The sequence below is a fragment of the Molothrus ater genome, chromosome 2 (genome assembly GCF_012460135.2).
Source record: "Molothrus ater isolate BHLD 08-10-18 breed brown headed cowbird chromosome 2, BPBGC_Mater_1.1, whole genome shotgun sequence".
In the NCBI taxonomy this organism is placed as follows: domain Eukaryota; kingdom Metazoa; phylum Chordata; class Aves; order Passeriformes; family Icteridae; genus Molothrus; species Molothrus ater.
In genome coordinates, this window is record NC_050479.2 from 101249987 (window position 1) to 101321639 (window position 71653).

Here is a 71653-nt window from a genome sequence, read left to right on the forward strand (position 1 = left end):
AGTACTTTTGCAACCAGCATCCATTTTTTCAGAGCCCATAGCTGGCAGATGTCTTAAATTCAGACTCATGAGACCTTAAGTTCAGAAGTCAGTTGTGCTTTTCTTTCTTACAGGGTTTTTATCTTACAGTTTTTCTTCCATTCTTTTTTTCTTTTCCTTTTCTTTTCCTTGTTTTTCCTTTTTTTTTTCTTTGTTCTTTTGTCCTTTTTTGTTGTTGTTTTCTTTTTTTTTTACATTTTTCCTTTTTATTAACCCCTTTTTTATTTCTTAATTTTCACTTTTATTCTTTTGATGTTCTCTTCTTCTCTTTCTTTTCCCCTTTTCCCTTTTCTTTTTCTTTTTTCTATTTTCTTTTCATTTTAAAATTTTATTTTTCTTTTCCCTTCTTGTTTTTCTTTCTCTTTTTCCCTTTTTATTTTTTTACTTTTCCTCTTTCCTTGTATACATTTGTTTTTTTCTTCCTTTCCTTCTTTTTCTTTTTCTTTTTCTTTTTCTTTTTCTTTTTCTTTTTCTTTTTCTTTTTCTTTTTCTTTTTCTTTTTCTTTTTCTTTTTCTTTTTTCTTTTTCTTTTTCTTTTTCTTTTTCTTTTTCTTTTTCTTTTTCTTTTTCTTTTCTCCTTCTCCTTTTTCCTGCTTCCTTTCCTTTCCTTTCCTTTCCTTTCCTTTCCTTTCCTTTCCTTTCCTTTCCTTTCCTTTCCTTTCCTTTCCTTTCCTTTCCTTTCCTTTCCTTTCCTTTCCTTTCCTTTCCTTTCCTTCCCCTTCCCCTTCCCCTTCCCCTTCCCCTTCCCCTTCCCCTTCCCCTTCCCCTTCCCTTCCCTTCCCTTCCCTTCCCTTCCCTTCCCTTCCCTTCCCTTCCTTTCCTTTCCTTTCCTTTCCTTTCCTTTCCTTTCCTTTCCTTTCCTTTCCTTTCCTTTCCTTTCCTTTCCTTTCCTTTCCTTTCCTTTCCTTTCCTTTCCTTTCCTTTCCTTTCCTTTCCTTTCCTTTCCTTTCCTTTCCTTTCCTTTCCTTTCCTTTCCTTTCCTTTCCTTTCCTTTCCTTTCCTTTCCTTTCCTTTCCTTTCCTTTCCTTTCCTTCCCTTCCCTTCCCTTCCCTTCCCTTCCCTTTCCCTTTCCCTTTCCCTTTCCCTTTCCCTTTCCCTTTCCCTTTCCCTTTCCCTTTCCCTTTCCCTTTCCCTTTCCCTTTCCCTTTCCCTTTCCCTTTCCCTTTCCCTTTCCCTTTCCCTTTCCCTTTCCCTTTTTTCCCCTTTTTTCCCCTTTTTCCCCCTTTTCCCCTTTTTTCCCTTTTTCCCCCTTTTTCCCTTTCTCTTTCTTTCCTTCTCCTTTCCTTTTTATATTTTCCTCCCTCTTTCTCTTCCGTTTGCAGGCAATCACCAAGCCTCCAACCCCGAAACCGACCTGAAAGCAAAAACCAGACCTCAACATTTTCTCAAGGGCACCGATCACAGACGATCAGAGAAGAGGTTTGGAACCTGCAGGCTGACAGCAGGACGTGCTGAGGTACAGCTTGAGCAGGGGGCTACCTCGGGCAGTGATTCCCGACCCTCTCAGAGGAGCCAGATCTCCTGGCAGAGCGCGGTGAGTGTCCTTGTCCCTGTCCTTGTCCTTGTCCGGGCCGCTGCCCCCCAGCTCCGGGCGCCGAGCACCCCCGGCCGCGCTCACCTTCCGGCCACAACACCGACCCGCTATTTTTGTTGCTAATCACTGTTAATCATTAACCTCTCATTAGAGTAACACCGCTGAGCCCCCGCCCGTGTCCCGGCCCCGCTCCCGAGGGCTGTGCCGGGATGGGAGCGGGCAGGGGATGCGCGGAGCCCCGCGGGGCCCGGCCTGCCCGCCAGGGCATCCGCGGGGCGCGGAGCCTTTTGTTATGCTAATCCGAGCTGACATCACTCCGCATATCAAAGCAGAGGGGCCGCATATAAGGCGGCTCCGGGGGCCTCCCCGGCAGAGCGGCCCCGGTCCCCGCGCAGCCCGCTCCGGGCCGAGGTAAGCGGGGACCGCAGGGCTGTGCGAGCCACTGCCGGGAGAGGTGGGAAGGGGACAGCGGCTCCGTGCAGCCCCTCGGAACGCCGAAAGTGAGGGGCTGGCCCAGAACACGGTTTGCGAGGCGTGGGCGGAATTCCGAGGAGAGGGGATGCATCCCGGAGGATGCAGGGGAGTAGGAAGACGCTGGGGGGTTCGGCGGAGAGAGGATTCTTAGAGGCTGCAAAGCAGACCGAGGAGATGCCAGAGAGAGAGAGGCGGCTTGGAGACTGCAAGGGAGAAGGGAGACCCGGAGGATTGCAAGGAAAAGGGAGACCCGGGAAGATGCTTGGGGTAGGGAGAACCGAGGAAATGCGAGGGAAAGGGGAGACTTGGAGACTGCAAGGGAGAGGGGATACCCGGGGGAAAACAAGGAAGGAGGAGACTCGGAGGCTGAATTAAGAGACCTGACACCCGGCAAGGGGAAGTGTGAGTGCAGGAGCGAGGGGAAGACCCAGGGGAGAGGGAGACCCAGGGGGTGGAGAGACCCGTGCCCGATGAGCTGCAGGGGAGAGGAGACACCCAGGAGTTGGATGGGACACTGGAGACCCAGGGGCTGATGGCAAAGGGGGGACATGGAGCTGCAAATGTGCAGGGCAATGCAAGGAGCTGCAGAGGAGAGAGGAGTCCGGGAGGCTGCAGGGTAGTGGGGACACCCAGGGGCTGCGAGGGAGAAGGAAGATCCAGAAGGCAGCAAGGGAGTGGTAAGACCCAGCAGCTGGAATCAACTCCACCACCAGCTCTATTCCTTTTCTCTGCTCCCACTCCTCACTGCAGGTCATCTGGGGATGTGCTACCCCTAAACCAGGCTGCTGTGTTCTTGGAGAGAGCTGCAGGCTGGCAGCAGAGTCAGGTGGATGTCTTTGTTTCCTGGATGGGAAAACTGGAAAAATGTGAGCTGAATACTCACACTTTTATGTACAGTTAAAATTGCCCGTTCTCATCCCTGAGTCCAGAGTCTTGGAAGTGTCTGATGGGAGTGTTTTCTGTGTGCCAGAGCGTGGCTGGCTGCAAACAGCCTTGAGGTGAAGAGAAAAGAGAGCTTTGAGTTAAAAGCTGCTCCTGTTTTTAGGAGTCCACAGGCCACTTGCTGTTGGTTTGATCAGTGACCCAGAGCTCACCAGAGCTGTAAACATCACATCTGCCCAAAGTGTGTTCCACCCTTGCAAATTGGTCTTGCAAATGTAATTTGTGTTGGACTGAGTGGAAAAATGCATTATTACCTCTCCAAATAAAAGGGGTGCAATTGCATGCAAAGCTCACAGTTCTTTGGGTATGTATGGAGGAATTAGATCATTTTTCTTCTACTCCAGGAGTTGAAAAAACCCCAAACTGTGACTTTTTCAAGGGGGGGGGGGGGAGGGGGGAAGTAGAGAATGGTGTTGGCTGGTCAGGTTTAGTTGAGAGTGTTTAAGATGATCTGAGACATTTTACACCCGATTCTTGTGTTGTCCAGCAGTTCACAGGGGTGAGATAAGGGGTCTGAAATATCTAAATAGACACTGAAAGGCATGGGCAGGATTAAGGGTTGAAGGTTTCCAGTGTGCTTGTAGAGCAGTGGGAAGAAAAGGGCTCCCAAAGAGTAAAAGATACAGAAATACTCTGAAACAAGAAGCACGTATGCCTGGATGCTCATGGGAGCAGTGCCTTCAAGGGATGCATCAAACCCAAATCCAAGCAGGCATTAAGGAAAAACAATCCATGGCAATGAAATCCTGCCTCCCTTGTAGGCAGTCAGTTTTGTCTTGGACTTCAAGGGAGCCAGGAACTTGCCCCTAGAGGTTATTAAAATCCTTTGTAATAACAGCACTTCTCTAGAAACCCTTTAAGCCAGGCGCTAGGGTTGGGATAGCCAAAAAGCAGCCTGAATAGAAAAATATGCTGCAGATGGCAGAGAAAACACTCAGAAATATTCATTCTCCCCAACCCAATTGCTCCACAAATGGGAATATTTAGGCAGAAAGCTGCAGCTGGGCAAATCCAGAGGTGAGGATCAGGTGGGGTACCCTTTTTCCAGGGTAAGAGGTTTCCCAAAGCAAAGCTGACTGCTCCAACCATTCCCAGTCCCTTCCCAAACCTCCCTAAAGGGGTGTTGTGGGGGGATGAACAGTTGCAGTTTGGGTATGCCAGTGTGCTGTGCAATGGGTTGTGAGACTCCAGAGATGCAATGTAGTGGGCAGGTTTTTCTGTTTATTTTACTGTTGTCTTTCTCATGGGATGGGAAACCACTGCAAAGACCACAAAAAGCAGCCTGGAGTGGTGTCTGAAGTGAGTAACTGAAGGGAAACCCATTTACTGCTATTAATACTGCTGCTAAAATAAGCAAGCCATGCCCTGAAGACAGAGAGGACCCCTCTAAGGATTTAAGTCCTGCATCTGGTTTGTTTATCTGTTTGGCCTGAAGAAGGAAAAAACCAACAAAAAGAAAAGGGTGTGAGGGTATCCTTGAGAGCTTTTTTGTCTCCTCCAGGCTGCTCCCTGGAGACAAAAATGGGATTTTATGTTTACAAAGTTGTAGCCTTTTCCGTGAGCTCCAGGTGCCAAAGACTTGGAAGACGTGAGAGGCAGAGTTAATGAGGTGAGAAGAAAAGCAAAAGGTAAAGAGCAAAACACATTTATTGTAACAGATCAGAGAGAAACATCTGCAGGGCAAGGGCACCTGCATTAAGTAGGGAAATGCAGTTTTTATTATTTGTCTTCTCTGCAGAAAAAGAAAGAGGAAAAAGAAATCTGGAGAGAACAAAGCAAGAGATAAATAGCTGAAGATTTGAGCTAATGTAAAGATCTATCTTTTTTTCTTCTTCTTTCTAAGCAGTTGCACAAACTTTTTGGAGAGGGGAAGAAAAAAACCCCAGTGAAGTGAAGCAATGAATGAAGTCTTGCCATGTGCAGGGTTAAATGGAAACACACAATCAGACCATAACTCTGTGTAATTCAACCCATACGGTTTGTCTGTCTGTTGACTCGAAAGGTTGTATCGAGGCTTGGCAAGGGAGAGGACTGAGAAGGGATAATCCAAACCTTTTCATGATTCATAAGCCACTCCTCTGCAATTTGGATAATAGATTTCTCTCTCACAGTGACTTGCTAAACTTCAGAGTTAACCGTAGCTCGGGCTCTTTCTCCTTTCAGGTTTTTCATCTCCAAGAACGAGCAATACCCAAACTGAAGGAAAATACACTGCACAAAATATTAAGAAAACTCATTTTTTGAAAACAAATTTCTTTGGAGAAGCTGATTTCCTTTGGCTAGCAGGAGAAAGTGGAGAAAATGAAGCCAAGTCTGCGATTTTTCTTAGCTGGTTTTCTGCTGTTGATTCTGCAGACAGGGCTTTGCTACGGGATAAAATGGATGTAAGTATCTGGCTCTATCTCTGCATTTTTAATGTTTTTGTAGGAATTGCTGGTCTCTTACCTGTTTGTACAACTGCTGCTTGAGGCATGCTGTAAACTGTTTAAAGAGCACCAAGCACTGCAATTCTCCAGGCATTGATTGATTTCAAGTGTGTGTACTAGGGGCTTATGCTAACAATGTCTCCATCTTCTTTCTAAAATATGCATGATTTAGGTCCATTTGGGTTTTTTTCTCCTCATTGATACCAAGGGAAAGGCACACACTTGAATGCTCACATGAGCCACTTAATGAAGCTCCTAGCATTAGCTCCTGCTATGCTGGGAGACTCTCCCACCAGGACCCTTGGCTGTGCTGAGTAGGAACTGAGAGCAGTAGGGATGGCAGCTGAGATAATGCTGCCCATCTCCAACCACAAGGGATGCATGACAGATAACATGTTTTTTTCTGGACCTTTTAACCTTTGGATTTTGTGAAGGGTGTTAAAAATGAGGTGAGGAGGGGGGAGGAGGGTGAAGAAATACCAGGGACTGTGGTCAAGTCAGGATTGACTTTCCTTAGAGGTAATGTACTGCAAAGTGAAAACATCACCATCTCATTTCTTTGCTTAAACAAGCAATCAGTTGCTTGCTGCAAAACAAACAAACAAACAGGCCATTCCAAAGCCAATCTGGTTTCACAACCTTGATGAGTGATCTGTCTTTTCTACTTGGGTTTGGAGCTGGGCACAAAATAAGTAAGGGAGTATGGGTTTGTCTGAAATTAGCATCTTTGGTAGAAAAATAGGCACAATACTCTGTAAGACTCTGTAGTGCATTGAAGCAAGGATCTTTGGGATAGGTGAAACTTGGACAAGAAGTTCCTGTTTTACTGCTCTTTCTGCCACAGACTTCATGCTGTGTGTAATTGCCATTCTGCTGTTCCAATCATTGTCACTTGAAGCTCTACTCATGCCACCTTTTATAAAGGCTTAAATTTGGATATCTGCAAATTAAGGTATCCCATTGGAGCCAGTGTTTTTACTCCCCATCATGCGGTCAGGGAAGATCTTCCAGATGGCAATTCATCTTCTCCAAACAGAGATATCCAACAGAAATGTAAGTGATAGCCTCTGGTGATGCTGTGTACTGCAGGGAGCTGTTAGAAGCCACACATCTGCCTTTCATATCCATAAAGAGAAGGATGGTGAATCTCTCCATAGGGTGTTTAAATGCATATGGTCAGCTGGGAGGAAGAGTCACCTACTTTAGGGCATCTTTCAAGGTGGCATGCTTGCCTGTGGCAGGAAGATAGGAACTAGATGATTTCTAAAGTTCTTTCCAACCCAAACCATTCCATAATCTTTCATCTGCTGTCTCCATACTCTAAGAGCCATCTTGGAAGTAGAGGAGAGTAAGGATCTGGTTTGCTCTTGACTGCTTTGGCTTTATACCTTGTAGTGGTCAGCAAGAGCTCAATTACATAACCCAGCTGTTTCTTTTCACCATCTTCCTCCAGTGTTTAGGCTCTCAGCTCTGCCTGTATCCAGCACCAGGAAAGGCAGGAATCTCTTTTCTGAAGGACATTTAGCAACATGTCCATGGCACTCCTTTGCAATGTTTATTTCTATGCAGCACAGAAATAAAGCTGTTTTGTGGGACCCTGATTCAGCAGGGTTTTTATGTGTAGAACCATGACTGACTGGAGGGACTTGTCCATATGCCTGGCATTGGTGTCCCACTTAGGCAAGATGCTTAATCATGAGTGAAAGGCTTGGGTTCCTTCAAAGGGCTGGGGTGAGGAGAGCTCTAGAAGGAACCTGATAGTAGGGTATGGACAAGGCATAGACATGAAAACTGCAGAGAGGCAGGGAAAGGTCCCTGATTGCTTTGCTGTCAAAAGCAGCCTTTTGGCTGCTAAGTGGTTAAGCTGCAAGGGTTTGCTTTTGGGGGTGAGTGGGGGGAGAAGCAGTTGGGGGCAAGATACCACAGTTGCTGCTCCTCTGCTTCCCAGCAGACATATCCCCCTATCAAAAAGTGAGTGGGAAAGATGAAAGCTGGGATTAAAGTGGTATTTGAAGCATGAATGGCATGCAGATGCACCACTGAGCTCCCCTCACACCTGTTTAAAACCTGGCAGAGACCTGCACTCTCTGTCCACAGCACTTTGCAGCTGGGATGCTGGCAGCTGGAAATGCACAAAATTATGTTTGGTTTTTCTTTTGTTTGTTTCTCCTCATTTCCCCACCCTTATTTTCCTATGGAAACACAGGCTAATTTTGCTCACTCCCCATCACTCTTTTTTCTTGGGACTCAGGGACTGTCCTTAGAAATTGCATGGGTAAGTTCTTGGTAAACAGAGTACCAAATACTGAGTAATACCTCAGACCTGCTGATCCTAGCTCTGGACTCATATTCTGGGTGCTGTACAATTGAAATCTTCTCCTTCCTTCTCTTGCTCATGAACAGAGAGGTGGGGAAAAAGACCGGATGAAGGAGGTGGAAAGTCCTATGTGATGTTTTCAGCTGTGGGATTTTCTCACTGGTCTGCCCACTGCATCATTTTTGTTCACATGTACACAAAGAGTCGAGCTTCAAAGAGGATTTGGGAGGGGAGGGGAGAGATAAGGAGGTGGGTTTCACCAGCCTGGAGATGAGGGAGTGACTGATAAGAAAGGTGATAGGAAATTTAATTTTGATTCAGTGCATGATGTAATTGCAGGCGGAGGGGAAGAAGAAGAAAAACACAATTTTCAGCCATTTAGGACTTCTCAGTAACACAAATATGCCCTGAAAATTAGTCAGAGCAGGGAGAAGGTAAAAAAAGAAATTATTTATTTTATTTTGCTTGGCTTATTTTTATGAGTTCTGTGTTTTATCCCCATCTGTTGGAAGTTGCTGTTGGGCCCCACAAAACATCCAGCGTGGTGTGTGGACAGTCAGTACCTTGTACACATGCTCTTGCTCTTGTATACATTTCTCTTGCTGGAGAAATTTCATATCTTGTGCTTTTTCATCTAAGCTCCAGAGAGCTACTCGGGTGTAAAGCCAGAGTATGGCTCCAGAGTATGGTTCCAGATCTTTGCTGGATCAGGATTGTTGTGGAGATACAGCCTTCCTCATCAATGTATATGAGACCCTGCATCCTTTTTTTGCAAGCACTTTCCCATCCTGAGAGCAAAGCAGGTATGTGGGGAGGTTACATCATTTTGTGGTGCTCAGTGTTGTTTTGTCACAGTGGCTGGGAAGGTGAGGCAGCCCTTGGTTTCATGAGATATGTCCTAGGGCCAGTGCATCTAGTAATTCTATCACCCTCCCCATCTGCTTTTGCAATCCATTCAGCTTCCCCAGGAGAGTTTGGGTTTGACCAAGCAGGTGCTGGAGCAACTTATTTGGGTAGAACTGAAAAACAGATGAGCATTAGAGGGAGCTGCAGCCAGATGTGCATACCCCAAAGGTGTGCAGGTGTTGGGATGTCCAGGCACAGAGTGGCTTCTGAGGCACTGCTGCCTCTACAGGGATTGGCATCTCCTGTGTCCCTCTGTATTGAATGTCCTCTTCAGTGTGGTTGTAAATAAGCCAAACACAGCAAGTGATTTGGGCTGGTTATTTTTGGGTTTGTTTTGTTTGTTTTCTGTTTTGCAGAGGGTTTTTGTGTCTTTTTTTTTTTGTTGTTGTTGTTTCTTGGGGCTTTTTGGGTTTTTTTTGTTTGTTTGTTTTTGGTTGGTTGGTTGGGTTGTTTTTTTTTATTGGTGTGGGGTTTTTTGTTTGTTTGTTTGGTTGGTTTGGTTTGGTTTGGTTTGGTTTGGTTTTTCATGGCTTGCAGAATATGCCCAGGACAGCAAGTGCTGGCATGAGGAATACCATCATTTTTAGGTGGAGCTTAGTCACTTCAGGAAGTCTCTGCCTGTCCCCATTGTGGTGACCCAATGATGTCTCATGTGCTCTGGAGCAATCCCCAGCTGAGCTCCATTCCCAGCTATTCCTGCACAATTCCTATGGTTAAATTGCAGCCCCTCAGAAGCAAAAGGCAGCTTAACCACACCTTTTGGTGAGCATGGGATGTCCCCCAGCCCACCAACCTTGAGCAGCCCTTCTGCAGCCAGCAGAAAGCAAGAGAGAAAATGGAAAGATTTTGTGCTTCCTGGCAGCTCCTGCTTCTCTCCTTCAATAAGTTGTGGGAGGGAGCTGGGACGTGGAGACACGGGCGCCTGTGAGGAGACTGTCTGCCTGGCAAGGGACTGCTAGATGAGCTGCTGTGAAAGAGCTGCAGGATGAAATGGCAGGAGGGGAGTAGGCTGGGGGTGAGGAAACGGGAGTACCATGTCTTTGAAGTTTGCTCTTCGCTCCACAGGCAGCTCAGGAAAAGTTGACAAAGCTCCATGGCCGTCCTCCTCGGCACTCCGTGAGCCAACTCACTGCTGGCATTGACTTCATTCAAGCTTGGACATGAAGTCAACAGCCTTGTGCCCACTACTGCCAGCACTGAATTTGGCACCATATCTGAAAACAGCTCTTATTTTAAGCTTTTAGTTCAGAGTTGGTTTCCCCCACACACACTTCTCTCCCTCTTCCTCTTCTTTCTTTCTTTTTTTTTCTTTTTTTTTTATTTTTTTAACCACATAAATCCTACTTCTCTGTTTGAAAAGCCCTTGCAGAACCAGGGGAAGCATTTACCAGGGGATGTGGTGTCTTTCCCAGGACTTGTGGTCCCCAGACTGGAACTCATGCAGGGCAGGGTTGCAGGGGCATGGGAGACAACGTTATTGTAACTCCCCTACAAGCCTTTTCCAGATGAAAACCTGAGAAAATGAGGCTCCTGCAGATTAAAAACCTTCAATGAAATCAAATACAAACAGAACTCTTAATCTCTGCCTCTCTTTATTAACTTTTACCACATACTTCACTCTCCACAGCCATGTAATTTTGTCTAAATCTTTTTGTGTCACCCACATCTCTGCAAGATTAAGGAGTTTAGGAATAGGCATTAAAAATGCCTTTTCAGAAAGCAAAGCTGGTAATTTGGAGTAGAAAGAAGTTCATGGTTTCACCAGCAGTCTCTTTGTGAGACTTTGGCAGGTCATGTCACACAAGGGGAGATGCCTTCAGAGAGAAGATTCTTTTACGCTTCCAGGGTGTTTTAAAGGACACCAATGTTTTGCTGCTCAATTGAAGGAGTTTTTTCTCCCTTTGGCTTGACCAGGAGCTTTGTCCTACTCACAGGGTACCTTGTAAACCAAACAATATATGACTTTCATGGATATCTGCTAACTTCTGAAGGTGCTTCTTCCTAACCTGCACTTTCTATGAACAGTCCTCTCATGGAGCCCAGACATGCAGGAATGGGCCCATACCTCTCAAAGGACCTAACACTGCAGAGCATTAATGCTTTCAAATGAATTTAATAACTGCCTGAGATAATTAAAGGAGTAAACAAATGTCATGATCCATCTATGCAGATTTCCTCTGTAATCACATTTATGGTTTTCTGTCAGTATCCAGAATTTCAATTGAAGGACCTGCTGTGTATATATAGAAATCAGGAGATGTTTGGTTTAGCCCTGTTTATTTAAAGGGATGGATCAAATATGTGTATATTTTAAAAAAACATGAAACAACCACCCCTTGGTTTTCTGAAGAACGAAGGATGGGGCAGGAGAATTAAGTGAGAATATTATCAGGAGGAAACAGTGAAAAACAGCATTTCCAGGGTGAAAGCAGGTAAATCCCCTTTTCAGATGAAGAGTGTGAATCCACAGAAAGATGTTTGTCAGGGATTTTTTTCCCAGGTTGAGGAATGAAGGATGTTCTTCTAATTATGCCCTTGAGGGTTGGAATTTAAGGCTGGCTGTGCCCCACTGGCTCCAATTTCCCTCCCAGTGCTGGTGATCAGTGGAGACTGCATGAAGACAGGCCAGAGACCCACCACCAAATCCCACCATGGACGAGCCTCTCCCGGGGGATGTTTTTCTGTCCACAAATGGATATTGTTTCCCAATAATGTCATTGCAGGCAGTGGGTATCCATCCCCTGATGCTGCCAGAATTTAGAAAGCAGGGAGTGGTGGTGCATTTCCACAGGGAGGGTTTAGGTGACATGGAGTGAAGAAGATATTCCTAAATGTAGGACAGAGACTGGGCAAACCTAAGTTGTCAGGGCATGGAATAGATGACCTAATAGGCTTCTCAAAATCCTGATCTGTGATTTATAAATGCACTTTTCAGTCTCAGCAAGTGACTACAATAACTGAGTTTTCTTTTCCATCTCCATTACCTTTTAATTTTTCCTCACGGTGCTTGGAGATGTTTCCAATTATAGGTTCTCACAAGCAAAGACATGAGAAGTTTAGGCCTGGGAGATGCTCAGAAAACACCTTCCTGCATCTTGCAGTTTTATTCTTGGTAGGCTTCCTCGAGCTCAGCTCATTCTATGAGAAACAGCCATTGCTGCCATTTACTGAGTTCTCACAAATCAGAAGGTATTTTCCTTCTTCCATGGAGTAAATGGCTTTCTTGTTGCACTATAAAACTGCTTCTCTAATGGTGATTACTTCAGGCCATCTGTAATAATGCAGTCTCATTCCATCACATCCTGTTTTTTCACACTGAGGATGAGTTTCAGTCTGAATTCTGCTTTCATCCCTACCTATAGATGGTTATTTGTGCTATTCATGACTTGTCTATAACGGTGAGACAGGGGTACCTCAATGTAGCCTTCCAAGTCCTTTAAAGAGGCTGAAGATCTCTGTAAAGGATCAGAAAATGTAGTGTAGGACCTAGGAGATATATGCATCCTTCTGGAGGGCCATCCAAAACATTCCAAGGCCTCTCAAGTGCCACCCAACATGTCTGATTAGAAACCTGAGATGCTGCCTCGTGGTACAGCCTCTCTCAGGGACTTGGAATGTTCCTCATTTGCCTGAAGCTCAGGCTGTGAAGTTCTCTCACTGCTCCTGCCACACCCTGCCTGTTTGCCTTCCTGCTGGGACATGCTGTTCTGGAGTTTTTATCATTTATGCTCTATTACTGATGAGCTGCTTTGGCCTCTTGCCTGATTTGTGTTTCAGGTCATTCCTGGGAATTGCTGATAGGCTTTCTGGGATAACTTTTCACAGATTCCTGGTGTCAAGTGCTCATATCTCATTCAAGCTCTGTGCTTATAACCATTCAGATGTCTTTGTCCCTGCTTGGTTTCTGGTTTTCCTATATAGAGCAGAAAATGAGCACTTCTAAGTCATGATGGTATCTTACTATAGGTCCCAAAAGCACAAAAGGCTAACTACTTCCTAGATGTGGCTTTTTGCTTTCCATGAGCTAAAGAAGGATCCTGAAGGACTACTGTGAGGTCCCCACTGTAGAGGTTTGCTGTCAGGTGGCAGTCATACTATTCAGAGAGTCGTGTCTCTACCTTCAAGGACATGATCTCTGTGTTCAGATAACTGAACACCCAGTATTATCACCAACAAGTTTTTTCTCCACCAGTTCAGGTTCACATCTAAGGCAGGATGGGTCACCTTCTGGAGGGGCCCCTCTCCAGACAAGGAACATTGTATGCACACCAGTGTGTATGGGAACGTGATGAACTGCAGGGCAGAATTTCTGAGGATTGAATCATAGAATCATTTAGGTTGGAAAAGACCTCTGTGATCATTGAGTCCAACCAATAACTTAACACTGCCAAGTCCACCACTTTTTCCTTTCTCTTGAAATTCACTAGCAATGACTTCTGCTTGCAGTATGTTTAACAGACCTATTAAATATGTGTATGAAGTATATATTTATATAGCTTTCAGTGCAGTGGTTTCCCTTCCAAGTTTGCCACTGTTTATCTAGTGCCAGAAATGCCAAACTCCCAGTCACCTGGGAATTTGTCAGTGCTGGCCTATTCATCCCCAGCAAGGATTTAATTCCTCCAGTTTTCATTAGGGCTCAATTTTAGCTCTGTTTCCATCTCATTTAACTTCTGAAGAATGTGGATGTTACAGTAATAAAGTGAAATGCACCCCAAAATGTGTTTGCTAATAAGCCAAACTAACCAAGATGGCTTGGGATGAATCTGAAAGCCAATACATTTAACAAGCACAGAAGGAAATATGTGTTAAAGTTGTGTTGCCATGATCAGATGCCATCAGATTATTGATTCAGCCTGCTAGAAAGTTGTTTTATGGGAATGAATAACTTTTATGACTACCCTAAGAAAGCCAAAAAGATACAAAGAGCGTTACACACTTGGCTTCTGCTGATCGTTGTGGGTGCTCAGGGAAGAAGAGTACAGCCCTGTGAGATGCATGTCAGCATTTGTTCTTTTTTTAACCTGGAAAAGTTGGCAATTGGACAGTGGAAGAACCACCACTGTGGGATGTTTTTCTTTTCTTTCATGGTAACATATGTGCTGGTATTCATGGATCCCTTCTCAGATTTGGCTGTGGTGCTCTCTCTGCACATACTCCCACTGAGCTTTTGCACTATGGTTTTTGGAGACTAGAGAAACAGACTTATCTATCTGCAACAGCGATGGAATCGGTAGAGGCCCTTGGCATTAACTCTAAGTGAAAGCATATGTTTTGCAAATTTGATGATTTTTCCCTGGGCCTTGCAGAGGATTTTCTCCATAATTAATTACATGACATTTAGCATAATCCTTTGAGAGTGTGTGAGACAGATGCTGAATACAAAATACTGATAACACCAACGTTGCTTTTTTTCCCAAATGCCACAGTCTTGGAGGATCCAGATTTCTTTTATCATGGACCTGATGGGTCATTTTTTACTCTGTTGGGAGGTCTGTGCTCTTCATTCTTCAGCAAACAACCTTCCCCATAGGATTTAGACATCCGGTTGACTTGACATATACCCCTGGAGTTTTGTGCAGCCTCCCCTCAGGAATGGAGAGAATTGCACACTGCTAAAGGGTGTTTCTTCCCACCAACCTTAAACACCTACTTTATATGAGATAAATCACTCTTCATAGTTGCTCATCTTTCTCACCAGCTTTATCTAAGCACCTATTTACAGAAAGCTTTAATTAAGTCAGGTGAATGTAGACGGCTAGACTGTGTTTTAATGCTTTTTTGCATGTGCTTGTCTCCTCAGAGCTCTGTCCAAGACTTCTTTGGCTTTGGCCCTGAATCAAACCCAGCACTGCAAGCAGCTTGAAGGGCTGGTGGTTTCTCAGGTGCAGCTGTGCCGCAGCAACCTGGAGCTGATGCAGACCATTATTCAGGCAGCGCGGGAAGTGATAAAGACCTGCCGGAAAACCTTTTCAGACATGAGGTGGAACTGCTCTTCAATAGAGCTGGCTCCTAACTACCTGCTGGACTTGGACAGAGGTAAAACAGCTCTGCTGGCTCACTTGGGACTGGAATCAGTAGAGTCAGCCTGTGTGTGTGTGTGTATGTGTGTTTGTGTGTGTTATGTGTGTGTGTGCTGGAGATAGGAAGGGTCTTGCTCCTGGGAGGCCATGGAGGGACTGCAAAGCCTACTTGTCCTGTTCTCTGAGACCACATTCATCATTATGGTGCCAGACATGCCCAGAGGCTCTGGGATCCAAGATCTTGTCGACCACAACTCTTACAAAGCAGGCCACCGTTCTGGTCTGCTCATCCCACTGGGAGTCATAGGATGAGCAAAAGGAGGCAGGAGAGTCCACAGGAGGGCTTAACCCCATGCTCCAAGAGCAAATCACACCACAATGAACAAGATGCCTAAATCCATGTGATTCCTTGCCCTGCTGGGATGTTGTCTTATGTTGAAGAGTTCACTTAGATGTGCTCCAAACTAGTGGTGCCATGGGACACCTCAGCTGCAGTCACTTGGTGTGTTGGCTGCTCTGTGGGACACTGACTGTGTGAGTGAGTCTCTTTTTCGGGAATGTTTATGTGGCCCAGGAGGCTGAGCTGGAGTTCTTGTTTCTTTCAGGCACAAGGGAGTCAGCATTTGTATATGCCCTCTCTGCTGCTGCCATCAGCCACACCATTGCCAGAGCCTGCACCACCGGGGACCTCCCTGGCTGTTCCTGTGGTCCCATCCCAGGTGAGACACCTGGACCTGGGTATCGATGGGGAGGATGTGCAGACAACCTCAACTATGGTCTTATCATGGGGTCCAAATTTTCAGATGCTCCCATGAAGATGAAAAAATCAGGATCACAAGCCAATAAACTGATGCATCTGCACAACAGTGAAGTAGGGAGACAGGTAACAAATCCACAAGAGTTATTGTACTTGTACAATCATCTGTAGTGTTGGTCACGTGGTGAGGTTCAGTGTCTCTATCAGCTAGCAAAAGGAGCAGGTTACTCAAAGAATGCTCTGAAGTCCTTTGGCCTGCTGAAAATTGTAGCTGTATAACTCACCCTGTGACTCAGGGAGTCCCAAATGCTGTTATCAGCCCTGTTTAACCGTGGGTGGGATGTCTCATTGTCCCATTTGCACAGCCAGTGTTGGCTCTGGCTCTGCCTGCCCCAGGAGGTGTGGTGGGGATGGGTCCCATCGTGCTCTGCCAAGGGCATTGTGGGGGCAAAGTGCTGTGTAAACATGGAGGATTGTCATCTGCCAGATGCATCCAGCAGCAGTTGCCTCCAGCCATCCCTGCAGGCAGGAGGGAGGATTTTTTTTCCTTTTTAAACTGCTATGCTAGTGATTATTCTCATATCTGGCACAAGCTGCTTTTAACAGCTTGCATCCAGTGGAGGGATAATATTTACCATGTGCAGTGCCTGGTGTGCACTGATGTGCAAATCCCTATAGCAGCTGTCCATACAGCTGAAGAAATGGATGGGGGAGGGCTATAAAACTGACCCCTGCACCCATCTCTGAGGCTCCAGTGGTTCCACAGACTGCTCCTACTGCACAGCTTGGTCTTTCCAGGGCTGCCTGTGCAGACAAACTTGGAGCATGCTGAGCTCATTGGGAGCTTGCTGTGTAGCTACAGGCTGAGTCCACCTTTGCAGAGCACAACCATGCTGAAGTTTCCCTCTCTGGCTTTTTTTTTTTTCCCTACAATTCCCACACTATTTGGTTTGTTTGCTTGGGGTTTGAGGTTTTTTTTTTTAATTTTATTTTATTTTTGTAATGTCTTGATTTTTTGTTTCAATTGCAAAGGGCAAATTTTTGTTTGGGACATTGCGTTGCCATGGCTGGTGCATTCAGCCCTTCCTGGCAGCATCCTGCCATATCCCACTGAAATGAGAACAGTGCAGAATCAAAGTAAAAGGCTGTTTTGGCCCATGACCAGCAGAAAGGCAGGGTGAGAGTGCACTGAATTCAACAAAGCCATGATACCTCTCTTACCAAAGCCCAAAGCTGCTGGAGGTTGAAATTGATGTTAATTATCTATTTATGGAATGTTTTGATATTCATCTCTTTAGGAATTTAGAGGGTGGAAATGCAGCCCAATATAGATATCTAATTAAAATTCAAAATACTCTTCTGTCATCTGGCTGCAAAGGAGCCCTTGTGAAAGTAGTCCTGGACTGATAGTGATCACCAAAGAGCTGTGGGATCTCATTTGCTTTCAAAGTAGCCATTCCAGACTGCCTGTGCAGAAATGAGAACAGTAGGACTTTTCCATAGCAGCTCCTGCTAAGGAAGCACCTTCATTAGCAAGCTTGTGGGATGTTTGGCTGTAAGAGAAGGGCATTTCCTAACTCCTGCATTCCTTTTTGCAGGTCTTGAAAGCCTCTCTTGAAATGAAATGTAAGTGCCATGGAGTTTCTGGGTCATGCTCTATCAAGACCTGTTGGAAAGGCCTTCAAGAACTGCGAGACATTGCATTGGACCTCAAAACCAAATATTTATCTGCCACCAAGGTTGTTCACCGGCCCATGGGCACACGCAAATACCTTGTGCCAAAGGATATTGATATCAGGCCAGTCAAAGAGACAGAGCTGATTTACCTGCAGAGCTCACCTGATTTCTGCATGAAGAATGAAAAAGTGGGGTCACATGGGACCCAGGACAGGTGAGGACTTCTGCAGTGGGTACTCTGCACTGTACTCTGCCCCCAGAGAGGAAAGGGCAAGAGGGGAACATGCATAAATAAGGGGCAATCAAGGAGGTGACATATACATGCAGGTAAAGCACATCTCTGACATACAATATGGTTTATCAATTCCTAACCCTGTTCATGATGGCTGTGGCCAAGACAGGGCTTGCTGACACATTTTCCATTACACAATCAGGCACAATGTACATTTCAAAACTCCCTGGGCAGCTTACGTCCATGGGAACTTGTAAGGACCAAGCAGCTGCTTTATACTGTGTTGAGTCTCAGTAATTTCTTGCAGTCACTGCTGATTAGAAGAGTTGTTACTCTAAGGCTCCCCAAGCAGGCAAATGTTAACCCAGTTAGAACCAGCATTCCTAGATTGCCTTAAAAAAATCCACCCCAAAACTGCAAAGATGATATTTAATTTTTTTCTTCTATTGCGTATCAAAGGTCCAGGTGTGTTTGTATTGCTTATGACTCTGCAGAGGAATTTCTTTATTGCATTAGTATTGGGGATTTAAGGTCATTATGGTCAAGCCCAGCCTCCACTGGGCAGCATACTGTCCCCTTTCACAGGCAGCAAACATGCCTTTCTCTTCCATCATCTGTTTAATTTCCTCCAAGACAAACTAATTCAACATTTCAACAATCTGAGCATCTCTAGGTGGGCAGACCCATCTATCTCTCTAGAGCTGAACCATCAACAGCCAAAAAAGTGTATGTTTCCAGAATTTTCCTAATTTTTGTTAGGTGGCTGCAATGGCTGGATTTCAACTCTCTTGCTGGTTTACCCTTCTTTAGATAGTTCTCATAATTCTTCTTTGCTCTTTCTGGTATTTCATGGTGGAGGCTCAGGCAAGTGGCAAGGAGTGTGTGCCTGGCCTATTTTGGGATGCCTTCCTTTTAATGTAGTGGACATACTTGTATTTGGACCATTATGGTTCAATGAAGAGAAGATTTTGCTGAAATGAAATTACCCAAATGCAAGATAAGACATAAGATAAGATAAGATAAGATAAGATAAGATAAGATAAGATAAGATAAGATAAGATAAGATAAGATAAACTATATATGCATCTGGGAATGTGGGGACATGGGTTAGTGGTGGGCTTGGCAGTCCTGTGGACTTGGTGATTTTAGAGGGCTTTTACAGCCTAAATGATTCTGTGATTCTGCATCAGCATGTAACTGGTGGAACTGATCAGCAGATAAGACACCTGAATGAGACAAGATTGTCTTTTTTGTCCCCTGATGCTTTATGACAGTTAATGTCCTGTATCCTCTGACATTAATGCCTGGACTGCTCTACAATGGCACATATCTGACAGCTCTGTGGTGGGAACACCAGGCTGACCTTTATCACCTATTCAGTGGTGGAGCATTAATTATCAAGTGAAGATGTTTATAAGTCACTAAGAATAGCTAGGAAAAGGCATGTATTGAAACAGGTTTCTGAAAGAAAATGTCATCTTGGTGGAAGTGAAGTTTTTGTGGATTTGTATGGATCTTGTATGATATTTGTGCCTTGAAAATGATCTCTTTGTTCTGCCTTTCTGTTTTGCAAGGAAAAAAAATTGGTGAAAATTATTTGGAAATTAGTTTTATAGGAATTGCATTAAATGAACAGGTTGTGTCAAAACAAAGTTGAATTCATTACAGATTTGCCAAGTAAAACATTTTCCATGAGCTGAAATCCTTTCAAGGGACAGGGAGGTGTGACTTCTTCATCTAATCTTATTTTACAGCAGATTTCAACTTTTTATCCCATCTAGGGATGAAAAATATGTCAAGGTCCTGAATGACTTTTTTTTCCTTCTGAGGAAAGGAAAATGTGTGTTGCAGGCATCCGTTTATCCCGAGCTGGATGACAGCCACGATTGTGAACCTGCCAGCCAAGGGTCCACAGGAAGTGAGATTGAGTGGGGATTTAGAGGACCAAGATATTAAGGTGGGAGGGGATGACTTTCAAAAGGAACTTGTCAAAAAATACTCCTCATTCTCAGATGTGCAGGATGGTGATGGCCATGGGAGGGGAGGAGGGTGAGATATTCCTGTGCTGAGCTTCAGGCACCACTCAGGCCAAGTTTTTAAGATCATGTGTGATTGGGCTTGTTTTCATTACAGTCCATCTGCAGCCTCTTGAGGAGATGCCTGGTGTTTCAAAATTGGCATGTGTTATACGAGCCATAGCAACTCCTTTCCTGAACTAAATTACTAGTGGAAATAAATGTAAAATACACACAGTGTATTTGAAGATTGGTCCACGCTTCCTGGGAAAGGGAGGAGATCTTCCCTAGTCTCCTCCTCCCATGGATGCATTTTTCTCTTTGCAATTTTTCTCTCATGAAGAGGGCTCCTAAATGCATTTTAAATGTGGTGCCTCTGTTCCAGCCTGCTGCAGGGCTGCAGAGATAATGTCTAGTTACAGGGATAAGGTAGAAGGAGCACAAAAGGAATGCTGTTAGAGAGAGGACATGGCAAAATGTGTTTTATGCTTCAGAATGATGTAAAAATGCTCACATGGGAATAGATCAAGCATGTTTTTATTTAATGAGTCATGTCCTGGAGGCAATTGAACATTTTATATTTATGTACATAAAATTTTTCTGAAGGTAGATCCCACTGTTTCCAAGTAGTCTAGTTTTTAAGGCCAGTCATGCCAATGAAGTAAAAGAGGGGTATTTTTGTTGTGATCCCTCTATTGGTCTACTCTGTCTTCAACCACCTTCCCATATCCTTTCTGGCCTTTTTCTGGTACAGGGTTCAGTCCGTGCCTGGGCTGTATAGTGCGGTCCCCCATGTCCACAGCTCAGGGATCTTTGATCTGGGCATCTTCAGTACTTTCCAGCCCTGCTTGCTGCCTCCAAAGGGATTTGGAGGGGGGAATTTGCCACTAACACCCCATTTTCCTGTTTCTTGATTAAAATATTCATGTTGATGCATTTTTGTGACAAAAAATGAGCAGTTTTGCAGCATATCCAGGGAAAGTCCTTTTCCTCCTCCCTCTCGCCAAGGTCTGGTTCTTGCTCATAGCATGCTGGAAGCAGGATGGAGGTTGATGGTTAAGTTGCAACACCTTGGATGGGTTGGAGTTTGCTGTATGCTGTGGGAAACAATCCTGCACTGCCAGGTGGGAGGAAAGGATAATCTAATTGGTGATCCCTCTAATGTGAGGGATCATATTATGCAGACTTATTGTGTGTTTTTCAGGCAGGAAAAGGAATTACTTTGTAGATGAACCATATGAAAATCCACTCAGAAAATGAGCCCCCTGTTACTCAAAAGCCTTTTAGAGCTCTTTCCTGAATGGATTTCAAAGCCTTCTTCAGAACAAGCCTGAAACATTTTCTAAGACACTTTGGACATTCTTAGCTTGTTGAAATTTAGAAATGGTTTGGAAATCTGCATGCCTCCAAGTGCTCAGGGTATGTCCAGATTTCAAAGTCATGGAACTAAACTCAAACCTGAGGTTTGAGGCCTCTTTGAAGTGCTGAAAAGCTGATTAAGGAGCTGATTTTTGCAACTGGTATCCAAGTCTCCTGCAAACAAGACTTACTGCCACACTGACTCCAGCCAAACTCTGCTTATATACCACCATCACACTTTCATAACCAATTAAAAATGGTCTGGAGAAAAGTCTAAAGAAGCTGATCTGTTAAGCTGCAAGTAAAACTTTCAATACAACAAATCAACCACTGGGAAAGAAATGCAAATATTCCCCTTCTCAGAAATTTCTTGGACAAAAGTACTTTTTCATCTTTTAATAAAGTAGTTCAGTTGCTCCTGCCGGAAAAAATCACTACCAGCTTTGAGTAAATGAAAAATAGTGGCAGATTATAAAATTGAGATCTCTTTTGTGAGAAAAGAAGCAAAAATATTAATCTTTTTTATAAACTGGGTGCAATGTATCATGTTTCAAAGGCTATTTAAGTCTCCCTAATGAATCCAAAGAAAGGGAAATTCTGCCATGCATGCAAAAGCATCCAGCCCCTGAAACCTTGCGGAGATAACAGAGCTGTTTATTACTGATCCTTCCCAGAGCAGTCTTGGAATCAAGCCAAATGTGGGAAGGAGCTCTCTTAGGCTGCAGAAATCAGGCTGCAGCAAACTATGTGCTGCAGCCTGGCTGGGTTTATCAGTCACCACTCCTCAGCTGACTCCCTGTGGCAAGGAGTGTGGCCACTCTCTGGTGGCTGCTCCTTGCTCACATACCCTTTCTTTACTCCAATATAAAATATTAGTCACAAATGGCTTAGGCTGGTATGCTTTCTTGGATATGAACATACCTTAAGTTGGCTGAGCATGCATCTGCTGCTCAGTTTTCAGTGTTCAGTGGCAGCTCTTGATACCACTTCTTTCCTGCTACCCCAAAATTATGCTCTGTATTGTGTATGAGGATTGTTCAGCCTGTGGAAGAGAAGGCTCTGGGGAGACCTAAAAGCTCCTTCTAGTGCCTTTAGGGGCTCCAAGATAACTGGAGAGGGACTTTGGACAAATGCCTGGAGTGATAGGACGAGGGGGAATGTCTTCCCACTGCTAGAGAACAGGGTTAGATGGGATATTGGGAAGAAATGATTCCCTGTGAGGGTGTTCCCTGGAACCTGTTTAGAGAAGTTGTGGCTGCCCCATCCCTGGACATGTTCCAGGCTATACTGGATGGGGCTTGGGACAACCAGTGGAAAGTGACCCTACTCATGGCACGGGGGTTGGAACAGGCTGATCTTGGACTCCATTGTCCCCCTGTGCCAAGCACTGGTGAGGCTGCACCTTGAGTGCTGTGTTAGTGTTATTGCCCTTGCTCCAAGGCAGACTTTGAGGTGCTGCAGTGTGTCCAGAGAAGGGCTGTTGGAGGGGTCTGGAAGATCAATCATACAAGAGTGACTGAGTACTGGCATTGCTGAGTCTGGAGAAGAGGAGGCTCAGGGGAGACATTATCACACCCTACAAATCCCTGAAAGGAGATTGTAATCAGGCCGTGGTTGGTCCCTTCTCCCAGTCAGCAACAGGACAAGGAAATGGCTTCAAGCTGCACTGAGGGAGATTAAAAATATTTTCTTCAGTGATAGATTCATTCAGCATTAAAACAGGCTTCCAAGGGAAGTCACCGGCCTTGGAAGTGTTTAAAAAAATGAGTGAACATGGCACTTGGTGATATGGTTTAGTGGACTTGGTGATGTTGAGCCCAGAGTTGGACTTTATGATCTTGGAGGCTTTTCCTGACCTTAATTAATTCTATTCTATGATGCTATGATCTCCAAGGTTCCCTTCCAACCCAAACCACTCTTTGTTTATGTGGGCAATAAAATTTTTTGGCAGAAGCACACATATGAAGTTGGGGAAGATTAGAGTTATGGATAGACAACAGCATTTGATGTTTGTTTTTTGTTACAGCTTCTTTTAGTTTCTGTTAGTGAGGGCACAGGATAAGATGAGCTTTGAGTGAGTTATAATGTGTTCAATGATAGTTGGTTTTGGAACAGTTATCAGATGCTACTATTTTTTTAATAAGATCTAACAAATTCTGAATAAGAAATAGCAAATAATGTTTTTGTGAGTGTCCCAGAAGAACTGGAGGAAACCTGCTCTAGCTAAAGTTGTACATAGCAGGGGGCGGGTGGACTAGATGGCCTTTAAGGTTCCTTCCAACCCAAACTATTCTATGATTTTATGCAAATCAGAAAAACATTCACTTTCTGTTCCTCCCACCTTATTTAGGGGTTATTCCTTCTTTCCCAGGGCAACATGCTTGCAGCTGGTGCCCATTTCAGTAAGTAGGCTGGCCAGCAATGCATTATTTTTATCTTAGTTAATGCGTGGGGAAGATTGAATTCTTTCTACTTTGAGAGACCTGGATTTGATCATAAAGTTTCCTGAAGAGGTTAGTGAATAATAAATTCATTTGTAAAATGAATAATTTCACACAGTAACATTGCAAGGGATAATGAATCTAACTCTCTTAAACATATTTAGTCACTCTGCAACCAAATGGCATTTGAGTTAGAGAAAATTGGGTCTGGGAATGATTTTCCATGGACCTTGGTCTTTTCAGGAGCAAGATTGAACTGACACCACCTGTTACTGAAGATATTTCTCTACTCTGGTCTTAAAAGCAGTTTCCCTGAACAACCTGATCCAGGGTTTTACAATCTTCAGTGTTAGGCTTTTCTTAATCAAAATTTAACTAAACATAATCTAAAATAAAACTAATAATTTCTTGTCCTCTTTCCTTGGCATATCAAGAACATTTTTTCTCTCCCCTTGTAGCAATAATCTTTTATAGAGGGGAAGACACCTCTTTTAACATACTTCTCTAAATCAGTTCCTTCATTGTTTTCTGCTTTCTGAACTGCTCCTCTGGCTGCCCTGGAAACATTCCACATTTAGCTGGACCTTTCTCAAAGTGTTCTGCTTACTTTGCACTTTAATCCACTGTCACAAAATATCCTCAACTCCTTCTTCCCTAGCATTGTCCCCAAATTTTTAACCTCACTCTCAACTTCTCATTAATGAAAATACAGGCTAATTCCAAGACCTCTCTTGACATCTCCTCACTGACATATGCTGATAACTCTTTCTTGTACAGTTGTTTAGTGTCAGTCTCCAGTCATTCCTTGTGGATGAGAACGCAATTTAAAAGTAGATAAGATTCATCCCTCAAAATCTTACATGAAGCTGTGACCTTGATGTATTTTCAGGAATGTCCATTGTGTTATATATCTCCTGAGGGATTTGAATTATTTTTCACTTTCTTTCTTTTATATACTGCTGCATTACTTGACATTACTAGGGCAAGGGGCACCAAAGAAATAAAGAGGAATTTTATTTAAAAGAGAAAAAAAAATTACACAGCAGTACTGTGTTCTGGGATTTGGGACTGCTGGACTTCAGGGCTGAGGGAATCACACAGCCAAGGGGATGAGTTGTCAAGGGAGGAACATCCCTTCTGTCACCCCTAATGCAACAGCCCAGGTGCTGGCAGTGTATGAGAAAAAGGACTACAGAAAGTGCTTAGATTTATGTTTTACTCCTGTAACAGCATCTCTCTCATCCACTGGGAGATGCACTGGGCAGGAAGGCAGTTGCTGTGCCCCAGAATGAGTTTTTTAATAGCCTCCTCAAGAAGTCCTTATCAATAGGACTGATGGAGGGAGGTTCCAGCAGGTAGCTTATCACTGTCAGTATATGTCATAATTGTGGGTGACAGCACAGAGTTGGCCTCAATTTGGATCCCAGGTGCCAGCTGTGCAACCAAAAAAATATGTATCCTATCTGCTGATGGGACAGATAAATAGGGATTCACAATGAAGTTATGTGACATTGCTAAGTTGGATTTCATCAATCTTAGAGGTATTTTCCAACCAAAATAATTCTGTGATCTCCCCCTTTTAAAATTAAAATCCCTACTCTCCATCTGGGGGAAGACTCTTAGAAGTTCTGGGGTGTCCTTCAGCTCTGCTGAGGAGCCACCCCCATGAGGAGGCTGTATGGTGTATTGCAGTGCTTCTGCAAAGGAGGGCTGGAAAGGGGACATTTGGGACAGGCATATTGAGTGGGAGTTGTCTAGACAACACTGCTGACCTTGTGACAATGGTAAAAGCCTGTTCTGGAGCCAGAACTTTGGCTGGGATTACAGCCGAAGGATAATTTCTCAGCAGTCTTCCAAGTGCTTCTAGAGGTCACAGTGTTGTGTTACGATGCAGTCGCCTGCCTTCATGTTTTCTCTCCAAGGCTCAGGAGGAGGGCATTTCTCTGAGTTGCTGGAATTGTGCTGGACCAGGGCCAAAACAAATGAGATTGAACTTAACCCACCAGTGGGGAGCCTGGTGAGATCACAACTGTAGGCTCTGGAAGCTGATGTTCAGGGCTGCTTCTGTGGGTAAACTCTGGTCTTTGGAGTTGTCTTCCCCCACTGGCTGAGAAACAACCTGCTTCATCTTGTTTAATGAAAAATGAATCTAACTCATATCCAGGCCTATGCTTTAAAACAGAAAACAAAATCTCTGCTTACTGGCATTGTCAGGAAATTTTTCTAAAAGCCTATTTAGGTTTATGATGGGGTCAAAACTTTGTTTTGGCTATTCAACCCAACCAATCTGAATGTCCCCATTTCCTGATACCAAACTGAGGGAAGTTTGAGGATTTATTTAATACAATTTTTCTTTTTTCCTTTCTTTGTTTCAGACTTTGGGCAATGGGAAAGGTATATGGGAAGGCATATCTTCTACTAGAGTCCCTTTTTTTCCTTTCTTCTTTTTCCTTTCCTTTTTTTTCCTTTTTTTTTTGGCAAACCACAGGAGTGGATGGAGGGAAAGAGAGAATCCCAGGTCCCAGTACAGCAGGTAGAAGAGTTTTGCTTTCTATTTTAATGGGGTAAATATCACTGCTGTGTGCTTTGTATGTTTGGGGAGTGAATGTCCTCAGTGGTGAGCTGGAGTCAGAGTGGACCCGTATTCCTTTTCTTGGCATTTTAGTGAGCTCCCAGCATGAAGTGACGTGGATGCACTGTGCATCCCTTGCCAGACTTCTGCAGATTCCTCATCCTCCCTAGGTGAACCTCCAGGAAGCAACATTTCCATCCACTAGCAAAGCTAAGTGAGGTTGACAAATACCCTCGCCTCTTCTAATGTCAACACACCTATATTTGAACCTTTGCTCTGAATACTTGAAGCATTTATTAATACATTTATGAGGAGCTGTCTGGAGGTTTCTTGTGGAGGGGCCCCAGTTCACAGGGACACTAACAAGGCCTTTGGTTCAGCGTTGGGCAAACACATTCAGTGTGGCTGCACACTTCAGCTTTGGTAGAGGCTTTAAAAGGTTTTTAAATATTTACACACACTCCTGAATGAGAGTGAGTTTGGGGGCCTTTAAACACTGAACCTGTAGAGGAATGTGAATCAGAATAACAAACAGGAGGCAGAAAAACTTGAAGAAGAGCAAGAACAAAATCTCAACGCTTCACTAATCTCATAACTTCTCCTAAAGCATTACCTCATGAGCAATTCCTGTAATTCTCATGGATTTGTTTTCATCTGTTAACAGATGCTTAGCTCAAGGGTCCAACTGATGCTCCTCTCTCCTCTTCCTGCCCCAAAGCAGCCTTGGAGTGTTTCTGTCCAAAATAGACACAAAATAGCCACATAGAATAAGATTTAGGAGAGATGTCAGCAATTACCCCACTCAATAAACCACCTTTCTTACAGCAGTTTCAAGACACCATCAAGTTCACAGCCCCATGGTGTTGGGTACACAACAAAAAGGCACAAGAATCTGACCAGACAGGAACTCTTCCATCCTGGGTTGTCTTTGCAGTCTGTGGAGAAATGGTGTCTCTAGGACATGGTTCATCGCATTCAAAATTCAATGCCTGGTACACTTTCACGTCCAGTGAATAGTGGAGTATTTTAGGAAATGGGATAGATGTTTTTTGAGGACAGATAAGAAATGGTAATCTATGGATCAATGAAAGAGATTCCTCAATTAAGGAGTTGCTTCTGAAAACCTCAAACCATTCACTGGCAAGCAGACAAAATGAGGGAACCCAACACAATAGCTGATTTATCCCACTGAGTCTGTCTTTAATTAAAAGCAGAAGCAAAACAAGCTGTGAAAGTCTGTGTGATACTTGGTGACTTGTCATCCTTCCCTGTGCTCCTGCCACACTTCCTGTTCCTGGGTCAGGAATAAAAGTGTTTTGGGGCCAATTGCCCAGCTGCTCATGCCATGGTGGGAGAAAACCAAAGGGAAAAAGGTTCACAATCCAGCCCTGCTAGTATTGATGGTGATTTCCCTGATAGGATCAGTGCTGCATAGTGCCTGTAACAGCCTGCTCAGGATTCTTCCCAGCCTGGGATCCTTGGCATGGAAACTGTTCAGGTATTATTTGGCTGTAGAGTTCCTCCTTTGCTCTTTTCAGGTTAGGCAGTGGTGGACAAATACCAGTGTTTGTTCTTTAGGGTGTCATCTTCCTCTGTGGTGGTGTTCACAGGGGTCCCAGGACGAGGGAAGAGATGAGAATCTTGACTCCATGTTTCAGAAGGCTGATTTATTATTTTATTATATATATTATATTAAAAGAAAATGATATATTAAAACTATACTAAAAGAATAGAAGAAAGGATTTCATCAGAAGGCTAGCAAGGAATAGAAAGGAATGAATAATAAAATTTTGTGACTGCTCACAACCTCAACACAAGTGGCTGTCATTGGTCATCAAGTAAAAACAATTTCGCATGTTGGGTAAACAATTCTCCAGATCACATTCCAAAGCAGCAAAACATGGAGCAGCTGAAGCTTCTCAGGAGAAAAGATCCTGGCAAAAGGATTTTTCACAAAATATGTCTGCGACATTCCTCCATCTCCTTTCAGACAGTTTTGGAGCCTGCCTGGGTGGAAACACTAATTGTTTGGAATTATAATGATGATGATGATGATGATGATGATGATGATGATGATGATGATGATGATTATTATTATTATTATTATTATTATTATTGAGGTATTCCAATAGTTTTGCCTGCCTGCTCATGTGGGAGCAGGCTGGCCAGCAGACAAGCAGCCTGGATGCTGCCAGGCCCAAACTGAGAGTCAGAACAGGAGTTTAATGTTATTTTGGGTGTCATAGCAGGTGATTGCAGCCCAGGGCTTCCCCTGGCACCCTTGCAGGCACAGGGGGCTGTAGGCTGGGTGCTGGCTGTGCTGGCTTCACCCAGTGCCCTGCAGAGCTGTCAGGCCCAGCAGCACCACACAGCAGGGGCTTGGGAAAACCCAGCAGGAATTTGCACTTGCTCACAGCTTTTTCCTTCTTCCAGGCAATGCAACAAGACTTCCAACGGGAGTGACAGCTGCGACTTGATGTGCTGTGGCAGAGGCTACAACCCCTACATGGACAAGGTGGTGGAGCGTTGCCACTGCAAATATCACTGGTGCTGCTACGTGACCTGTAAAAAGTGCGAGAGGACTGTCGAGAGATATGTGTGCAAATAAAAACTCTCCTCTGCACACCTGGGAGCTCAGGCAGCAGCAGCAGCACCCCAGCACTATTCAGAGAAGACATCTCCTTGACTAGACACCGTTTATTTGTAAAGACACTGACTTGAGGAGAGATGGTAGGAGGAAAAGCAACAATCACACCAGTAAAAATAAGAACGTAAAAAAACCTCCCAAAAGGCAACAGACCCACAAATGTTTCTCCTCACCAATAAAATGCTCTCTGAGAAGACAAAGCTTCATTTGGGATGGTATCTTCTTCCAAAATATTTCCTATGGTTGCCAATGATGTCCAGCTATCAAGTGCCTTAGTATTCTGAGAAATAAATATGGAAACTTCCCCTAGGGGGAAAAAAAGGCACCATTTGTTTGACAGTAACTAAGACTCACACCAGCCTGTGCCTTCTAGCACAGGTACTGAGTCTCCATTAGGACCATCCCACAAGGGAAAATGCTACAACTTTTCAGCAATAACTGCCTTTGTTGCCAAAGACTTAATTTTCAGCAAGGAATCATCCATTCTGAATGGTAAAAAAGTGGAAAGATTTCAGGTCAATCCTCTGAAATGAACAACTAATTTTAATCTTTCTTTAACACAGGTCTGCCACTTTGATTGCTGAAGGAAAATATATCCTTGATTTGCCCAGGATGGACAAAATTCAGCCATGAAAAAAAATCCCCTGGAATCCTGGAGGCAGTGAGAGTAGGGTAGGCTGAGAAGGACTTTATGGGGTCCACAAGATAGCAGTGGAGGCTTTAGGATAAAATAACAAAACGAAATCCAAGTCCAGTGGGAAAGTAAAGGAAAACAGCAAGCTCCTGCTCTCTATCTCTTTGCCCTTTGGGTGTGATACCCTTAGTCACTGACATTCTTCCACATTGATCTATCAAATCCTTGGGGAAATATGCCACTGGCTTCTTCCCCCACAAAACTATTGGTCCAACCTCAGGAAACTGCAGAGAGTGGAGCGGCCCTGGCTGTAGGGAGCAGATCCATGGAAGTCAGCAGCTATTGGAAGTCAGCATCCCTGGAAGTCAGCAGCTATTCACAGCAGGAAGGAATGGGAATGTGTCAGTCCTTCACCTGGCTCTGCCCTGACACAGCAGAGAACCACTATCTGTGGCTGTACATATTTTCTTTTGTATGCAGATATACAGAAATATTTATATCTTGTGCTTTCATCTACTTTACTTCCTACATAAATATATCCTTATATTATAAACAAGCATTAACAATAGTATGAAATAAATGCTGAAGTTACTGGTGCAACAGCAAAATGTTAGATTATTGTTTCACACTTCTACTTGGAAAGCAATTCTGATTTTCCTCCCAAGAATGGGAAAAGAACATGTTTTGAGGCACTCACTAGCACAGGGATAAATAAGTTTCTTTATTCCCTGTCTCCCCAGCCTCTTAATGTTGAGCAGAATTAGCCAAGATACAGTCAAGAAAATGGAGCATTACACTTGGAGAAAGGAAGAGTCACCATTGCTGTTTTGTTTTTTTTATCAGCAATCACTCTCATTGGTAAAATTTCCCAGTGCGCCTGAGGAGCTTAATAACAAACATGGCTCACCCCTCTCATGTCATGGTTGGTTGGCTTCTGGCTCCTGCACATGGAGAGGAGTTGCTGTGCAGGGGAGTTTTTAACATAGCCTACCTAGGCTCCCTTATTTGCTTTTTTGTTTGTTATCGTTTGTTGGTTTTGTTTGTTTGGGGTTTTGTTTGGGGTTTTGTTGTTGTTTGATTGTTTTATTTGTTTGCTTGGGGTTTTGGGGGGGAATTTTGGTTTTGGTTTATTTTTAGTGGTCATCCAGCCCTGTGTACTGATTATGAAAAGTGATGTTGGAGAAGGATGCTGCTCCAGGAACAGAAGGCAGCAGAGCTTCTGATGTCTTTCAGATCATTCTTGAGTACCCTAACCCCATACAAAATGCTGTAAGCAGCTAAAAAAATCACTCCTACACAAATGTAGAGGGACTCTGTCACTTTCCTAGGGGGGAATATGTCAGCTACACCACAATCTTTCTCCAAATCTTCTTTTTTTTCCACTTAGTCAATCTCTAGGGGGCAACTGCCTCTGACATGTGTGTGAGCAGCCCTGGGGAATTGGAAGAGAAAAGCATCATGTGCTATAATAGCAAAATTAGAGGCATTTTGTTCTCTTCAGATATTTTGCTTTGCTGTAATGGGTTTGGTCTTGTTGCCTCTTTCTATCCCCCAGTTATGAGCAGGCAAAAAAAGAGTTTTCATAGCTTGACAGTGGTTTGTGTTATTGTCACCTCATAAAAGCTGAGGGACTAAAACATCTCTGCAGTGCAGTGATGAGTGGTGGGTGCCTTTAGGCTGACATGCAGACAGGCTGGTGGCACAAATCCCACTGCTCTCCAAGGCCAGAATTTGGCTTCATTTGATATGTAAAGAAACCATCCACTCTCATTCTTTTAAGGAATTTTATTTTTATTTCCAGTTCTGATGATGCCAACAAGGCACAGATGTTCTGACTGAAGAAAAATTTGAGCATTTCAATGCCATTCTGTAATGACTCCTTTTCTTGCTCCCTTGCTGATGTCATGAGTCTTTCTGCTTGGTGAAAAACTAGTAAAAAGGAAGAAATTGTCAATGCATACACTGTTTTCAGCTGCATTTCACTCTTCCCATGTCAGACCTGTGATCCTTGACTGGCTTTCTCATGTCAGAAGAAATCATCACCTGTAATTAAAAGAAGCGAGTAAACCAATTAGGCATCTGCAGGTCTATCAGGTGGGAAATGAACTCACAGCAGAACTTTAGCCATGCCACAGGTGTCTGTTACTGAAGATGTTGACCTGAAATGGCTGAATTGTTTGGAGTTTTGCAGTTTGGGGCAACCATGTTCAAAATCTCTGCTGGCTTCTCCAGATAATACATCATGGGCTTCACCTGAACTTCACTTCTTTGACAAAACAATCTGTGTGGCCCTAGCCCATGTCATAGGCTGTTAGTCTATGAATTAACAGTGTTACACTGCTTTTGCCATAACTTCTAAATTTCAGGGCCCTTTTTTCTCTGGAGCAGCTGCACACTGCATTAGGAGTGTGCCCAGGGGGATGTACCCTCCTAAGGTGAGAATCATGCACAGGGCAAAGTCTGATAAACTGCAGCCTCCCTTGTTACACAGGCCTGCTTCATCCAGCCAGCTAGGGCCATCTCAGCAGTATGATGGCTTTAAACTGAAATAAGATAGGTTTAAATCAGATGTTAGAAAGAAATTTCTCCCTGTGATGTTGGTGAGGCCCTGGCACAGCCTGCCCAGAGAAGCTGTGGCTGCCCCATCCCTGGAAGTGTCCAAGGTCAGGTTGGACAAGGCTTGGAGCAACCTGGTCTAGAGGAAAGTGTCCCTGCCCATGGCAGGGGGTGGAACCTCTAAGGTCCACCACTTCTAAGGTCTTATGAGCTTCTAAGGTCCCTTCCACCCCAAACCATTCTGTGATTCTATGATGTCCCTCTGGATGCTCTGGCACTTCCAATTTTTTTCAGAAAATGTCTTTCTATGAGCAGTAGACAGTACTTTCTGCTTTCCTTTCCTTTTAATAAGAACTAGGAATAAAGAGAGTACCTGCAATACAGGGCCATACCAGTAGAACCACTCCTAGTACATCTTTCTCCTTGCAACCTGTCTCTGTTGCTTCACTCCTTGCATCAGCAGCAAAGTGCAGAGAGGCCAGAAAAGTGTCACATCTCTCAATTTCAATTATCAATACAACAGTGATCCAAAACAGAATGGCCAAGCTATTTCTGCAGTCTAGAGGAAGGTGTCCCTGCCCATGTCAGGGGGTTCAAACTGGATGATCTTCAAGGTCCATTCTAACCCAAATCATTCCATGATTCAATATTTTTTTGTGCATGTGGTGTGTGAAAGATATTTGGGAGAACATTTGTCACAAACCAGCTCTGCAAGGAAAATACATTCCTCCTTCCCTTTCTCAGGCTTTCAGCAAGCAGTTTTCAAGGCTTTGCTCTGAAACACTGAGATCCTTCAGCTACTGCAGAAATCAGCTTAATTACTGTGAATGTCTTTGTCAGGTGATGCTGTAGTTCCCTTCTTATAACATGTCTTACCACATCCCAGCAGCTGATATAATTTAGCCCAACTCCATGTCATACTACATAGTACTGTTGGTTTACACTAGCTGGCAAAATACATATGATTTATTCCCACAAACACTATTATTTCACAGATTTACAATATTACCCCTGATGGAACAGCCAAGCTATCCTGAAGAGTATTATGCTATTTTAATAATTTGAAAAAAAAAATCTATGATTTAATAAAACAGTTTGGACTTAATGCTATTTTCAGATCTGAGGTTTTAGACCCTGTAATACATCTGGTTGACTTTGTATTTTTTGATTAATCCCCCCCCATCCTTACCCCTTCCAGTTTTATATCATTTAGGTTTCTCGATAAGATAGGCAAATGCCATTCATGATAAAAAACTCCCATCTGATTGTGTATTTAATTCTACAAAAATAGAAAGTGTCTTAATTATACTAAAGCAGGCAGCCCACAATATTTCACATGCAGCTGGAAAAGCCCTTGGTGAGGGGGAGTGAGGGAAGAAGAAAACAATCTGAATACAATTAGAAGTGTCTCTGTCAGGAAAGTGATAAAAGAGTCCCTGAGGGACCATCCCTCTTCCTGCTAGAAAACAGATCCCTGTAGACAACCATTATCACCCTCCAAGTGAGACAGACTTGTGCTGCCCAGCTCTGGGCTACCTGTTTGGGCAAAGTGCTGGGAGGAGGCTCTGGAGGTACTTGGGAATATGGGGAACAAGAGGAAAATTCAGGCCTGGGATTGATTGTTGTTAGACCTTCACCCTGTGACAAAGGATTTGGCTTTCCCTGCATCAGACAGGGGGTTGTGAAACACCATTGTTTTATTCCCAAGAGCAGATTGGAACTATAACAGGCACGACTTTCTCCCCTGCAAGGGAGATGGAGCAGAAAACAAGATTTGGGAGAGGGGGAGAAAGAACAGGAAACTTAAAATCCACCTGAGATTAATGACTTTAACATGCACAACATATTTTGTTTTGTTTTACTCTCAGGACCAGTTTCATCAGTCAGAGAGAGTTTGATTAAATATCTCAGCAGAGCTTTGGTTTATTCATCTAAAGAACAAATTACGCTTTCTTCATGGAAGCAGCATTAACTGTGTTTTCTAATTGTGAGAGCAACAATAATAATAAAAATAGTAACAACAGAATACACTGTGGATTTTTTTATTTCCTCTTTTGGTAAGAATAAATGGACAGTATTTCGTCTGTATTGTAAATTAAATTAGTTTTAAATTTTAAAGCTACTTTCTGGGCTATGTGGAAAGTTTTCTCTTTTTTGCTCTTTTAAGTGGAATTTTTCAAGGTATCTACCCGAACCACATTGTCTTGAAATTTCTTTTAAGGCAGAAGAGGGTATCACATAACTGCACAACTGCAGGAGCTGGGATATAAAGGGATATGCTGCCAGGAGTACAGAGCTTAGGAGAAAGCCACCAGATCCATAACATAGCACCAGAACCCTTGTGCTGCTGTCAGTGTAAGGATGAAATTCAGATCTAAGAATTGTCATTGGTTGAGTTACTCTGTGAAGTCTGCCCACTCTCATGATGTTACTATAGACACGAAATAACACGACATGAACATGATGCTGTTTCCAAGGTAAAAAAAGGGGAAGTTTATTTTCTGACTCCAACATTTATAGTTTTCCAAGAGTGACAGTAGATTTGAGGGTGACAGTGCCACCTCTCCAATGACACTGGGCAAACCAACAGTCCATCAAATTTCTCTTCTTCCACACAACAATGTAAAACATTAAGTTATTTACAGAAAGTGTGTGAGAAAGTTCATCACAAGAATGTAAATATCAGAAGGCTTAGAAAATCTCAAAAAATCAGGGCGACAGCATGACACATGACAACAACTTAAAAAGGGATGGCTCACATGCTTGAGGCTAAAGGTGTGGATAAGAGATTTCCTGTATTAGTGCCAAAGCACAAAAAACTTGGATAATCAAATCTTGTAAATGCCAGGTATCAATAGATCTCTATAAGTGGTAACTGCTGACAAATGGGCTTTTAAAAATGGAGACCCATGTTTCTTTTAGATTTTCTAATTTGTTCAGTCCGGGATAAGGTCTGGAGTGTTGCTCAGTGGTGATGAATGATGAACTGGAGTAAAGATGGAACTATAAAAATTAATCCAGGTAAAGTTGGGTGCTCACAATCCTGTGTTTGTCTGAAGCTCTAGGATGTGTGACAGCATAATTTCAACATCCTTGAGGATTGGCTGCTTTCTCAAAATTCATGTTGTATTTCAGAGGAAAGAGCAATTTAAGATCTGTTATTCTAAGAGGCATCTTTCCTTCTCCATTGTTTCTCATCCCAAATTTCAAGTTTAAAATTATCCTAAAATAGGTTGAAATTTGGGATAAGATCCTATAATCTGTGCCATTATGAAAGCCATTAATAACAGCAATGTCGTCATCAGAGGAAACTGGTAGGTATATTTTGAATCATAGAGTGGTTTGGGTTGGAAAGGACCTAAAAGCTCATCTCATTCCAAAGCCATTCCTCCCCATGGGCTGGGAACACCTTCCACTAGAACAGTTTGCTCCGAGCCCATCCAACCTGGCCTTGAACACTTCCAGAGATGGGGCAGCCACAGCTTCTCTGGGCAGCCTGTGCCAGTGTCAGTCAAACACCCCCAGGTCGGTGAGGTCCATCGTGCACTGAGGGATCCCAAACTTCCTCTGCTGCCTGCAGACACTGAGAACACACACCAACTGCAGCTACTTTCCACTCAAGATGCAATTAATTTTACAAAGTGCTGCATGTGTTGACCAGGGGCAGGAACACTGTTTTCTTTTCTAAAAGTCTGCTCTGCCCAGGGCTGCTCTCCTTGTACAGCTCAGACACATTAAAACCCCACCTCAGGGCTCACCTCTGCAGGTGCTTCCTTCCTTGCTGCCTGTGAGCTGTGGGGGGTGGGAGCTGCAAGTGGGAGATGACAGCAAGCAACTCCACACTTGAGAAGCAGCTCTTGGGTATGACATAAAATTGTTGAGAAGACACCTGCAAATAATGGCCTGAGTTAGGACAGCAATAGCTCCCCAGCTCACCCTGACTCCCACACACAGCTTTTCCTCCACTGGATGGAAGGACACCTCTCAGCAGTTTGCAGTGAAGCATCTGGTGCCATTTGAGGCACTTCAGAGTGACTTTGCCCTCGTGAGAATTCTCTTCCCACCAGGGCTGGAAGAGGAACATCCAAGGGACACCCATGGCATTTCAAGTAGTACTGACATTTAAGCGAATTCGATCGCACCCCTGCATCTGGTGATGCAAGGACTTGAGGACTGTTTCCTCCCTTCACAGCACTGGTCCCAAAAGCTCTTCCAGGTCTACCATGAACAAACAAACTGGATGACACTCAAAAATGAGCTGTGCAAAGCCACCAGGCTCATTCTGCCTCATAAGTGCCATTGGCACCCACAGTCTGGGTCTGACCTCCAGATCTTACAACTCCCAATCACCAAGAGGGGTTTCTGAGTTAAACAAGACCTTAGTATAAAGTCACAAGTTGTTGAATGAACTGCCCCAGCAGGAATTCATTGGGCAGATTTTGGAACAATCTGTTCTCAGCTCTCTGCAATAAAGATATTTTCAAAGTGTAGAATTCTGGAATGCCTCCAAAGAGAGGGTTGGGATGAGATGAATTATGTCTATTGGGAGTTAGTGTGACCCTTTTCATGTAGATAGCCATTGAGCAGATGTTGGAAGTCAGGTGGAGCTTATCCTTAGCCTGATGTTTGTCATAGGGGTCCTTTTGTTCTGATGTTTGGTTTGTTATACACCGAGCTAATTAGTTATTAATTGTAGCTGGACTATCAGCATCAAAGAATGAGCCTATGTAACTCCCATGCTCAAAATTATTACAGCTGGTATCTGTTATGTTACATAAATTGCTTAATGACACTTCCAAATTGAACAATGAAGCTCAATGAATGACATCAAGCATTGTAAACATGTGAATTTAGCTGGTTAGACTCACTTTTCTCCCTTTCTCTCCATTGGAGGGAATATTTTTATCTTGGTATTTGCACAGAATTCCAAGGAAACTAAAAAAGTTACTTTTCATGTAGTTTGTAAAGAAAATCAAACCATTCAAACACACTGCCCACCTCACAGTTGCAATCAAATGTCAGATTCAAGGCCCCTGAACTTGCCTCATATTGGTAATTGCATTGATACAAACTAACTTTTTTCCCCCAGCCATTAAGGAGGATATTTCAGATAATAAAGCATAAACAAAGAAACTTCAAAGAACAAAATGAATGCCATACAGTGACTGTGTTTTACATGAACACTGAATTACTGGCAGAGGATTTCTCCTTGCAAAATATTTTCCATTACTCCATATCATCTGGTTAATAGCCTAAGTGCCCGAGCTTACCTTCAGGAGATTTAGATAAACTGAGAGATCTTCCTGCACAGAAAGATACTGACCATTCTTTTAACATCATGCTTTTTCTCCTCAAAATGATCTTAGCCAGTCTAACGAGATTGACCTTCTTTCCTTTTAATATTCTGCTGGTGTTTCTGAACATTTCTGTCAGTGGTGTATGTACTGGATGAAATACATGAGAATAAAGGAATCATGAAGAATCATTATATGCTCCAAAGGTAAAAAAATCATTGGAGCTGTCAGGGGTTGATATACTCCAAGTGCCTTTTAGACACCTAAATTCAGTAGCGAGAATTGAGTCTCATGAGATATATTTTGGCTTGGTTTAATCCAGAACAACTGGTTTTTTCCCAGTTTTAAAATTCATACAGATGTATAAATAGGCTAGATATAAAGAAATTTGGTATGGAAATTCACCAACATTTTTATTAAATAATACTCACGCCCCCTTTTAGCACAACCAAACGTTGCTCCACAGATCTTGAATCCCATCCATTTTCTCCTTCTGCACCATATCCCACATATTTTCAGCAGCTGTCATGCAGAAAGGCACCCAGAGTGAGAGTCTCTCATCTTAGAGACCCCACACATGAACTAACCCAGCACTGTCTCCATGATGGATGGGTGCAAGGAAGGGATGAACTGGCTCTGCTTCCTCTGCCATTCTACATTTTAGCCCAGACTGGAGGAGGAACATTCGATTTGTATTTTAGCTGGTTTGCCTCTGAGATCTCGGCAACCTCACCCAGTTCTGGGTTATAACTGAGCCCAGGACTGGTTCTGCTGGGTTTTATGTTAAGGGGCTTTTATCTGTTCTAGCTGAGGGTAGGTAATGGAGTTATGTTAGAAATACAGTGGAGGTGGGTTTATGTTTATCATCACCCTGGAACTATGACTGACACAAAAAAGATTAAAGCAAAAAAGACCAAAATAGAACATCTTGCAGTTTTCAGGGGTTTTTTTTGAGGCATAAGTTTTCAACTAGGATTTGCCTTGGCAGGATAAAGTACATTTTCAAGCTCAGCTTCTTAATGGGCTACATCTGCTTAATGTAATTTTGCATCTGAGCTGTGTGTCTTGTCAGACACAGGCACAGTCAGAGCTGAATTCAGCAGTACTCACTTTCCCTGTAATCAGATAAACTCAGCCCAATAAATCAGTTTTAATGCTCTCAGTATCACAATGTTATCATTGTGAATTATTCAGTCTGGGCTTCCCAAACTTTCCCATTCTTTCACAATGAAAGGAACTGAACTCTCAAAATATATAAATTAGTTTCTCTCACTTTTTCTTTCTGTCTTTCCTTATTTTCTTCTCTTTTCTTTCTTCTGCTTTTGCTTGCTTTTCCTGGCTTTTTTTTCTTCGATTCTCTCTTTTTCCATCAAATGACTATATAAAGTAACTCGCAGTTACACTTCTATAAAGTCTAGCTTTCTGCTCAAAGAGAAGCTATTTAATTAGGCAGTTGTGACCTGCCTCTCAGCTATATAAAGTAATTCACAGTTACATTTCTATAAAGTCTAACTTTCTGCTCAAAGAGAAGCTATTTAATTAGGCAGTTGTGGCCTGCCCCTCAGTGTAAATCAGAAGCAATAATTTATACCAGCTGAACATAGGAATTCTGGTGCTTGGTAGCAGATTTTTGAGGGCCTGTCTTGTAAAGTGCATTGGACTGTGTATTATATTAGCCAGAACAACATTTTGTAAAAATACAGTTGTATTTTATGCCCTGATTGGGTTTTTTTTTCTTTTCCCCTATCCTTTGTGTTCCCACATTGTTTTCAAATTAAAGAAGTGAAAAGATGGACCCACCCATCTTTGCAGAACAGACAGGAGCTGGGTGATAGTGGCCTGAGTATTCCCTCCTACATCATGGCCAAGCTGAGGTGCTGGATATCCCATACAAGGCACTGACAGCTGGAAGGCCCACTGGAGCCCACAGTGCTTCACAGGGACCTCAGGGGCCTCCAGAGGCATCTGGAACTGTGATGGATGGATGCAGCCCACAGGCTGGCTACTCAGAAGGTGGAAATAGGTGTCCAACCAGCATAGGATAGGATGGGAAGGACAGTATAGTGTGAAGGAAAATAGGATGCAGTATTTGGGTATTTAATTTTCTCACCACACTGATGGATCAGTCCATGGGACAAATGAATTCAAGGAGTGAGAATGAATATATGTACCTCTGATTAGGAGCATCTGAGAACCCATGAGAATTTTCTGCTCCTCTCATATGGTAAGCTTAGGCCTGGCAGAAGGTTAGGAAAGGCATGAACTCTTGGGAATGGCAACATCCTAAATCTCCCAGCAAACTTGGCCAAGAGTTTGCCTCTCAGAGCCAGGAGCTGTAGGAGAAGTGGCAAGTTCTGCTAAGTTAGCAGAACTGCACTTTGGACCCTAATTTGCTAAGGATATGAGTATTTTTTAGCATTCTTCTTCCATCTTCATGAATGTGGAATTTTCTCCAACCTCCATCCTTTCAGCTGCCTCCTTTTCTCCATGTTCAGTTCCAGCAAACTTCAGCAGTGAGTTGAGATTTCAAGAACATCCAAGGTGCACAATATCCTATCTGCCTAGAAATGCTAGTTCTGTCATTGAGCTCATTCATCCTGGATTCCCTTCAAAAACTGGCATCAGGTACATGTTTCATCCTTGTGTAAAATAGCCCACATCTCCTCTGATTAAGGTAGCACACTGCCAGAGAAATTCAGCATTGGTCTTCTAAATGATCAATTATATTTGGGATACTTAGAAGAAAAAAACAAAGTACTTGTATTCCTTGTGGAGAGAGGTGAGTTAACTTCATTATTTGAATTAATTTAGTGATAATAATCCCAAACTCTTGGACCTGATAAACTCAGAAAAGTCTGGCTAAGTCACCTTTGAAACATGCTAAATGTTTGGGCCTAGAAAGTCAAAGAAAATAATTTCTCTGAAACACCAATTAATTTTCCTGCTATCCTTTATGCTTGGTTACAACCAGGACTTCAAAAGAATGTGCTTGAGAGTGGAAAACCACAATATCCTTTAAATATGGTGTCCAAGCTATGTCTGAACATTCTGTTTGGACTTTGACCAAGCTGCTGGGCTTAAATCCCAGCTCTGGAGCTACCAGATGGACCACATTATTCTCACCTGCAGAAACCCCATCAGACAAACTGTTTCTACCAAAACAGGTCTGTTGGTCATGGAAGGCATGAAGTGCTAATGGGACACTGTGTTCCTGTCACAGGTGCCATGTTCCTTTGGGTACCTATCCCAGCTTCTATTGTACTTGTTTTTAAACTTCCCTGGATCAGAGAAAGAGGGAAAGGTCTACTGGAGACACAGCCCTGCAAGCAGCTGGAGCAAGGCCAGATGGGCATGGTTAAATGAGGACCACTGATGCCTGAATGAGACATCTCAGCACCACAGCAGCCTGGAGTGTTCCACAGGGGAATGTCTCAGTCCAGCCAACAGGCACTGCCAAAGAGAGTGACATGTGTTAGAAATCACACTTCTTTTTTAAACCCCAGTGCCTGTGCACAGCCCTGAGGTACCTGCAGCTTTGGCTGCCTTTGACTAGTAAATAAACCAGGCTGGATCCTGTTCACTGGCTGCCCATGGCAAGTGGCACAGGAGAGCTTGCAGCCAGATGGGTTTCATCACCTAAACAGATTACTTCACCCCCACTGAGTTTTGTCAATGGTCCTTGGCCTTTGCTAGTATCCAACATGCCTGGATGCTGTCTGGGGCTCACTAGTGCTCAGCCATGATCAGGACTAAGCTAAGGTTTAAGCACTCTTATGTAGTCATGGAACAGAGCTGGAGACATTGTTCTGGCTCTGGCTGACTCTTCAATACAGACGTAGCCTTGGAAGCTTAAAGCATTTTGTAACCCTTTGATTGCCCTTTCCTGAAATTGTACATTCTCCCCTTGGGCTCCTGTCACCTTCTGATATCCCAAGAGATGTTGGCTAAAGACCTAACTACTTTGTGTGTCCTGAACCTGTCTCCCAACAGCTTTATATGCTGTCCCTCAGTCCTCCTTCTACAAGAGAAGGTTCTTGTACTGAAACAGATCCCTCTTCATCCCTCCTGGATGGCCTTCCCACACATCCTCTCATTTTCACATAGCTATCACCCTTATAATTGTCAAGGATGCATAACAGAGGCAGAAAAGGGATATCCTGTTATAGCGGTGGCCTGAAGTCAAGCAACACACAGGATACAGGTCTCTCCTTTTATCCCTCCTCAGGGAACATCTGCACCTCTATTGTGCTTGTTCCTCCTTTATGAAATCCCTTTATATGCTGTTCAGAGAGAGGAGAACACAATGAGGACCAGGGATTGATCACAAAATGCTTCAGAAGTGGTTAATTTCCTTGTCTCAGGAGCTCAGCTAACTTTGGGGACTTGGTTTTAAGAAGAAACTTCTGAGAGTTTCATTGCATGAGAATTACCTGGGCCACAGAGGTCTGGGCCTCAGGTGGAGGTCTTAGCCCCATGCCTGAGTGCATGGAGAGTTCAGGTTTCACAAGAAGAAGTCTGCAGGGGGAGTAGGGGCCCATCTGTCTTGAGAACTAAGCAGGAGTTTGAGGAACCAGTCCACAAGACCTCCATGGCCCCACGAAACCTTGTCATTTTCCAGCACCCTCCATTCCTGCTGCATGGATAGGAGAGTGAGAAGCTGAGCTCCTCAAGCATCTGGGGAAATGAAAAACCAACTGGCTTTTCTAGCTTCATATCAAAACAGAAAACAGATGGGATCTTTGTACTGTGGTTTTCTTCCTCAGTGGCAAGCAGATGTTGTAACCTTTTCTAGAGCAGGTTGGAGACATGGGCCCTCTTCTCTAAGATCTGGCCAAGCTCCCTGCCAGGAGAAGGAATATTAAAAGTTGCAGACCTCTTCTTAGCCCAGTTTGCAGCCTGCAGACTGCCTGGCCTGCAAAGTGGGTAGAAGAGAGGGGAGGGAGGTGGGAGGGGGGCACTGACACCACTTTATCACTGCTTGGCATCCCTAGGAAAGGATCTGCAAAGGGAATCAGGAGCGTCATTTGGCTCAAGGCAGAGTTCCTCACACAGCCTGTGTGGGGTTTTGCTAAGCATGTGTAGTTGACTGTGACCTGGTTGTAGAAATGAGTGGGAAGTCTGGGTCCTTTGTGTGCACAAAAAGGTAGGTAGTAAGTTTAAGGGTGGTCTGGAAGGCAGAGGATTGGAAACCATGGAGAAAACTAAGAGGAACAACCAAGGAAAAGAAGGGAATAAAGTCACTGATTGCTTCTCAAGCTGTATTTTAAAATGTCATCTGAATGTTTTTCAAGCCAGAAAGGTTTCAGGTCCAGTGGGTTTCCAGTAATGATGGTAAAATAAGGAGGAGCATTGAAAGGAATTTGTATACTTTGTACTTCTTTCCCAGTTTATAAATTTTCATGAAAAGGACTTTTGTCCTTCCAGGCTTAAATTCAAACTTAGGAGTGAAAACCTGTCTATCTCCACCAAAAGAAAAGACCTTTACTCAGAAAGACTTCCAATACTAGATTTGTGACATTAGAGACGTTTTTTAAGGAAGAAGCATTTCTATGTTTTTAATGATGTGATACATGGTATATTTCTTGGGGTGGTCTTGTGCATGGCCAGAAGTTGGACTTCAATGATCCTTATGGATCCTTCTAACCGAGGATATTCTATGATTCTAGAGTTTTGCAAAATTTCATGTTGTCTTCACTGATCTATATATCTTATGTATGGAGACAGCCATTTCACAGGCAAAGTCCCTGAAGTCACATGTTTTCAGCCTCAGGAACAGACTGAGACATTTACAAGGAAAATATGACCCTGCAACCTTGACCATTTGAAAGATAACATTGCAAAATGCATGACCATCTTCCAGCTGATCTCTGCTCAGGCAGCTGGAGCAGTGCAACCACAGGTCAGGGGTTGTTCAGGGTCTGCTCTCTTCCAGCCACAGATACTGCCAGAGCAGCCCACAAAGGTGTGTGTTGCTGAGGTTCTGGAGCCACCACTATGCCACATCAGTGTATTGGGTCCTGGGCAATTCATTGCAGCATTTTTACCACACCACAGAGCGAAGGCAACTAGAAAACAATAAGAGGAATTAGTGGGCATCTCAGTTCATGAATAAGAGGAATAAGAGGGCAAGTTTAGACTAGACATTGAGAAGAAATTCTTCTCTGTGAGGGTGGTGAGGCCCTGACACAAGTTGTCCAGAGAACCTGTGGCTCCTCCATCCCTGGGAGTGTTCAAGGACAAGGTGGACAGGGCTTGGAGCAACTTGGTCTCATAGAAGGTGTTACTGCTCATGGCAGGGGTGTTGGAAGGTGATCTTTAAGGCCCCTTCTAACCTAAACTATTCTGTGATTTTGTGATAACTAGAGAGCAAGTCCTTATTAGCACTAAAACAAACACTGGAACTGTGTCTTGACCTAAATCACTGTCTTGGTTTGAAAAGACAGATGTCTGCTTAAGGAAGGCAGGAGCCTTCCCTGAAATGGAAAACGTAACCCGCCCCCCCTCTGAATTGTAGTAATTTTGAAATTAAGGGGGGATCTCAGGCAAAGATATGGGAGCAGGAATAACAGTTCTTTATTAGGGAAGAAAATAAAAATAAAATAAACAATGCAGTAATACAAAACAACATTGACAGAGTCAGAATACGACCTGACACCCTGTTGGTCAGGGTGTTGATAGCAGTCCAATTGGAATGGTGGCTGCAGTCCTCCTGCAGTGTCAGGTGTGGTTCTGTTGGAGCAGTGATGTTGTAGAAGGGTGTATTCTTCCTCTGAAGGTCTGGTGGTGGTGTAGATGGGCCTGGTCTTCCTCTGGGAACCAGTGAAAAATGCAGTTCCTCCTCTGGGAATCCAATGGAAAAGGCTGTGCTGGTGTCCCAAAATCTTGGATTATATCCAGGTAGGAATCCTTGCCTCCTTCCTCTGGGCAGAGCATCTCACAATGGGATGCTGTAATTTTATCAGGCATGCAGTGACACTCAATAGCCCATTAACACCAGATGTCTCCCTGGAGGGAGGATTGGCTTGTGGAAGAGATAAGGAAAACTGCTCAAATAACAGAAGATAACTGCCCCACCTCTAACAAATGGCAAATAGAATACACACATTACCTTGCAATCTAGGACAACCACTTGTTAAATAAGTCACAGTCAGGCTTGGTGTTTCTTCCTTTCTAGAGAAGAAAATACTACTTTTTCATGCTAGCAAATACTGGAGGAGGAATTGTGCACTGGGGTCCCAGGGACATTCAGGAATTCAAAATATGCAGAGCCAGAGTCAGAGACAGAATTGCTGGAATAGAGAAAATTGCATAACTCCAACCTGGCAGCTTGATCCAACTCTTGGAGACTCACATGTAAAGGAAGTGCAGTACCACTACTTGTGCACACCCGGAAACAGGGAATCAGTTCTTATGTGCTTAGTGTGGAATGGCTTGCAAGGGATTGGGTGAATCCAGCTTAATTTTCATATGTCTTCTGATGAAATCTGTATTGAAGTCATTATGATAGCACACACACTTTTCCAGATGTGACAGGCATACATAAATGTCTGCAGGCATACATTTTAACAGTCTGCAGGACTGGGAAGACATTTTATGATCTAGGTGGATGAGGCTGTTTAATATCTGAGCAAAAAAAATTAATGACTAAGAGCTGCCCTAACAAGCCTTTTCTGAGTGCTAGCTAGCCAGGCTAATGTCTATTTGATCATAAAACATCTGGAACATTTGGGATGTATTAGCCAACTTTTGCATAGCAAAGAGAGGAGAAGATATAGCAGGTATGTTATGATGTTGTTAAAACTGTTGAGTTACGTGGTACAATATTTGAGTTTCTTCAACAAGGTGACCTTTATCAGTGGAGGGGACAGGATTTACTTGAAAGGCACAGATTATTGATGTGACATTTTCTTATGATATTTCATGTGCATTTCCCTTTTATCCCCTACCTTCAAGATAACATTTTTGCTTTCCTATCTGCTTGAGGATCATTCAGCTATAACAGGAATGAGAAACAGATACCTCCAAGATGTAGGTCCACTTTGTTTTAGTGGCAGGGGATCAGTGAATGCTTTTTCATTGTCTGAGAAGTTCTGAGTCTGAAGCTCCCATGTGAAATCACACTTTTTAATTATAGCCTTGTTCAGCAATGGCATGGTCTGTGTGAATGGCCTGTGTGAAGGGCTGTCAGAAGAAGTGATGGTCTTCTCTTCTGGAGTGTCCTTGTATGTGAACGTGAACAGTGCTGCTGCTCTTGTGTTTGATGAAGGAGAGCTGGGCAATCATTAAGTTTCAGATCAAATTTTATAACACAATCTGAAGTCCTTAGCAGTCCCCATAAGAAGGTCTTTGTTGCTTCTAAGCCATAGAGGAGTTGGCTTAAATATCCCTGAACTCATTCCTGGCATTTAGAGAGTATCTTTACTGCTAAGCAAGAGAGGTTCCAGGGTGTAGGCTCAGGTCTTGGAGCACTAGGGCTTTGCTGTTAGCTCACTCCAAACCCTGCTCTCAGCTGAGAAGGTGTTTGGACACAAGTTAAGCTGAGACACTGTGCCTCAGGGCCAGCAAATCAGCCCCCATCAGCTTTATTTATTAGAGTAGGTGTTGCTAATGAGACCATACCAATTTTGGCTCCCTCTCGGCCTGTGGCGTCCTTCAATACTGTCCCAGCAAGCTTTGCACATTCAAATACCCCCACAAGTCTTTATGCCACATCTCAGAGCTCATAACACCTACCCTCAATTTTGTGTTATAAAAACACAGCTCTGGCAGGCTGCAGCACAGACCACTTAATATTTCAGACACTTTGAACTGAACCTCCCCTCCACTCCTCCTTCAATAATTACTATGAACTCGAGCCATGAGGCATCACACAGGACTTGGAGGAGGCCAAATGCCAAATGCCATGTGCTGTGTGCTAGGCAGTCTGCTGGCAGCCTTGAGCTGTGTGTGACAATAAAAACCAAGCTGAGCGACTGGACTTCAAGGCAAATAGGAGCACAACCTTTTTGCTTCAGCTCTAAGAAGAAATTATTGTGGGTTTAGGGGGACCATGTCCTTAGAAGACAAGAAAGACTTTTGCCAGTAAAGACACTGGAAATCGTTTGTGAGGTGTATATTCATCCAACTTCCCACTTCCCTTTTATGTGATGAAAATTGCAGCTCCAAGAAATCTTCCTTTGGTAAGACACACAGCAAAACTATAAACCCAACTAGCTTCCACAAATTCTCCTGATTAAGTCCCCATCACTGCAAATAGGGTTATATAATTATGCAATAGGGTTATCAAATGCAGGGTAAGCCATGGCAGCCAAATGTGAGGTCATTCACAGCAACCCAGCTTACTGTGCAGAAGTGTCTTACTTCTGCTTGCCTTGCATGGAGAGAATGCATTGGTACAGCTCCTAGACCTCAGCCAACCTGCAGCAATGTCATACAGGCTCCCATAACTGGGTGGTGACTTTGAGCCCCAGCATCAAGCTATTCACAAATGGGGAGTTGCACCTCCGCAAAGGGACAGTATACATGGACTGCTCTTCAAGAAAGAACACCCAGCTTGGCTTTAAACCAGAATTCATGGGTTTAACATTCTAGGTGTACCTTGACATTGCTGCAGGTCTTACAGCAAACCTCTAGGCCCCATGCAGAATGAGCATGGATATGCTATTATACATGTGAATGGACCTTCTGCCATAGTGCTTGGTATCTAAATCAGTTCAACAGCCTGGATGTGGTCTACAGGAAGATGAGTGACTGTGGTGGTGTTCACAGGGGTCCCAGGATGAGGGAAGAGACGAGAATCTTGACTCCATGTTTCAGAAGGCTGATTTATTATTTTATGATATATATATTATATTAAAAGAAAATGATATAACTATACTAAAAGAATAGAAGAAAGGATTTCATCAGAAGGCTAGCAAGGAATAGAAAGGAATGATAATAAAATCTTGTGACTGACCAGAGAGTCCAAGACACCTGGACTGTGATTGGCCATTAATTAAAAACAATCACATGAGACCAATCAAAGATGCACCTGTTGCAAAAAATCCTGGCAAAGGGATTTTTCAGAAAATGTCATGGTGACAAGTGACTTGACTATGAAGGAAGAGGCAGGTGGTTAGGCAGGAGCCTTAGGCAATGGACTGGTATAAAAACAGGGACACACTTTGGGATCTGTTCGCTTAATGGGCAAATGACTGAAAACTCACTGCTGGAAAAGCAATCCAGACTGTGACTTGATCAATTTGCATTTTTTGGCACAATGTTCTTGCCTGGAAGAGCCAGCCTGTGGAGGTGTGAAAGCTAACAACTCATCTTCCTGTCAGTCTGCTTCATGATCCTCTTCTTTTCACCCCTGAGATTACAAGGACACTGCTGTGCCACTTCTGCAAGTGTTGGTATGAGACTCCTAAAGCTGGCATGGCCCGCCTCAAAGATAGCTGTGCCCATATTTTATCTTCAGGCATCCCTGTGGGCAGTGTCTCTGGAGATCCCTGTTCAGATAGGGCAAACAAGGCTGCTTCCCAGCTATGGTCAGAATGATGTGTCTTGGTCAAGCAAATATGAGAGGCTTTACATGTCTTCAGAAATAATGTGAAAGAGGAAAGGAGCCCGAAGAAAGCAGCTCCTTCAGCACCCATCTCTCTCCTGACAAGGAGATCATACAGGGCAACTCTGGCTTTCATAAAATGGACATATGTCTCCTTACTGACTCTAGGTAGTGAGGGGATGGCAGGTTTTCACTGCTGACAAACCAGGCTGGTTTTGAACTAGCATCTAAAACATATGCCAGCAGACTTATGAGCCCCTGAATGTCTGCTTTCTATACACTGCTCTGCTCTTGGAGGCCATGTGTTATTACTATAATAAACATTGTTCATGCTCTATCTGCCAGGTATGTTGCACTTCAGAAATGCCACATGTATTCCCAGCCTTTAGGAATCTCCCCAAATCCTACCTATTCACAACAGATCCCACAGCTGCTTCCCCTACAAAAATCCAGCTGTATCTTCTAATGTGCCTTTACAGTGATTATCAGATTTTCCTCCATTTTAGCAGAGCTGCAGCTGATACAATCTTGACCTCTGAAGCACGAAGAGAAAGGAGCAAATAACAGGGCACAGCGTTTCTTTTGGCTATTATTCCACCAAGGCCAGCCAGGCTACTGAAAGGGAAATCCCTGCACAAATTAAGGAAATTCAGATATTTCTTTCATATTAAGAGGCATTCTCAAGAGACCCACGACTTGTTTCCAAAGACACGACTGCATTCTAGCATCAAAAGACTTTATTATGCTAATATTGACCAGCATTGAAGGAAACAGCAATAAAAGCTGTCAAAGGGGACAAAAGTTGTTGCATTTAAGCTGCAAAATTCAAAGCCACATTTTGAATGCACAGAATCTTGTTATTGTCCAGGGCTTAGTCACACAACAATCCAGACAATGATCTGACACGGAGACCAAAATTAAATAAAGGCCTGCCTGGCAGGAGCATGAAGAGGAATATTGTACATTATAGACTAGTCCCAGGAATTACAAAGCTGGGTGGAAGAATATTGGAAAAAATGGGAGCTCCACTTCCAGTGAAGCAGATGGAAAAGTCCAAAGGAGGCCCAGGAATGATGGGACAGGAACTCAGTAATGATATACAAGTTGTAAGGTTTGAGACAAAAGTCAGGGGTCACACAGATGGGGGTTTAAGCTACACATCAGTGAAGGAGAGCAAGAAGTCCAAATATTGGCAGCTAAATATGTGCAGAGGGGCTGGAGAAGACATGAGCACACAGCACAGCCCTGCAGGCTGTGTAGGTGTGAGCTGGGGCTGACGCTTTCTGGGCTGACACTGACTTCATCTGCCTCCACAGGAGAATGAAATGAAATTAAATCTTCACAATCTGGGGAGAGTCACTTTAAAAGAATCATCTCTACACAGAGCCTTGTCCTTATGAAAATATGATGACAAAATGACTAAATTAGACCCTATATACATAGTGTCCTACCCAGCTATTGTCAGAAACAGTTGTTTGAAAAACTATTCATAAAGGCAAGTAATGACTCTTTCCTTGGCAATACCATCCTGGCTTCTGACACAGACAGGTCTAGGGTACAGTTCTATTGTATTCAAATGCAAAATACCAGACTTACATTTCATTCTCTGGAACTCCTGCTGAACCTGAAGGAGCTTTTAGCCTTAAGATAAGAGCTATTTTAGCAAATATTCCCCTTTTTTGCTGCTTATCTCCCTCTGTTAAATATGTACTTCCTTATGGCTCTGTAGGATATCCTCATTTATTTATAAAGAGATCTCTTCCTTTTTCCTTCAAGTTCCCCTCATCGTATGTATAATAAACAGCATGGACAGTGTGAAAAATGGTTTATATCACATCCCTGAGCTGGCATATAAGTGAGAAGCCAAGGACAGGCATTACTTCTAAGCACTGGCATATAGACAAAAATGTTCTCCAAATTCCCCTAATATCTTATCTTCACTATTTATCTGTGGTGAATAAACTGTCCTCTTGCAATTTCCCTCTTCTTCCACTGACTGTAGAAGCAGTGTAGTTGGTGCTGCACCATGTGCCAGTTTGTAATGACAATCAGCAAATTGGTCCAAGAATTCACAGAGGACATGAGTTTTCCATGACCCCTGTACTGTCTATGGTCAACATACAATATATCTCTTTTGGGTTTGACATCTGGGAGTGGTGTCTTTACAAAATGTTAAATAGGGCCTTTGGGAATGTCACAGGCCCTTCAAAGGTCACGGAGTCTGGCTCCAAAACTTATGTGGTGGTGTAATGTCACTCAGCAAGCAAGCACCATACAGCCAGTGGGACAGGAGAATGACCTGGAAAGGTAAAAGTTGGAAACGGGAAAGGTAGAAGAGGAAACCAATGGATTGAGATAATAATATCCCTTCTAACCCTGCCCTCTGTCAGCAGGAAGCCATTCCCCCTTGTCCTGTCACTCCAGGCCCTTGTCTGAAGTCCCTCTCCAGATCTCTTGGAGCCTCTTTAGGCACTGGCAGGGGCTCTAAGGTTTCCCTGGAGCTGCCTCGCCTTGCCTTGCCTTCCCTGTCCTTCCCTCTCCTCTTCCTTCTACCCTCCCTCTGCCTATCTCCATAGGAGAGGTGTTTCACCTCTCTGGTAATTTTTGTGCCCCTTATACTCCTGCCATTTCCTTTTTCTCCCCCCAGCTTTACATGCTGAGGATGATGCCACATGGTCTGGGATGTCCCTGGGGTCATCTGGGGTCAGCTGTCCAGGCTCTGTCCCCTCCCAGCTCCCTGTGCATGCCCAGTCTCCTCACCAGTGGAGTGGGGAGAAGGAAAGGCCTTGATTCTGTCTAAGTCCTTCTTGGCAATAAGGGAAACATCCCTGTGTTATCAGGACTGTTTGCAGGACTAATCCAAAGCATAGTTTGTGCTACTATGATGAAAATTAACCCAACCCCAACCAAACTCAGCACGTTATACCCTAGGTGTCCCAGCCCAAAAAATCTGAATCAAGAGTTCACCCCTGGGAAATCCTTATCTATGACTGTGCAGTCACTCTGTATTCAATTTTCTTATTGAATTGACCAAAGAAAGTTTTGGCCTCTCTGGGCTGGTGCACAAATGAGGTCTGTGACTTGCAGCACTGAATATCTCATGATTCAGGAAAATGTGGTGAAAAGTCAAACAAGTGCAGTAAAAGAAAATACATATTGATGCTTCTTTTGCAGTTTCCAATGTTTCTCAGTGCTGCACCTTCCAAGCTGGTGAGTGGAGACCACATGCCAGCCTACCTCCTCACAGCTCTTCCTCCCTGGTTTTGTTTATTGAGGTATAAAGAGCTGATGTGATTCTGAGAATTCTGTCTAACCCAGTGTGGTCTCAGATGGGCAAAATATTTTATTTTACACTTGATGGGAGGCAGACACTGAAACTGGATGAAACCTTGTCCAAATGGTCTGTAATGACAGCAGGCACCAAATCAGCAAGGATACTCCCAGGACAATGCAATTTGGAGGGGAAAAGGTTGTATTACAGGTATCACTTCTTCCTATGTACCAGGCACAAAGTGGTTTAGGGAGATTTAGCAGTAAGAATAGTACACACACACACACACACACACACACACACACAAAATGTAGTGGAATCCAGACTTGTTAAAGCTTTTTCCTTGCTGGCTCTGTCTGGTAGAGCCTGAGTTTTAAAATACCAATGCCTGTTCTTGTCACTCTCAGCTTTACTTTATTATTTTTTTAAATCAATAAATATCCTTCCACTCCTCCATCTGGAGGATTCCATCTTCATCCCACCACTGTAAGGCTGATCAGAGCCACCTATGCAATGCCATTTATTCCAGAACATATTTAAGTCTTGGCCCGTTCTCAGCCTCATAAATTCCTGACATGATTCAGGAGGCGTTTCTGTTGGAAAGAGCTCTCTGCTCTGCTGTCATATTTCTAGGGATTGCTGTGCCTCTGATCTGAGGCCAAACATTAGGAATAATTGCAGCAGGAAGCAGGACAAAGCTCGACATATTGTTTGTCTGGATTGTTTTAATTTTAAGAGTATAGAAGTACCCCCACTTACTGATGTTAGAAGAAAAGTGAAAAAATTACAGTTAAAAAAATTGTTCAGGAATTTTCTATTTTTTTTTCCTTTTATTGCTTTTGTTAGAGGCAATGAGGGAATCATTATGCTTGCTGCTGAGGACAGGGAGGTGAATTAGGTATTGAAGACTTATTAATTCAGGAATCCTGTCCCTGCAGATTAGACCAGAGGTTCCCACTTTTTATTTTCTGCTTGTTGAAACAAAGCCAGGAAATGCACACAGCTCTGCACAGACATATGTGTTTATATGTGTATATGACAGGAGAGGAAGGGGGTGCAGAGCTGGAGGTTGGGCCCCCAGAAAACTTGTTCCACATTGCAGCTTCAGTGCTGACCAGCACAGCCACACTGCTGCACTGACCAGGCTTAAAGCTGCACATGGACAAGGTGCTGATGCTGGCAGTTCACATGGAGGCACCCATCCAGCCAGATGATGACCTGTACTCATGATATGAAGTCCTTGGCTACATGGCTCAGGGATGAAGAGCTTTTGCTGCAGGACCTGGGTGCCAGCAGCTTTCAGACACACTGTCTCTGAACTGGGGTAGCTGCCTTTGAAAGTGAGAGACACATACACTAGAAGCCTGAGCTGAAGCCTGTTGAAGTTGATTAAAAAACGTGTTTCACTTCAGTAGGCTTTGGACAACACTGGAGGTTCATCTGAGAGGGAGGATGGTTAAAAGAGCAGCAGAGGTATACCCACTACAAGTGTTATGAGCAGAACAGCTGCCAATTTTTTTAAAAGGTTGCAGAGTTAACAGGGTGGGCCAGTTGCTGCCAGGGTGGAGTTCTAACTGTTTGTTATTGTAATCACCTGTCGTTTTCATTAACTACCTCTCATTGATGGTTAAGAATTCCCCCTTAGCAGGGCAGGCGTTGCCCTGCTGCTTCCTGGAGGATGGCATCCAGATGGTGAAGGGACATGGAGTTAGCATGCAAATGACATCAGATCCAGCATGCAATGGGAGAAACCCTGCACCAAACCTAGCCAAAAAAACCCCTAAAACAATGACCCAACACAAAATTGATGAATCAAAGTGATGTCTAGATGTGAGGAACAGAATCTAGTATCCACCAACGCCTTTTTACTCCTCAGCCTAACCTAAAGATGTCAGCTAGACAGAGGACCTTGAACATTGAACCAAAAAGGAAGGGATTTTCCCGATGTTCTTGTGAGGATGGAGCTCCCACCTCTGCCCACAGACCAGTGGACAAAGTTGCACTCTTTCTCCTTGTCTGAGTCACTCCTGGGAGCAGCAGTGGCGTGAGCACGGACCCATCGGTTCTCCCCACCTGAGCTGATCACTTTTAATAAAGGCATTAAAAAGGAGAAAGATCTCCTGCCCATGTTTATTCACAAGGATGCCAGGCAATATGTGAGGGGATCCATGGGGCTCTTGGTGCTCAGAAACACAATTGTAAACATCTCCCACCCCTGTCTGACCACCGACAAAACTGCCAGGGTGTCTGGAATGTCACTGAAGCACAGAGTGAGAAGTTGAATTGAGACCCACTACAAGAGAGGTGGAGAGGGTCTTTTTACAAGGACATGTAGTGACACAACAAGGGGGCATGGCTTCAAATTGACAGAGGGCAGGGTTAGAGAGGACATTGGGAAGAAATTCTTCCCTATGAGGCCCTGGCACAGGTTGCCCAGAGAAGCTGTGGCTGCCCCACCCCTGGAAGTTTTTGAAGGCCAGGTTGGACAGGGCTTGCTGTAACCTGGTCTAGTGGAAGGTGTCCTTCCCCATGGCAGGGGGGTTGGAAGGTGATCTTTAAGGTCTTTTCCAACCCAAATCATTCAATGATTCTATTATATCACATCAGAGAAGTAATAGGCTTGTCTTCTCTCACTGCAGTGTTTTCTGGATAGCATTAGTCTGATACAGCAGGGATGTAACCTTGCCTCAGCCTTACTGCTTTCAGAAGAGAGTAGTTGAAGACTTGCTTAAGTACCCATTGTTCTGGTAAAACACTTAAGAGTCTTCCTTAGGTGCATGTTGAAATATGTTCATTAGAGTAGAAATCCTGAATTTGTACTATTGAATCCTGAGAAAGAAAACTGAGTTTATTGCTGGGTAAGAGCTTTGGGAAAAACAGGACATCTCTTCTGGCAAATTCTGGGCTGTGCTGGTTCAAACCTAACCCATTTTGCTGATTATGGAACTCTTAATTGAGCGTGCAATGGCGTAAGATCTGTCCTTAGTTCAGAGGAGAAAACTGCTTCCACACTTCCAGCAATAGCTACAATCATATTAGCCCAACACAAGGGGATAACTCAGGGCTTTACTCATTAAAAAAAAAGTAGCAGGAGCCAACAGCTAGGAGCTGAAGCCAAAAACCATTGGTTACAAGCAAGTGAGCCTTGTAAATTGAAGGGAGATGTTGACAGCCTAGGGTGATCTATCAAGGAATGGTTAAAGTGTTGGCCAATCATTAGGGTGCCTTCAGGAAAAGACACTTTAAGCAAATCCATGTCACTGGGCTCAGTCCAGTTTTGAGGTGAAAGCATCTGTTCTGCAGTATGCTCAAGTTCAAATTAGGAGTTCCATAGTTTCTGCCACTCTTAACATCTCTGAATAAAGAAATGCCAGGAGCAGTCATGCACTTCTTAAGCTGATAGAGAAAATGGAAACCAAGTCATCTCACCTTGTTTCTGGGATTGTCAGTGATATTGTGCATTTGTATTTTGCCCCCAGCAACTCATGAAATAGTTCAGACACAGTTTTGGAAAATACTGTAGTGGTGGAAAAGCGATCTGGAACCAGCTGTGCTGTATGTCTGGCCTGAAAAGAGATGAAAGCAACCAACCCATCTGGCTGCTGACGTGAAGGTACCTTTGGGGCTCTCCATTCTCTTACAGGAGCACCCAGCACACAGCCATAGCATCTCCCTGAGCTGAAAGGGACCCTCAAGGATTAGTGAAGTCCAACTCCTGGCTCTGCAAGGATAACCCAAAAGTCACACCATGTGTCACTGCCATTTACTCAGATGTTGAGTCTACTGCCTCAATAAAAAATGCCAGCAATGGAAGAGGGATGGAAAATTAGTGTCTTTAAGGTCCTGGAACAAAAAGAGGGCAACACTGAAATAGTTTTTGCTGTATTCATGCTTGATCATTCTTGTCATGAGTTCCTACATCTCAGAGATAGGAAAGAAAGGATAACCCAGTGCAGCCTATCCTACATTATTTTTTAGGGAAAAACTCATAGATATGCAGTAAGAAGTGCAGATGAAAGGGTGGAAAAAGGATGGATTCATTCTGGTTTTCATCCAGGGAGCTGAGACAGAAGATATAAAGGCAAGCTATAGAGAAATGGGGAATTAAGAAATTATTTTGAGTCTAACCACATCTCTGTGATCCCAGTAGCACCTTCTCATGGAGTTGTCCACCTCAGCCCAAAGCTGTGGCTGGCAGCCATGCTACCCTGGAGTCTTTGCCACAGTTAAGTCACAATAACCTCCCTCTGGGAAAAGAAGTAGCCCTGAGAAAGTTAACAAGCTCAGTATTGCCTTGAAAACTTTAAGTTACTCCAGACATGCTCAGTCCCCCTAAAGTATGATGCTGCTAAAAAATATTCCTTTTGTTTGAAAAACCTTAAGGATAACGGGAAAATGGAATAGCAGAAAGGAAGAATGGGACAGATGCCAGAAGGTCTGATGGTAATCTAATCCAGATAATGGCCAAATCCAGTATCACCTTCCCTGGGGGCGATACCCAGGACACAGTGCCAGGAGAATGTCAGTGCTGAGACTCCAGCGCTTGCCTGCGCCATCAGGGAAAGGGAATCTGCTAATATTTAGTCTGCCAGAAAGACTATTGCAATTAGTGGATGTCAGATTAAGGCTTGAATGATTTTGAAACACGTAAGGGTTTGGACAAGGCTCACCCAAGTCACACAAGGGTCATCACTTATGTAAAATTATTAGTATTTGACAAGCATGTACATCTCCAGGCACTTAAACCAGAAACTGTTAAATTTACACTAACAGTTGTGGAATGGATCCCATTTAGCATGAATTTCTGTGTCCCCAAAGAGCTGAGCCTGAGCTGATTTCACTGTTTCTTGTCCTTTGGAAAGTTGCTTATTCATAAATAAAACCCCACCATTGTTACCTGAATTGAGGTAAGGAGCCTTTGTCACAGAAGAGAGGGTGTCATCACTCAGCTGTGTCATTGCTGGCTCCAGTCAGACCCCTGTCCTAATATGGTTACAGTTAATACTTTCACCAACAGCTGTGGACAAGCCAGGACTTTTTTGGAAATGAAGGGAGAGTAGCCCCAGAGCCCAACGTGAACAATCAAGCCAAGAGAGTCATGTCAGCAGATGCAGCAATGCTGGTTCTGGGAAGGGTGCTCCTCAGATCCTTTGTGTTTTCCACACTGCACTTATTTCTTTTCCTTCAAGTAAGGGCAGGGAAACCTTGCAGATCAAGGAAATGACCAAAAAAGAGGCCAAGAACAATTTAGAATTTAGGTCTCAGCCTTAAGTAGAGACATCAGTTTAATCCCCATCCCAGATCCAGAAACAGTCAGAATGTCATCAGCCATTATCCATTGTCCTCTCCCTCCAGCCCCTTGTCCAAAGTCCCTCTCCAGCTCTCTTGAAGCCCCTTTAGCCACTGGCAGGGGCTCTAAGGTCTTCCTAGAGCCTTCTTTTCTCCAGGCTGAACACCCCCAGCTCTCCCTACCTGTCTCCAGAGCAGAAAGGCTCCAGCTCTCAGACCATTTTTTTGGCCTCCTTTCAACTCACTCAGCACATCAATGTCTGAGATATTCACTCAAGATGTTGAATACTTTGTGACATCAGCTCTTGATTTTACTACTATTGTCCCAGAAAGGGAATGAAGATGAAGCACTTTGGCCAAGGTCACCCTTGAAGTGAGTGACAAGGTGAGACATTGAGCCTGAACCTTTGACATACCAAGCTGGTCTTCACACCATCCTAGATGCAGGAGGAGAGCACTGGGGAGATGGAAACAACCCTATTTTAGTGGTAATGATCTGTCCAGACTATGGACAGCACAGTGTGTGCTGAGCTTGCTTTCCAGTGACTGCCTTTCAGGCAGATCCTAGCCACGGTATTTAAAAACAGAAGTTTTAAATAGGCTTATACAAAGTACCTGTTATGAAATATGCTTTTTAGGGCTGAGACTGGAAGAAAACCATCCAAAGGTGATAGCAGAAACTGTTCAAACAGAACTAGACCAGGGTGTAGCTCCATAGGCAGCAATGCAGCCTCCCTGCTTCATATCAGCTGGGAATATGGACAATCTAAAAACCTCTGCACATGACCACCATAAACTTCTCCCAGCTAGGACCTCCTAGAAGTATTGTCTTAAACAGGGACAGAAATGGACAACAAAGGAGTAACTTAATTTTTGCCCATGTTAGCATTGTGTGTAAATCAAAGTTGGGCATTATGTGCATTTCTCGTGTCCTCTTGGAGAACGTCTTTGGAAAACATGAAACTCATGGGCTAAAGCCCACCAATTTTATAAAAAACAGAACTGAATGGATCCTTTGTGCCAGATAATGTTTCAGAATATTTCACTCAATGGAATTGCATGAAGTAAGCGTTGAGATGTTACATTGTTGTTGTTCTAGATGATTTGGGGACTTCTGGATGCACAGGACTGGCAGGGACAGTCCCTTCTACCTGGCAAGCATGAGCAATGCCTAAAAAGCATTCCTGCTTTGTAAAGTCCAGCTGGACAAAAACAACAAGGCAAGGAGGATGACTGAGGAACACAGGTTTGCCTGAAATTAGTAAATTAACAGTAGGTAGGAAACAGTTTCATTCCTTCTTCTCTGAAGTCAAAACAGGCTTTGCAACTGTCTGCTGTATGTCCAGGGCTTCATCAGTGCTGCTGCCCTTTGGCAAATATTGCCTGTCTGAAATACAAAGGTCAATTTCAGAAGAAATTGGTTTTAGGTTCAAGATGTCTCCATTATGTGGACTTAATTAATGAAATGAGTAGAGACAAACTGGAGAGACAAAACCACTGCTGATTGAAGGTGCATCAAGTTTCAGAGGTTGAAACTTCCACTTTGCACCCTGTGAAAATCAAAGCATCTTAAATGAGTGTGAAAAATCATCATTCACAGGTTTGCAGACCTTTGCTTCTTCGCTTTCATGGTAGAGTATACACAGTCCTAGAGAGGAGGATTTTCTGAACACAATGCTTAATAATGGAGCCAAATCCTATCTGTGCAATCTTCACACTAAGTAACAGCACAGTTCTATCACATTTTGGTGTTTGTGAAAATGAGACATCCAGAAAGGAAACTTTCATCTGAATTTCCCATAACAGATGGGACCCAAATGTGTTTCATGTTCCATTAGTACTAAACACACACAGCCAGGATGATGGATTCAATATCCTTTCTGGTCCATCAATCTAACAGATTGGAAGGGAAAGGGATTTTTTTTTTCAATGCCATGCAGCTTTCAGTGCCTTGCAGATTATCACTTTCCTGTGCATCCCATCCTCCAACTGAATAAGGAAACTGTGTTTAGATCTAAAGACCATGACTGACAGTCAGGCAGATAGATGCGTATACAAAAACCAGACAGACAGATGGATTGTTTTTCTACACCAGCCTCCAAAAACCTGCACTTGGAACAAGGAACTTCAGGGAAGGAATCTGTCAAATCTCCTTAATCTTAAAACACAAGCAATAAATTACTCCCAGACCATACATTTTTCTTCTTCTTTTGTACCATAACCCTCTTCACTTACCCTCCAGCAAATCTGCTATACCAGATGTCAGAGTTCAAGTATAAACAGGGAGTTTCAACAGTCAGACCTAATCCTTTCTTTTTCCATTGCTGTCCTTCCCTATTTGACCATTTCCGACAATTAGAGATCCCTCCATTCCCAAAACTGTTTAAGCATGCTATCATGTTACATTCTCCTGGGCAGATGTTACCTTGGTAAAGTCCCCTTTTCCATGTGATTTTGGGTTTGGAAGTTTTTTGGTTTGTTTTGTATTTTGTTAAGAGGAAAATTGGAAATACAAATAGGTGATAGTAATAAATCTCATACATCACATTTCACTGTGATCCCTTTATTATCTCTTTTTATGTTATGCATTGTTTAAAGCAACAGCTTTTGTAGGAAGATCAGCTGAATACTTACTATTTTTGAATTCTTACATGACTAAATGTCAAGTTCAGAGAGGTTTCTCTGTCTCTACCTACTCTGTGGTTCAGCTATTGAATGTACAGGTAATGTAGGGCCCATAGCTTGCTCACAGAGGGGTAAGGTCTAGCAGTGGACCAGCTGGTCCAGCTGGACCAGAGATTTCACTCTTTGATGCCAAGACCTTGACTTTTTAAATGAATTTCTTAAAGGGAGCTGGGACTGACCTTTGCTTTTAGAACAGGAAACTCTCCAGAATGTCTTTCTTGTGGGGGTATTTTGCATATGTTTCTTTTTCCACGGCTAGCTCATGGCCCATCTTTCCTTCTCTGCCCCTCTGGTGAAGGCTCAGCAGGTCTGTAATCTCTTATATCTGCATCTGAAGTTTGTATGTTCAACATGAAAATATGCTTGTGGCTTCAAAGAACTGCTTTCTTGTGTGCCTTTTACATGCCAGTATATGGAAGTCTCTTACACATTCATGTTTTGTTCCAAGAAAATAGTCTGGTCCTGGAAAGGACCCCAAAAAGGTATTCTACAAGGTCTCTAGCTTGTCAGAAAGGTAAACTCTTGGGTTTGGCTCTCTTCCTTCCCATCTAGTATTTTCTTTCACTCTCTTTGGTTCCTTCAAGCTGTGCAAGTATTTGAATTCTGATGCTTGGATTGGAGAGTCATGCTGCCCTTCAATAAGAGTATTTCTCCCCTAGAGAATGACTCACCATGTGCTGCCTTTGCCTCCTTCAGCACAAAATTAGCAAACAAAACCAGTGATTCAGCTTTGCTGATGTTTGGTCATGCTTGGAGGGCAACATGCCAGGACAGGATTTCTCTTCTTGGGTAATTGATGCAAAGTTACTTCAAGTCAAACAATGTACCTGCCTGAAATGCTCCTTTGCTTTCTTGTGTTTCATCTGACTCCCAGCTCACAGTCTGAGCACTTGTCTGCAGTGATGAGGTAGTTTGTGTGGCTTGCAGTGAAAAGGTCCTTTCCTGGTTCCTTCAAGAACCTCCTGGGGAAGCTGTATATTTTGGTTGTCTCTGTTTGTTGCTTGGCCAGCATTTCCTTGCCTGTATAATAACATCTGCTCAGCAGACTTCAAATATCCTTGATTGCATTTGGCCAGCATAAGGCACCTCTTTAACTTCCTGGTGTGTTCTTAAGAGTGCATCTGTTCCCAAAAATCTGGGCACAGAAATCAGCTGCATTTCTGTCCAAGCCCTCTGTCCCATGCAACTAGCTAATCTCTGTATTTCCAGCTAGTACCATCTCTTTTTCTGGTAAATGTTCCATTACTTTTTTGGCATCCTGTTGGTATCTGGTAAATTTTCTATCTGTTCTGCACCTTCACATAGGTGGGAATTCACCTTTCCTACTCTCACAGCTCTTGTTAGAGTTCTCATTGAAGCACAAGGGTTCACAATTTAGAGATTTGGACAGCTGGGGATGGCTGTGAAGATTTGTTCTCCTCTTTATCCAGGAATTCACTAAAGGAGCTTTGCCTCCTGTATCCTTCACTCCCCAGCCACATTATCGTCCTGCCTTGACTTCTGTTCTATCCTTCCTCTTAGGACCCCCTCCTCCAGCCAGTCAGTGACCATTTCCACCTCCTCTGCTCTACCTTGACTTCTCCTTTAGCCTCTCAATTTAGATCTGTGGATTTTAGATTTCATTTTACACGAGCCCTAGTAGTTAACTAAAGTCAGGGGCACCCTTGACCCAACAAAGACAACGTCAGAGAGCGTTTCAGCCCATTCCTTCTGAAAACACCTCTCTCTTTCCATGAAGCACAAAATGGATTCTCCAGTGATGTGCTCCTATGTATGAGCTTGGCCTCAGTGCTGAGCATCAAAGGACAAGCCCAGTCCTTGGGCTTCATTGCGTGTCAGGCAGCCTGGCCTTTGATGCAGCAGGCAGAGTAACTTCTTTCAGTGTCTCTGGGTCACAATCCTCAGCTTCTTCACCTGTTTTTCATAATTCAGAAACTCTCCCTCTGTTTTGCATGTGCACAGGAATCTGCAAAGATACAGGATGAAGCATACCTCAGACAAGAAATGTTCCTGCACAGCACGAACAGGGCAAACCTCCAATGGTAGGAACACAAACACCTCATATAAAAGTATGAAGCAAGAGAGCAAGTGAGAGAAATCATTCCTGAAGTTTCTTCTCTGCTGAGAGAGAAGGTTGTAAATAATAAATCAATTTGGGCCCATTCTGCAAAATGAGACATTATATCTTTCTTGTCTGGTCTCACCTGTTGTTATTTCTAATGTTTCCTCTTCCCAAGATGAGGCAGGGTTTTGCATTGAGGTAATATAGTTGCTTTTGTGCAAGAACCAAACAACCTTCCCCATCCCATAACCAGGACTTTGTCATAAATGAACAAACATCTGTTAAATTGAACTGTACTTCATGAGAGGCTGGTTGTAGTTTTGTTTTTTTTTCTTTTAATGGGAAAAACCACCAAAAGAAATGGGATGTGTGATCAGCAGGATTATACTCAGGCAAAGGCAGGGAATTGGGTGATTGTTGTGGTTTAGTCCCAGCTGGAAGCTCAGTCCCACACAGACACTCATTCACTCCCCTCCAATCTCATGAGAGAGTAGGGAGGGTCAAAGAGAGAAAACTTGTGTGTTGGGAGAGAGACAGTTTAATAGGGAAAGCAAACCCGGGAGTTCATTCACCACTTCCCATGGGCAGGTGGGTGTTCAGCCATCCCCAGGACAGAGGGCTCCATCATGTGTGCCTGTGATGCCATCACTCCAAAGGCTTCTCCATTCCTCCTTCTCCCCTCAGCTTTAAATGCTGAGGATGATGCCCTATAGTCTGGGTCAGTCAGGGTCAGCTGTCCCATCCCAGCTCCTTGTGCACCCCCAAACCCCTTGCTTGTAGGATGGGGTGGGGTGAAGAGCAGGAAGGGCCTTGGCTTCAAGTCCTGCTCAGCAATAATGAAATCATCCTTGTGTTACCAGCACTGTTTCCAGCCCAAATCCAAAATGCAGTCATACACCGGCCACTGTGAAGAAAATTATCTCTATCTCAGCCAAGCCCAGCACACTGATTTACAGTTTGCAGCACACATCAGTTAAATGTCTGAAAGAGAAAGCGAGGGGAAAGAGGCTGAACTGATCTGGTCTTCTAATGAGTGGTGCTGTGCTCCAGGGGAAACATCTTCATTTCAGCTCAGCTCTACAACACAACTCAAAAAGAGTTTTTAGGGAAAAGATGTTTTCATGACAGGTTAATGAGTGTTAATTGCTCAGAGATGTAATATTCTTCTCATGGTTCTGGGTTTTTCAGCCACAAAATCCCCTCAGCTCTCAGGTTCTTAGCTGGGGAAACTCAAGAACGCTTTCAGGATTACAGCACAAATTTTCAGCACCAGCTGAAAAACTGCCCACCCCTGGATGCAAAAAGATTAAAAAGAGCAATTCTGAATCAGATGTATATGCACACATAGAATTAGCTCTTTGCAGTCCAGGCCCATAGGAATCAATAGCAAAGCTACTGATTCCATGGGCAATACAGTAATGTGAACTTCCTAGCTCTGCTTTAATTCTATCTCCAGAAAATTGCTTTGTAGTTTTCATAAGTAAATCTCTGTCAGGTCTTTCCTGGGTTCCCTGTAGTGCATCTAACAGAGCACTGCAGTTCAGTGACCAGTTTGTCCTACAAAAAACTTAGTAAAAACTTTGTACCAAAAAAAGCCCCAAACAAACCTCTTTCACCTCATCTTGCCAGAACTGAAAGTCTCCTAATACTGCCTTAGGCACAAGAAATCTGGTAGATAATATTTGAATCTCACCTACTGGAAAGGGGGAGGCAGGGAGGCATGTTAGCTTTGGCCTTGTTTCTTGTCCAAGTTTTTACTTTCATTCTGTAGAGGAGAAGTCCCTGTGGGCAGAAGGGCCCACCCAGACTCTGGCAGAAAATTATTAGAAGACTTAAGTGTAATGAAAACTGTTGTAAAACGTTTGCTGATGGTTACACCATAATGGAGGCTGTACCTTCTCCCCATAGGAGTATGATGAGATATCTGACATACAATCTTCTTCTTCATGTTCAGTCAGGAACAGATCTGAGGGCAGCTAATAAAGCTATCTGCATCAGATTAAATTTCCAAACCTACCCTCTCCCTGCTCCCTGCCCTCACTCCCTCCCCAGATCAGTGAGGTACATCAAGCCAAATAATTGCTTGACAAAGTTCATTCGAGTGATTGAAAATCAAGATGGAACAGCATATTTTTCATCAATGTTATCCCAGGAAATAAAGATAAATTCCCCCACTTCATATTTTAACATAGCTTATCATAATCACTGATAATAGCTACCAAATGTTTTCCTTTGTTGGGATTTAAAGGGGGCTGGGGGAACAGTTTCTTGGTTGAAGGCTCATCAAGTCTAATTTCAAGTTAGTGTCAGGGGTCACTTCCACTTTATGTTGCATTTCTGATGAGCAGTTGTATTGGTTTGGCAGTGACTGGATTTTGGTAGCGGGGGACGCCACAGAGGTGGCTTCTGTGAGAAGCTGCTGGAAGCTTCCACCATGTCCAGCAGAGCCAAGCCCTGATGGCTCTGAGGATGGACATGCTGCTGGTCAGGCCTGGGACAATCAGAGATGGTGGAAATGCCTCTGTGATAACATATTTTTGAAGGAAAGAAGAAGAAGAAGAAGAAGAAGAAGAAGAAGAAGAAGAAGAAGAAGAAGAAGAAGAAGAAGAAGAAGAAGAAGATCAAAACAGAGTGGGGCACACAGAGTTTTTTCTTTTAGTCAGAGAAGAGGAGGTGAGAATATGTGAAGGAAAACAACATGGAGACACCAAGGTCAGGGGATAAGGAGGGGGAGGAGTGCTCCAGGTGTCAGAGCTGAGATTCCTCTTCAGGCCATGGTGAGGACCATGGTGAAGCAGATTGTCCCCCTGCTGCCTGTGGGGATCCACACAGTCTCACAGGGGAAGGACTCCTCTCCTGGAGCAGTGGAAGAAGAACTCAGCTGATGAACTGACCAAAACCCCCACACCCTGTCCCCCTGCAGTGTTGGTGGGAAGGAGGGAAGGACTGGGGGAAGAAAAGGTGTTTTAAGGGCTTATTTTACTTCTCATTATCCTCTTCTGATTTTGTTAGTAATAACTAACAAAAACTAATAAACTTTGTACTTCTAAGTTGAGCCTGATTTGCCCTTGGAGTGTTTTTTCCGGTCCTTATCTCAACTCATGAAAAAAACTTTGTTAATTTTTCTTTTGCTCTTCTGCCCATCTGTGGCAGGGGACAGTGAATGAATGACTTTTGTGGGTGCCTGGCATTGGGCCAATGTCAAACCCCAACAGAAATTTACAGGAAAGACAGGGAAAAGCTATTTGCAAGAGCCTTTATGTCAGAACAAGGGGGAATGGGTTCAAATTGAAAGAATAGATTTAGACTGGATATTAGGGAGAAGTTCTTTAGTGTGAGGGTAGTGAGGCCCTGGCAAAGGTTGCCCAGGGAAGTTGTGAATATCCCATCCCTGGAGGTGTCCAAGACCAGGCTGAATGGGGCTTGGAGCAACCTGGCTACCCCTGCCCATGACTGGGGGTGTCCCATCCTGCTGTAAAAGGGGAGTCATGGAGGATTCTTCTTGATAGGTTTCTTGAACAAAAATAAAATTCAAGTGTGACAATGTTATATCTGAGGACTGTTTATTGATAGAGAGACAAATGTTCCTACTGAAGGGGGAGAGAAAAGGGAGAAAAGAGGGAAAAAGACACAGAAAGAAAAAGAGAAAGCCAGGACAGATTGTTACTGCACATATTTACTTGCGCTTTTTTACACTTTTTCTCCCTGACTAGACATGGGCATATTTCCTGCTTCTCTAAAAATAACTAAACCCCATCAAACCGAGAGCACAGCTTTTCCCATTACTCTTCAAGTTGCAATTTTGTTTCTCCCCCTCCTTACAGTGTTTATAATTGGTTGCATGTCTCAAGAGTGTTTATAAAAGGTTGCATGTGTCCCAAGTGCTTATCAGCAAAAATAACTTCCAGGAGTTTCAACTGCAGGGATGTGATCCATGTACACATGAAGTGAGATCTAGATCAGGATGTCATGAGCTCAGAAGAGCCCACTTCTGGAGAGACCAATTTGGCACCTACTTTGTAGCTCAGTGGCCAGAGCTGAAACCCTGATGCAGGCAGGACAATGGCAAAATATTTCTCCTCCCCATGGCCAAGCTCCCAGTGCTGGAGAGCTAGAAAAGTTCCTCTCTGCACCCATCAGCTATGCTTGGGATTGTGCTTTAGGCAGGGCTTGAGTGTCCAATTTGAAATGCATGGAAGACAGAGGTGGAGGAAATCTCCCAGTGCTTGCCCTTACCACAGTCCATCCACCACAATGGAGTGGAGAATAGAGAATCTGAGAGCTCTCACCAAGCCCCAGCAATCAGCCTGGCTTTCAAGAGCCCAAACCAGTGTCAAGTAATGCAATCTCTGTAAAACAAGAGTACTGCAGGCCTCATGTCACCTGAAGCTCTGAGTTGTTTATTTAAAATAAAGGGATTGATGCTTTGGCATCTCCTGATGCAGGGCTGCGACCTGCCAGGACCACAGGTCCCCTTCTGACCATCCTGGAAAAGAACTGTTTTCAAATAAACTTTCACCCAGCCTGGCCCCCTGCAGGACTTCACAGCCCTCTTGTCCAACCATGGGCTGGGTTGCACATTTTAGGTGCAACTCTGGCTTCCACTCAGGCTGAATAAGGTTTCAGTGTAAAGAAGAACCCAAAAGCACTTATTCTTCTATGTTTTTTCTGTGTTCAGTGAATTATAAGAATCATCAAGCCCCTTCGTGTCCTCACCAGGTTTCAGTGGAGGTTGCAAACCATCAGAAGTGCTATCAGAAGCCATAACTGGAAGCAGAGACCAGATAAGTCAAGAAGGGTGACAAGACATGTTTATCTTTTCACGAGAAGCAGAAAGAACTCTTTGGATGGCTTATCTATAGATGTGTTGAGTCCTAAATCAAGACTAAATACCTTTCTAAAAATATTTATTAAACAGATGAGTGCTGTGATCCTTAGGAAGCATCTGATTTTGGAATATCTAGATGGAGCTAGGGAAAAAGAAATAACCGATCCCAAAAATACTCCAAAAATACAGACAGATTTCTCCAGCCCAACTTGCCCAGCCCTAGGGTGAGTTGTGAAAGAGAAGAAGCCACCACAGGCAAGAGAAACGTGATTACTTTCCAGGTTCACAGGTCTATGACATACATCACACTGATATAACCACTCAGTGAGATGGGTTTAGCTGGATGACTACCCCATGTGAGTAACTAAAACATTACAGCCCTGACCCCATGGCTGCCTTAGAAACTTACTTGACTGCAGTTAATTCTTTACCAGATCCGGTCATTAATGCTGTTATTTGTCTTTCCTGTAGCATATGAACTGAACTGACTGACCTTTCATAGGATACAGAGATTTTAGTATGAAAGTCTGCTTAATATTAGCACATTTTTCAAGCCCTCCACAGGCCTTGACGTGATTCTTTTTAACAGATTTGAAAAGAAGATAAATGGTTTTTTGGCTGCACAAAGCAGAGAGGAAATATCTCATTTGGGATGATGGAGGGAAACAAAAGCAAAGAAAAGGTTGCTTGGGAAAGGCAAACTAGGAAGTTAGCTGACACCTTAATTTAGACATTCCTGTCACCCATCCTAATCCTGGGATAAGGGGAGCTGTGTGGAAGTCTGGGGTCTGGCTAATGAGCCAGCTCATAGAATCATAAAATCATAGAATGGTTTGGGTTGGAAGGGACCTTAAAAACATCTTTTTCCAACCTTATGCCATGGGCAGGCACACCTTCCACTAGATTGGGTTGCTCAGAACTCTATCCAGCCTGCTGTTGAACACTTCCAGGGATGGGGCAGCCACAGCTTTTTTGGGCAACCTGTGCCAGGGCCTCAGCACCAGCACAAGAAGAATTGCTTCCCTATATCCAATTTAAACTTATCCTCCTTGACCTTAATGCCATTCCCCTTAGTCTCATCATTACATGACTTTGTGAAAAGTCCCTCCCCAGCCTTCTTGTAAGCCTCCTTTAGGCATTGGCAAGGGCTCTATGGTCTCCCTGCAGCCTTCTCTTCTCCAGAGGAGAAAAGTTCCAACTCTCCCAGCCTGTCTTCATAGGAGAGGTGCTCTAGCTCTGTGATCACTTAATGACTCCTCTCTGGACTTGTTCAAAGATTCACATCTTCTCATGTTGTTCATAGTGTTCCAGGTGTGGTGTCCAAAGAGCAGAGCTGAGGGGCAGATCCACCTGCCCTGACCCACTGGTCCCAGCTCTTTTGATGTAGCTGAGGATGTGGTTGGCTTTCTGAGCTGTGAGTGTGTTTGCTGGGTCAGGTTGAGCTTTTCGTACACAAACATGCCCAAGTCTTTCTCCACAGGACTATTGTTGATCCATTCCCTGTCCAGCGTACACTTGTGCTTGTGCTTGCCCCAGCCTATGTGCAGGACCTTCCACTTGGCCTTGTTGAGCATCATGATGTTTGCACAGGCCCACCTCTCCAGCCTGCCAAAGCCCCTCTGGAAGGCATCCCTTCCTTCCAGTGTGCCAGCTATGCCATGCATCATGGAGCTGTTGGGATCTGTTGTCAGGTCTTTCCTTGCAGTGAGCTAGGGAATTCATGGCACCTGGACTGAGAAATTAGGTCTAGGTAAAGATGTTACCAAATTTGTGGAGAAAAAGGAAGCCAGTATAAATGGAAATTGCAAATCAAAGCACTAAAAATAAAGGCGCACTTGTGCAGAAGTCATTCCAATGGAACACCTCACCAGCACTGAAACATCTGTGGAGCATCAGGCAGGAACCTCCAAGTGTCAGCAATACCTTGGCACTATCTGTGTCAGACCTGGGTCAGACACTGGTGGGATTATGCTTCTTGGCTCTCAGGCTTTGCATCACACTACATGGACCTGAGCTTCCTACACCTGTGGCCCAGGCAAAACTTAACTCAGAGAGGAAGAAAAGGGCTTGTGCCTGAATCAGAATAAGCAGTATCATGAAAACATAATACTTTCTGCAGAGTTCACATTTTGCCCACATAGCAGCAGCAGCAGCAACATTAACAGTTGTGAATTGCAGACATCAACCGAGATTCTGACCGTGTGAATTTAAAAAAAAAAGACATTGGCAAAGCCACTTAAGGTTTGTGAGCCAAGGTTTTGTGAAAATTTCACAATCATCCCAAGGTACAGGAAATGTCAAGTTGAGCTGCTGAAGTGTGGGTAAGTCACTTGCAACTTAAAAGAGGTTCGTAATGGAAAGGCAGAACAAACTGCATGGTGTGTGTTATGCTCCATTGCCAAAGAACAGCCTGAGAGACCTCCGAATTTGGACTCAAGTGCTTCAGGGATTTGGGGAGCTGCAATATGAAAAAGGGCAGCAGTCTGGCTCCTCATCATGTAGCATTGTGTGTGTGATAGATGGAGCAGGGCTAAGAGGGAAAAGATGATGGATTTTCTCAGTCTACCCAGTAAATCTGCTCTTGCGCTTACCACCATATTTTCAGAGATGTGCAAATTCCTTGAGGCTCCAAAGCTGGACTAGCACTCCTGTGAGGAAAGGCTCTTCCTGGTTTCTTTGCATTGCGCCTTTCTTGGTCCACCATCCTTCCAGATGATATTAAAAACCACCAACCTCTGTGAAGCTACCAAGGTGTCAGGCACTTGCAAGATCTACAAGATGATCCTAAGGGAGTTGTGCTCCTTTAAGGGGAAGATTTAAAAGCAGTCTCCAGCTTCTGAAGGAATAGCTAGATGGATGGCTATAGCCTAATAGTTTTCTGTAGTGGCAAATAAAACAGGCAATAGATTATGCTGCTTTTATGTTTGTATGGATGAGAGACCTCCAGAAGTCCCTTTCTACCAGCACATCTTGGACTGTGAATAATTTTGGACTAATTTTGTTTAGTTTTAAAAGTTAAATGAACTTTTATGATAGACTCATAGAATATTTTGGTTTGGAAAACCCCTCTAAGAGCATTGTGTTCAACCATTCCCCCAGCACTGCCAAGGCCACCATGAACCCATATCCCCAAGTGCCACATCTACACTGCTTTTAAATTTTGCCAGGGGTGGGGAATCCACCACTCTGGGCCGGAGAGCTCTGCCTTTCAGTGAAGAAATAGTTCTTAATATTCAATTCAAATCTCTTCTGGCACAACTTGAAGCCATTTCCTCTTTTCGAAGCACTTGTTACCTGGGAGAACAGACCAATACCCACCTGGATGCACCCTCCTGTCAGGGAGTTGTAGAGAGTGAGAAGGCTCCCCCTGAGCCTCCTCTTCTCCAGACTGAGAGCTCCCAGCTACTCCTCATCAGATTTCTGCTCCAGACCCTTCCCCAGCTCCATTCCCTTCCCTGGACACCCTCCAGCAGCCAGTGTCTTTCTTGTTGTGAGGGACCCGAAAGTGAAGACAAGATTCAAAGTGTGGCCTCATCAGTGCTTGAGAACTACTCTGTCAAACTGGATGTGGTTTCTTAGCAGCCCTTATTTATCTATATTTTTCTGCTATTTATTTCTTAGATCAATTCAGTTGAAGAACTTTCACTGTTAATTGCCAGGATTTAGTCCTAGAGATATAAATTCACACTGATAAACAGCAAAGTCAGCACAATCATCTGAGCACACATCTGGCCAACAGAGAAGGCAGGCACTGTGTCCTTGAGAGCCAGGGACAAGGAGGTCATGGTCTGGAAGTGTATTTTCAGGTGGAGGAGGACTGGGACCTAGATGGTGTTGCCCTGTCCTTCTAAGTTCTTCTAAGCCTTCTGTGTTTACATTCTTATAACGAACTTTCTCACTCAATTTTATGTAAATAATTATTGTTTTACATTCTTTTCTGGAAGAGGAGAAATTTGATGGACTGTTGGTCTGTCCAGTGTCATTGGAGAGGTGGCACTGTCATCCTCCAGTCCACTGTCACTTTTGAAAATCTATAAATGTTGGAGTCAGAAATTAAACTGCCCTTCTTTTTACCTTGGAGGTTCCAGAGTCTGCATCATTTTATTTCATGCCCTACAGCAACAAGATGATAACCTAAAGGCATTCAGATTCAGGAGGACTAAGTGATTAAAGTCCTCCTAGACCTATGAGCCACGTTCCACGGCAGAGAGAAAATGGTCTGAGATGTCCCAGCCCCAGATGGCAGTAGAGCAAGCCAGTGACCCATTTACCACATGTCAAGGAGCAGCCACAAATGCCTCTAGTTGGGCGTTACCAATTTGGGACTAACAGGGGGTGATGAACAGAAGTTTCACAAGCAGGATGTGCTGAAGGCATGCACTGTGAAGCACTGAGATGCCACATTACAGATCCACAGTGGTACTTTGTGCTTTTTCTCTCCTAGATGACTCCTGCACAACACTCCAGGTGAAACTCCCAATGCAGCTTCAGAAAAGTGCTTTGCAAATGTCTGGCATGGGACCTCATGCTGCAAGAGGAGATAAAAGAGCGGAATTTCTTTCTGTTATTATCCCTGCAAACCAGCTATAATAAATTATTCCAGTGGAGTGATTTGATTTTCATGTAGCTACCCTGCAGCTGTTCAGCTTGGCTGATGGTCCAACCCCTCCTGTGTTGTTTTGTCAGATTTTCACCCAGATGGCAAACCTCTTCTCTTAGGAAACCTGTGAAAAACAAAATATTAGGCCGCCTTTTATTCTCTACTCTTTTTGTACTTCTTAATGTGCAAAAAGGCCATGCCTGGGGCAAAGGCTTGTTACGAAATCTCTACTGAGCAGGAGGCAAAAAAAGAAACAAAAAAGAGATAGAAATCACAGACTGAATAAAATACAAGTGGAATATTATTCAAAAATTTCCTGAAAGTGTTATCAAACTCTTTCCAGTTCTAGCCTGGAGTTTATACTCTTGCAAAAGTGACAGACAAGGCAATTTTGGAGAATATAGTGAGGCACAGAAGAATGACTGTAAATAATTGTCCAGTGCACCCCACCATGGAGAACCAGGTCAAACAAGTTACCTTTCCATTTTCTTCCTCTCAGCTGTTTCTTATATCCCATTTCATTTCTAACCATGCAAAATGATGAATCTGAAGCAGCAGGCTCATAAATTCTAAGGCGGGCCTAGAAATCATGAGGATTTATGTTCTCTAGATTCTTTTTCTCTGACTTCTTGGTTTTGGTACATTTAGGCACACTAAGGACATATATTCCAGCTTTTTCAACATCCATGAGAACAAAAATAAACTTTATTTTTCCCCCAAGGAGGGAAGAAATGAAAGCCCACATACTCAGCTCCTGGAATTGGGACTTTAAGAAAAGTTGTAGACATTATGACTTGCACAATGAAGTCACAAGAGTTGGCAGCTGTCTGGACTTCAACACTAAATATGGGGGTTTCTTCCCCCATCATAAGCATGTTATTGCCATGCTCTGGACAGACTGTTCTGCTGGTAGCTCTTTCTTCTGCCTTGGTTTGGGCTCTGGAACAGTGTTGTTTGCAATATGGCAGATCAGTGCAATAGGTTATGTCCCTGCTTGGCTGTGATGGGTAAAACTGTACTGGAACACCCAAGCTGCTGTTACTCCTTCAGATCTCTTAGAACAATTCAGGTTGGAAAAGTCCTCTAAGATCATTAGGAACAACTGTTCCCCCAGCACTTCCAAGCCCACCACTAACCCCAAGTGCCACATGCACATGCCCACTAAATCCCTCTAGGGATACGGACTCCACCCCTGCCCTGGTGTGTTGATTTGACACAGCCTGATTTTTAGGTAGCAGGGGAGGGCCACAGGAGTAGCTCCCGTGAAAAGCTGCTAGAAGCTGTGACCATGTCTGACAGAGCTAATCTCTGATGGCTCTGAAGATGGACATGCTGCTGGCCAAAACTGGGCCAATGAGAGAGGCTGGTAATGCCTCTGTTATGACATGTTTAAGAAGAAAATCAAAACAAAGTAAGGGGTTTTGCTTCTAGTCAGAGAAGAGGAGGAGGTGAGAATATGTGAGGGAAACAACATGGAGACACCAAGGTCAGTGGAGAAGGAGGGGAAGGAGGTGCTCCAGGCACTGG

The 71653-nt window shown here is 43.7% G+C and overlaps 1 protein-coding gene across 2 annotated transcripts; it reads left to right on the plus strand.

Annotated features, from left to right (window-relative positions):
- The first annotated feature begins 1316 nt into the window (after positions 1-1316).
- WNT11 (Wnt family member 11) lies at positions 1317-33577 on the plus strand. 2 transcript variants are annotated; one of them, XM_054514066.1, is made up of 7 exons: positions 1317-1573; positions 5153-5373; positions 14442-14677; positions 15267-15380; positions 15465-15544; positions 17017-17309; positions 28148-33577. In XM_054514066.1, exons 2-7 carry the CDS (start codon positions 5291-5293, stop codon positions 28320-28322), a joined length of 981 nt encoding a protein of 326 aa, XP_054370041.1. In that variant the 5' UTR covers positions 1317-1573; positions 5153-5290; the 3' UTR covers positions 28323-33577. The 2 variants fall into 2 exon arrangements, with proteins under 2 accessions (XP_054370041.1, XP_036247192.1); XM_036391299.2 differs by having other exon boundaries at positions 15267-15544.
- The last annotated feature ends 38076 nt before the right edge of the window (positions 33578-71653 follow it).

Excerpts from the sequence above, each read along its gene's own strand:
- WNT11 (XM_036391299.2), top strand. The coding sequence starts at position 5,291 with ATGAAGCCAAGTCTGCGATTTTTCTTAGCTGGTTTTCTGCTGTTGATT. Across the intron at positions 5,374-14,441 it reads TGCTACGGGATAAAATGGAT|AGCTCTGTCCAAGACTTCTT; the intron begins GTAAGTATCTGG and ends TTGTCTCCTCAG. Across the intron at positions 17,310-28,147 it reads TCACATGGGACCCAGGACAG|GCAATGCAACAAGACTTCCA; the intron begins GTGAGGACTTCT and ends TCCTTCTTCCAG.